The 70715-nt window shown below is 44.4% G+C and overlaps 5 protein-coding genes across 23 annotated transcripts in view; 2 read left to right on the top strand and 3 right to left on the bottom strand.

The window, feature by feature from the left end:
• htr2ab (5-hydroxytryptamine (serotonin) receptor 2A, genome duplicate b) overlaps positions 1-5865 on the bottom strand; it is a 12426-nt gene extending 6561 nt beyond the window's left edge. Inside the window, exon 1 of the mRNA XM_012823386.3 lies at positions 5032-5865. Coding sequence (XP_012678840.1) covers positions 5032-5455 — 424 coding nt within the window. The 5' untranslated portion in view covers positions 5456-5865. The remainder of the gene's footprint in view (positions 1-5031) is intronic.
• A 9597-nt stretch (positions 5866-15462) lies between these two features.
• On the bottom strand, positions 15463-26918 carry sucla2 (succinate-CoA ligase ADP-forming subunit beta). The gene is made up of 11 exons (XM_012823424.3): positions 26777-26918; positions 25853-26048; positions 23483-23582; positions 22948-23110; positions 21782-21910; positions 21044-21182; positions 20528-20689; positions 20048-20190; positions 17202-17322; positions 16961-17049; positions 15463-16818 (listed from the first exon to the last, which is right to left on the bottom strand). Exons 1-11 carry the CDS (start codon positions 26858-26860, stop codon positions 16744-16746), a joined length of 1401 nt encoding a protein of 466 aa, XP_012678878.1. The 5' UTR covers positions 26861-26918; the 3' UTR covers positions 15463-16743.
• Positions 26919-26938: 20 nt separating this feature from the next.
• On the top strand, positions 26939-29613 carry nudt15 (nudix (nucleoside diphosphate linked moiety X)-type motif 15). 3 transcript variants are annotated; one of them, XM_031559003.1, is made up of 4 exons: positions 26939-26993; positions 27281-27454; positions 27684-27880; positions 28490-29613. In XM_031559003.1, exons 1-4 carry the CDS (start codon positions 26989-26991, stop codon positions 28603-28605), a joined length of 492 nt encoding a protein of 163 aa, XP_031414863.1. In that variant the 5' UTR covers positions 26939-26988; the 3' UTR covers positions 28606-29613. The 3 variants fall into 3 exon arrangements, with proteins under 3 accessions (XP_031414863.1, XP_031414862.1, XP_012678856.1); XM_031559002.1 differs by having other exon boundaries at positions 26966-27152; XM_012823402.2 differs by having other exon boundaries at positions 26966-27112.
• Positions 29614-29786: 173 nt separating this feature from the next.
• On the top strand, positions 29787-40054 carry itm2ba (integral membrane protein 2Ba). Of its 2 annotated transcripts, XM_012823426.2 has the most exons (7): positions 29787-29970; positions 35898-36026; positions 36139-36228; positions 37363-37578; positions 37892-38002; positions 38446-38596; positions 38857-40054. In XM_012823426.2, exons 1-7 carry the CDS (start codon positions 29884-29886, stop codon positions 38943-38945), a joined length of 873 nt encoding a protein of 290 aa, XP_012678880.1. In that variant the 5' UTR covers positions 29787-29883; the 3' UTR covers positions 38946-40054. The 2 variants fall into 2 exon arrangements, with proteins under 2 accessions (XP_012678880.1, XP_012678881.1); XM_012823427.2 differs by lacking the exon at positions 36139-36228.
• A 94-nt stretch (positions 40055-40148) lies between these two features.
• On the bottom strand, positions 40149-58569 carry abi2b (abl-interactor 2b). 16 transcript variants are annotated; one of them, XM_031558985.2, is made up of 11 exons: positions 58378-58568; positions 54534-54701; positions 52191-52367; positions 51483-51500; positions 51133-51233; positions 49657-49803; positions 48399-48517; positions 46297-46497; positions 45677-45769; positions 44436-44624; positions 40149-43816 (listed from the first exon to the last, which is right to left on the bottom strand). In XM_031558985.2, exons 1-11 carry the CDS (start codon positions 58492-58494, stop codon positions 43641-43643), a joined length of 1506 nt encoding a protein of 501 aa, XP_031414845.1. In that variant the 5' UTR covers positions 58495-58568; the 3' UTR covers positions 40149-43640. The 16 variants fall into 16 exon arrangements, with proteins under 16 accessions (XP_031414845.1, XP_031414844.1, XP_031414843.1 ...); XM_031558984.2 differs by having other exon boundaries at positions 45677-45766; positions 48399-48520; positions 58378-58567; XM_031558983.2 differs by having other exon boundaries at positions 48399-48520; positions 58378-58567.
• Between the last annotated feature and the right edge of the window lie 12146 nt (positions 58570-70715).

Raw genomic sequence — 70715 nt, forward strand, 5'->3', positions numbered from 1 at the left:
TTTGTCTTATCTGATTCAGTACTAGCTATCAGTCAGTTTGCTTATTTGATCAGCCTAAACACTGTGGTTAACCCATTATTGACTCTGGCTTTCTTTTCTTTCAGTTGCCATCACCCCAACCATCAGGGATCATTTAGATGCTTATGAGAGAACATCAGAGCGTCCATGAGTGTTCTTCATAGCCAATGAGCTTTCGCACCTCAGGGCATCTTCTCCATAGCCAAACGAGCCGGGCATAACACGCCTCACTCACAGGCAGCTTCTGCCCAAGAGGGGCTTTCTACATGAATGCTGCTATATCCTGCCTTCCCATGCCAGGAGGATCTTAACTCCATGCACACACATGGAAGCGGGGCCAACAGACTTTAGCGGATCATTACAAATCTAGAACACTCTTTTTGGCAACATCTCTTAACATGAAGTAACACCATAATAAACAGCAGGGTTGTAGATTAACTCTGCATAAAAAAACAGCGGGATGATAATCACAAAAGGGTTTAAATCAAACTCACGTGTGTGTATAATATGTACTACTAAGTGGTAATGTACTGATGTAATATGCACAGAAGTGCTATAAATATGTCCATATGTGTTCTTCCAAAAGCCTTGCCTAGCCTTCTGTTGCGTTGAAATTTGGAAAGGAACTAAATAAATTAATAAATATTTTTGGTTGTACAGACGATCTGTCGGATAACAATAGGCACCTCACTGCATAGAATTGGATGATCAGAGGGGAGGGGGGTACAGGAAATAAAACAACAGACTGATGAGCAGAGAATAATGGATGACAGTAGGAGTATTCAAGTGTGTGCATGCTCTCTTTCTCTGTGTGTGTGGTGTGTGTGTGAGAGAGTGTGGGTTTGTGTGTGCATATGTGAGTGTGACAGAGTGAGTTTCTGACTGTTTCATCCGAGATTGTGAGACTTTAACCTTATGGGGAAAAAAAGCTCAAAGTGATGCTGAGATTTATACTTTTGATCATTTCCTTCAACAGGAAAGGGAAATGTCAAAAAATCTCCTTGAGAGGCAGAAAATGTTGCTGGGCAACAGAGAGAGAGAGCTAGAGAGAGAGAGAGAGATGTACATGCAGCACCTCATCATACGTCTTTTACACCGGGCTCTTTGTAGCTTCACCTTATCACCCAGCTGTTGCTGATACAGATTTAGACCTCTGCATACAAAACCTCTTGCTTATTGCCCGGCATGAAAGCTTGACCCTCTCCCGAGCCTGGCTCCAGTCTTAGCCTCTCTGGCCCCAATCAGGAAGCATCACCTCAACCCTTCGGTCCGATCACCGCTCAGGCTGCATCATTACCGAGTAATTAATTCAGCATCAAAGCCACAGATGGAGGCGAGCAAGGGGATTCTTCATCTCGCATGAGGAAATCACGGCGCGCCCGACACACCGCTACTAATTCCAGACACGCCAGACGGCCAAGTGTGCTCTCATTACACGCCGAAAGTCATCAGCAGCTAATTATGCACCACAACCCAATTACGATGCCCACACTTCCGCCTCTGTGAGAAATAAAAGAGTGAGCCAACTTGTTGGAAGGGGGCAACTCTCCGTGGCCCCTACGTCAGACAAGGAGCAACCCACACACAACAAGCTCTCTCCTGACTTGGCTGATGCTGTATTATTTGAATCCTTGTTTGTAAGTCAACCATTTGTACATACTCTCTCTCTCTCTCTTTCTCCCTCTCTCTCCATCTTATAGGCTTCTCTCCTGGAAGAATGAGTGGGTGATGTATGTATGTGTGTAGGGAGGGGGGGGGGGTACTGGGCATTGAGCTAGCAGCATATTCCTGTGATGAATGGCCGCCTGTGGCAGCCTGAGTTAAAAGCTTGCCTTTCTGAGCGGTTTGGATATGGATGCAGGTGGACATTGCGGCAGAGAGATAAGAGTGGAGTGGCATTAACAGTGCCACACAGACGGCCACCAGGCAGGCTAATGCGCTCATGAGTGCGTCACGGGAGCCCTGCCCCCGCTGGTGGTCTGTGGCTGAGGCTGTAGACAGGCAGGCCAGTGGATGAGGCAATGTGAGGAGAGAGAGAGGGGCTCTTTGTGGGAAATCGCATATAACTGCCTTTTCCCAGGCGGTGTGTAGGAATGGAGTTCAGTGATAAAACACTAGGCTGTACATCAGCCAGTCAGGGGGTTAAACAAAAGTTGGAAAAGGGAAGTGCCTTTTTATTTTCATTCTCAAACTCTGTAGGACATTTTATATAGGAGTTGAAATCTGCAGAGGATGTATTTCATCTGTCACCACATCTTCTAATGAATTCTCACCATCTGAATAACTTCTGTTTGAATTTTAATCATTGATATTTCCGGCCACCTGTTATGGTTGATGTGGTCCACCTTGAGTGAATGTTCCTCAGTCTGTCTGTCCAATAAAACAGCTGTTTTACCTCTCACTGTTATGCTAATGGACTGTGGTCTGACATCTCTCATCTGCTGCCTAAACCTGGTGACAGCAGGCAGTGTTGCTTTGCCATGCCCCATTAACCACTGCGAGTAATCTTTTAATCTGAATGACCGTCTGCCTCTTCACCACCCTTTGACCAGTCTTCCCACCCCTGGTCAGCATTAAGCCACGTGAGACGTAGTGACAGGACATGGCAACGAGGAGACATAGTGACAGATACCAAGTGGTTGCCGTGGCATTGGAGTGATGGAGCACCATGACGAGCGTTGCCATCCACAGATGGCGGAAGAGCAGTGAGGTCACCGAGGAGTCGTCTGGTATTACCTGACCACCGGACCAACAAATATGGCATGTATTAGTGACAGGTTTTAATTGGTTACTGATAAAAATGTATTAATGATGTGTTCATTGATAAAACATTAAATCTGTACACTGTCACTTTTCAAGTGGTCATCATCATTCAAAATGACACATAAATTACACATCAAGCCCAATGGAGATATACAAGAATTTAAGGTCTACATATATTTCTATGGAGTTACCTTTGTATAATATAAATTAATCGAAAGTATAATGTGTGAATCAAAAGCATGCAGAGGACTTAATATGGCATTACATTTGAGCTATTCTTTAAAAGTATTTCTAGAAGTATCTCTCTGTCTCCCTCTTATTGGACTTTCCAACACCTGGACACTTTCAACAACATTAGTTTCAACATCAATTATTGGACAACTGCAGATTAACTGAAGTAAATGTGTGTGCCTGACTCCCAAAGCCATTTAGTGTGCATGGCAGTTTGCCTCGTGGAGCGCAAACACAGAAGGATCTGTGCAAGTGAGGATGAATATTCCAGACTCCATCACAAGATTTCCTCTGGAGACACACTAAGCAGGTTTGATCTGAGTCACCCTGTCTCATGCAAATGAACTGTGCATCCAGGGACTGTGATCCAGACCATAAAACAGTCAGAAAAGAAACAAGAGAAAGAAAAGAGGGAGCCTTGAATAGAGGTTTAACAGAATCTGACAGCCCTTCATAAGTCAGGCTCTGGGTAAAACAGGGCTGACAAACAGGATGATTCATCGCCTGTATCTCAGGAGGATGCCTACCGCTCTATCTACCGCAGTGAGAGGGAACACTGGCTGTCACTCAGCAGGTGACTGACCACAGGACGCTGCTGATTTTCTTCGCTCGCTCGCTTGTCAGTACCATCACAATCACTGCCCAGGACACCACAGATAGCCACAGACCCTGGCAAGACAGTACCGTCTCAATCAACACATTACTGCCCAGGACACCACAGATAGCCACAGACCCTGGCAAGACAGTACCGTCTCAATCAACACATTACTGCCCAGGACACCACAGATAGCCACAGACCCTGGCAAGACAGTACCGTCTCAATCAACACATTACTGCCCAGGACACCACAGATAGCCACAGACCCTGGCAAGACAGTACCGTCTCAATCAACACATCAGTGCCCAGGACACCACAGTGAGCTGGAACAGAACCCATAACAGAGTCAGCTGCACTCTGGAACCCAAAACAGAGTCAGCTGCATTGTGGGTTGACATTCTTGTGACGCTGTGAAAAGCAATATTCTCAGCTCCATATAGGGTACTACATATTGTACACAAGAGAGCCTTGAGGAAGGACACATATTGAAATGACGAATGAAAGGCTACTGTTTTGTGAAACGTTTGGTAAAAAATTAAAATAATGAGCCTAGCGGATGTATGTTCTTTCCTACACACATTGGTAATACGACTCTATTTCTGGATTTGGCCACTGTAAGGATTTGACCTGCCTTGAGGAAAATTTCAAAAACACTTGATTTATCTACATGTTTTGTTCAGTTTGGATAAGCCTGTTTCTTTATTATTATTATTATTATTATTATTATAATAATAATAATAAATAATGAAAGATACTTTATTAAAACAACTGAAACCAAATGTATACTGACCTGAAACCCCTGCATGGTTTAAATTACAACTAATACTTACTTACTAATAATTACTAATACTCATTGATTCTATTTTGTATGTTCCCTTTCAAATGTAATGTCCCCTCAAAATTGCATTAAAAGACTGTAGATATGATTGTGCTAAAAGCACTTCACCATAGCTGTGCCATATCTTATTTCATTCTTTTGTGTGCACAGAATAACAAAGGGCGTTCTCCAACAGAGTCAGGGTCTGAGATGTGTAAGCCTGAGTCACTCAAACACACACACTCAAAGCTATGGCAGAATAAACTGATCCAAGATGTCCAATAGTACACACATTGGCAGCCTGCCTGTCTTGTTTTGACAATTGTTTTGCCTAGACGTATTTCCAGGTTCATGTTTTGAACATTTCTCTCATGAAATAGAAATTTCGACGTACAATGTTTTCATATCAGAGACTGGTTTGGATCAGAATGTCGAGGGATCTCCACACCACCTTCTCCACTATTGTGCACACTTCCTGGGCACACGGCATTTCTCTTTACCTTTCGTTTACTTACACCACACCTCTGAGACACAAACAAACACACACACACACCTCTGAGACACATACACATACACATACACACACACACACACTCTGAACCCACCATACAGGATGTTGACCATGGCAATGGGCATAACCAGGAGGCCCAGCAGCAGGTCCGCAGCGGCCAACGACATCAGGAAGTAGTTGGTGGCGTTGTGCAGCTTCCTCTCCAGTGTGACGGCCATGATAACCAGTATGTTGCCAGTGACGGTGATGATGATGGCCACCAGGATCAGCAGCGCCACCCAGTTCTTCGGCGATTGGGTCGCCGAGGCAACGCACCCTGACCCTGACGTCTTGTTCATGTCTGCTGTCCTGTTGCACTCCAAAGACTCATTGTGGAATACATATCCAAGAACCACCTCTGCCTCAGAGGACAAGACTTCAGAGCCAAAAGGGGGTAATGTCATGGCAGAGATGAGTGAGGACATCAATCTTGATTGGTTGTTCTGGTGTGCCATCATGGCAAAGCCTTCAACCCTCATGGCACCAGGATCATTGGATGGACATTATATGGCAACCAGACACCGTGGCTGCATGATCCTTTTTCCCCATTGGAATTTCCATCCAGGTTGTGCTGTTATCCACACACATGACTGCCCACATACATGAGAGTGGCTGACAAGGAATCATCTTGTTGTAGTCATAAAGAGCCGTACGAGAAGGAAGTCCTTTCAGGGCGACAGCTTCTCTCTTTGCAGCTTCAGGCGATGCAAGCTTTGTGTAGTCGTATCCGTTGTAATCCAACGTTAGCACTTGTTTGTGTATTTCTTCTGGTCGGAAGAAACAGAGAGAGCCAGAAGAAGCTCACCCTGAGAGAGAGAGAGAAAGAGAGAGAAAGAGTGAGAGAGGCGAGAGAGTGAGCAAAGTGTAAAACAGTGTGAACACTTATTCAGCCAGACAAACATAAAGCACAAGAAACAAGAAAAAGGGAAAATAACCCAAAGGCAATTGCTTTGTTTTAATCCCTCAGGAATCCTGTGGGATAACCCACTCAACCAGATGCACCTGCTTGTGTGTAAGGCACAACACACACACACACACACACACACACACATACACAGCTGTGCGCACACAGTCAGAAAACACATGTACAGACACGCATGAATAAATGCACAACAATGCACACTGCCACAGAGGTAAGGTCATGCGTGAGAGGTGTAAACTAAACTCACACTTCACACAGTCACACACACCCTTATACGCGTACAACGACTCCAAAATGGCATGACAGTCGTTGTAAAAAAGAAGCTGTTGGTTGTAATAAAAGTCACAGATCTGAATCTACAGGACTTAGATGTGCAGTCATTAAAGAGCTATTATAATAACACAGATGGGTGCTGTTTTACCAGCAGGGTTGGGAAGGTTACTTTTGAAATGTAATATAGGTTACAGATTACTGGTTGGTCAGTTAAAAATGTAATGAGTAATGTTGCTATTTTAATGACTTAATCAAAGTAATGTAACTTATTACATTTGATCATTTTCAATTACTTTTTGATTGGCAGATGAGAAGCAGCCATATGCTGCCATATGAATGGACCCTGTTCACCAGATACTGAAGTCACAGAACAACACTGAAAGACAGTATTCTATCTCATCGATAACTGTCACACTCAGCACACTAAGCCTGTTTTACCAGATGGACAATGCTCAGCAGACACGCACACTGCTTTAACATATTGACCGGACTAGCGGTCAAAATAGATGAATACTGCACTACCTCAGTGACTGACACAGATGCATACTTTTTTACTTGACAGTCAGTGCTGACACTAAACACTGATTTTGCTTTACCTGATAGAGCACTCGTACTCATACATAGATGCATTCTGCTTTGAACAGTTTGATAAAACTCAATTCCACTCAGATTCACTAATTTAATATACTGAAAGGCAGCACTCAACACACACACACACACACATATATATAATAATATAATCAATTTACCTCATTGATAACACTTACACAGATCCATACTACTTTACCTCATAGAACTCAACAGCTGTATTTTGCTTTACTCTCACACAGGTGCACACACACTGCCTTACCTCACAGACAGCAACAGAGGAGTTCTCAGTGTCCGTCTCTCCCGCTCAGCAGAATCTCCAGTCTCTGATGGAGATTAACACGTCCTTTCCCCTTCAGTTCTCTCTCTTCATCTCTCATCTTTTGCAGCTGATGTGTTTCTCTCTCTCTCTCTCTCTCTCCCTCCACCTCTTTCTCTGTCAGCTCTCTGCTTACCTCCCTGGGTCTGAGTACCTCAGCAAGTCCCCACCACTCACCTCTCATTCTCACTCTCCACACGACCATCTCCCCCTCCCACTCCTTGCTCCCTCCTCTTTTTCTCCCCTTTCCCTCTTTTTCTAACCTCTCTCCTTCGCTCTCTCCCACTCTCTTCTTTTCTTTCTCTGACATCATCTCTCTCTCTTTCCCCTTCACTCTTTTTTTCTGACCTCTTCTTTCTCTTTGTCCCACACCCTCTCTCCCTCTCCTACTCTCTCTCTCTCTGTCTCTCTTTCTCACTCTTGAACAATCTTACTCAATGCTTCGCTGCAAAGCCAGGCAGGTTGTGTGAGTTCCGTAGTGGTTCTCGAGAGAGCAGTTCTCTCCACATTCACGTTCTTCTTTAATACTTTTCAGCTGAGCGAGGCCAATTTCCATACCCTTTGCACATGTCCTCTCTCTCTCTCTCTCAAACACACACACACACACACACACGCACACACACACATTTCAGATGTACAGATGCACTGGCATACAGTGTGCTGTGATGCGCTGTTGGCAAGACTCATCTGCTCCACTAAAGCGCCAACTCCTCAACCACTGAGTGATGAGAGAGAGGGTGACAGACATGCATTGTAAAGAGAGAACAAAACAGACGTTTGATGACAGACGGTTACATGTTGCCGTGACGCCATAGAGCTGTCACTGGGAATCAAATATTCACACAAAGTAAGACTAGGACTTATCCAACGCCTGAGGACTATATCATTACAATGCATTAACACTGAATTATTCACACCGACATTCAATGTTTAATACACATCTAAGAATATTTCTCTCTTTTCATTTAAATGCCCTGCGTCAGCTTTGGGGATGTTTTGGCTGGCAGGAAAAGAAAGGGAGAGAAAGAGAGAATGAAGAGAGATGGAGAATAAAGACATTTATGGTGTGGAGGTATCAAAGAAATTACTCGTTGACAGAGCCAGTGGGGATTTACTGGGCATGACCTTTGGATCCAGGGAAAGACAAAGAGACAAAGAGAGAGAGAGGGAGAGAGAGAGAGAGAGAGAGAGAGAGAGAGAGAGGATGCATTTACCCATGCTTCCAAAAGAAGAGGATGCCGATCCAATGCCCTGCAAATCCCCCTTTTGTTCTGGTCACAACAGCATCTTTATTATTGAAGCTTGAAATATGTATTATAAAGCTCAAGTAAGCAAAAAGTATTACACAATCTTGAAAACAAATGAAAGCACTAAGAAGCAGTTGGCACAGCGTTAGTTTAACAAAACAATAACAGAAATGACATGTTGCAGCCATCACCATGTGGGCCCTTGTGCAGTAATTATGTAATCAGTGAATCAGGTACCAGTAAAGACTGGACCAGAACAGGTACCCAACACACAACCACAACTGGGCTATTTAGAAACAGTGGTTTTAGATTTGTTGGTTTTATTTATGTGTGAAAAAGTCTAATACTGTGTGTGTGTGTGTGTGTGTGTGTGTGTGTGTGTGTGTGTGTGTGTGAGAGAGAGAGAGAGAGAGAGAGAGAGAAATCATACACAGAATAAAAAAACAATGTGTAGTTATTACTGCTTTTATAACTGTAATTTTGTTATTGTGTTATCTTAATTCAATATTATTTTGCAAAGAGGCTTTGGACAAAGGCTACGTAAATACATAAACTTATGCTCAAACTTTCCCTCTTGCTGATACATCCTTCATCCCTTTGCAATATTGAATATGTGGTGGAATCTAGGCTTGGGAGACTTCAATGTAAAATGGTTAGTGCAGCCCGGATCTCAGAAGACACTCTTTTTAGCCCAGAAGCCAACTGGAAATATAATAATTTACCTCTTATGCCCCCAACCACATAAATGGTACATTTCACTTCCTGGACAGAAGTCTCCTCCAAAAGTCTCTTTCAATTTGCACATCTGGGTCTGAAAATAGTGTGTGGGTCTGTGTATGTGTGTGAGTGTGTGTGTGTGTGTGTGTGTGTGTGTGTGAGTGAGTTGCAGAGATAGTGAAACAGAATCTATGAGTGTTTGTGAATATATGGGACCAGAGGCTACATCCTATGTGAATCCATCACGGTGCTTCTGGTCTCCCTGTAATTGCACACAAGGGAGACGGAGGGCTTCTGAAAATTGGAAATGTAAGATATTACACAGGGGTGTCACAGCTTCCACAGCCCATGAATCAAATTTGGTCAGTTGGGCGTTTACCCGACGCAAGTTTGTCTCAGTGCAATCAAAGGGGAATAAGTCCATTTTGCGGGAGATTTTTGTTCAAAGTGACAAGGTGACAGAGTGCTCCAGGATCACCCCTGCATTGTCCTCTCACTTCTCCGGGTCAGGACCCAGAATGCGACAGCTTCAGGTTTGAAACTGACTGCTTTGATTTCGGTCCTTGTCCTTTTACAGAAGGAGACGTGCGTGGCGTGTGGAAAAAGAAAAAAAAAGAAAAGGTGTTCTGTTCCAGCAGCTGAAGAGTTGTTGCACAACAGCCATTGTACAGAAGCCATCATTACGAGACCTTGTCCACGCGCAGCAAGCTACTACTTCTGCTTGAACATAACAGACACACGTGTGGGCGTTCAAACAAACCGGGGCTAATTGCGAGTAAAGTAATTATCTCCACAGAACCCCTATAGCGCTCCAGACATACAGAAAGCCTGAAAAAACAGCTGCCTCTGAGCTCCAAGTATGTAGGAAGGACCTGCACGAGGCCAGGTCATACACACACACAAACACACACACACACACACACACACACAGAGAGAGACACACACAGACAGAGACACACACAAGGCCAGGTCTTTACCCTAAAGACTGGGCGGGGAGGGGACAAATGCCTAATCTTATCCCCGGATCAGCTGATTGGCGACATGATGTGGAGGCCGAGGAGGCTCCATGCCGAGAACCCGGAATCAGGAAGAGCACCTATGCGTCTGCCCCAATATGTGCACGAAGAAATGGACAATTAGCAGCGTCCTCTGTGATTACGGAGACAGAGCAATCACATTATGGCGCACTGATGAGATTAGGCGAGCGTGCATTTGGCTTTGAAGAGAAGGCCCTCTGTGTTTCACATCGCCACAACAGGCTGCGTCTGGACCCTACTCATGCATTTGTTAGTCCTTCCTCCGCGCCCCCCTCAAAACACACACACACACTAATTAACAAATTTACAGTGTTTTGAGAAATAAACAATAATCCACATTGGAGCTCAAAGCAGGCTATTGATAATTTGTGGCACCACAAGATGTATTCACATTGATATTAATTTGCCATTCATTTGTCCACAACCAGGTCCCACTTTCCTTTGAGGGGGGAAAAGGCTATTATGGGATTGAACACTGCTGCACAGAAATGAAACAAGTGACGCAGTCTTTGACCACACAGCTATGACATACATGACACTTGATGCAATAGGAGCAAGTAATCACATACTATACTACAGAACACACACAGGGATCCTTGAAGGCCGGGGGATAAGAATAATGTGGGCAGAGTGAAACAGGCACACAGTCACAGTCCCTAAGGTAATGGGACTTGCAGTGCCTCCAGCAGCATTGAGGAATCAAATGGATCCCGGGGAATCTAAAAGCACACACACGCACGCACGCACGCACGCACGCACGCACGCACGCACGCACACACACACACACACACACACACACACACACACACACACATAAACGTGGTGACTGGTGGCTCTGCAGGCTAGTCGAACGAATACCCACAGCTAAACAAACGCTTTCTGGGGTTTTACTGGGGAATAGAATAGGCAGAAGTACCAGCACCACCACCCTGCACCAACATCCCCCCCCACCCGCATCCAAGAGTTCGTTCTCCCCAGGGGTACCTGAGCCTGCCAAACTGCATTCCCGTCCTTGGCAAAGGCAGCTGCGCCTTACCGGGCATTTGAGTGTCGAGGACAGGTCATTAAGGGGTGATTCATCCTTCACCGTACGCATCACTATTGCCGCTTACTCATTACTGCTATGCGCACCACGCTCTAAGAAACTCTGACCGCTGACATGCCTATCTCAGATGAGTGAGCACACAGAATAGGATGTCATCTGGCCCCCTGGCTGTCCTCAGGTTATTTAATGTTTGTCTAAATAGGCCACTCATACTGCCGAAAAATATCGGAGATAAACACTTGACGATCTTTGTCATAATGAGAGTGTTCTACAGACACAATTTATGGCTAGACACAGCAGTAAAATTGTCCTTATTGCAAGAGCTTCAGTCTGCTGGTGGAATACAAAGCTCTTATGCTTAGGGTGGTGGTCACGGAGGAGAGACTGTTGAAGTGCATAACCGAAAAAGGTTACGCAACAGGTCCACTTTCTGCCTGAGTAAACCTGTGAGCCCGAGCATGACTAGCATCTACTGCAGTGATGACTTAAATGGCCCAGAGTGAGGCCCTGCGGTGTCAGCTTCATCTGGTCAAGTGAGAGCGGAGTTTGGTGCTCGGGTCCTGAAAAGACCGACCTGAGATCAGTGATTCCGCTGTAGTCTTTTTGATTTGCCAAGTAGCATATGGGTCTCGTTTCTGGCAGGGACTATAGGTAGCGGCTAACAGTCAAGCACTGATGATAAGATCGAAGATACGTGGGACAGTTGGTGCTAGACATACAATCATCTTTAAAATAACCAGCCCAGTGATATATAAAAAGACTATGGACTAGTCTACATACTATGTTTATTTAGAATAAAGATGCATGGTGCCACAATTTCAGCAATATTACAGTCAACGGCATTACTAAATATAAGCAACCACGTGTGATTTGACACCTTGAGACCCACCACTGTTGAAATAATTAGCCTTCCTTAATACATCAGCTGTAAGGCTTAATTATCTGTGATATGTCAGCGTGACGAAATTAGCACAGTAGTACCAGTCTAGCAAACTAATAAATAACAACAATAAGACAGATGGAATCCTAATCAGCAGACACTTAGGTGGAATACCACATGTTCTCACTCAGAAAGAATTCTCGAGAAGCTTGTCTCACAGAACTGAACACCATGGATGTGAACCATAACTTCACACTAAATATGGGAGTGTTTTTTTAATCTTTTTTTTTTTATCTTCTGCGCTGTGACACATCACACTAGTGACAGTTTAAAATGCATGCTGAAAGTGTCAGGGCCAATGGAAATTTCCACAGGCGAGACTTCATCTCAATCTGGCTTTATGGAGATGATGTTCTAAGAGTCTGAGCCTCTGTCATACATTTCACACAACATCCACCTCCATGTCACTTTGGCATATATTTCATCTGCATTAATTTCGTTATGTGTAGGCTACTAATCCCCAGTCTCATTTAATAAACTTGGATCTGTTACCAGTCTTAGTTGTTACAAAAAGAACCCCCAAAATGTCTATGTAAATTAAAATAAATGTCGCACATACAGTGTAATACACTAACCCTGTTTACATGCTACACAAGGTCCATGATGGGCTTCAGGCTTCTGTAAAGTGAGGTGTTACCTAATACGTGAAGTCTGTAAACAGGCTGCCTTGAGGCCACGGGCACATGAGGTAGGCTATGAAATTCAGATTTGTGTAATGGCGCGAGTGAGGTCCCCTGCTGCCTTGCTCTCCGGGTGAAATCAGTTCGAGAGGGGAAGAGGCGCTGTACACCTCTATAAAATGGACACATAAAAACAAACACCCTAATGATCTCGCTGCAGCATGTCCTCCTTATGTGAATACAAGCGCGGCCGGGATATTCAGAAGGCCTAATGGCCGTGTACAGCGAGCAAAAGATAGTGCTAATTGGACAATCAGTATTCTGAGGGGGAAAAAAACTAACATTTTGACTATAAATAAATCTTTCAGATTTAGGACTAACAGAGAGCTCATAAACAACATTGAACTGTATGCTTTGCACCAAATGAACTGTGCAGCATATCACAATATTTTAATACAATAAAGCGAGCATAAAATCAATTCATCAAGTAAAAAGGAAAAGATTCAGAAACAAGAGTCCAGAGTTTCTATGGCAACAGCATAGTGTGACAAATTAGTTTTTGCACTACCTCAGTCAGTGGCTAGCACCCATGCCACGAAAATCACAAACCATTGCACACACTTACACACACACTGTTGTATGAGCTCTCACTTTTTACTAAAAATACATCTGGAAAGTAATGCCAGAAAGCCAACCTTCCTACCTCACAATGTAGGCGACACATCACCCCTCTGTCTCTCTGTCTTTGGGTGTATTTTGAGACACCTCTCTGCCCCTCTAAACAGTGTATATGTAGCATGACACAAGAGCATTTCATATCTTCACTCCATGTGCTTTATCTTACTACTCAGTTTATTCACATCTGCTGACACTTTAAGTATATGCTTACGCATTCCTGCGGCTCTCCAGCTTGTATACAGCCCAGGTGTCCCATGCTTTCACTGCTTAAAGAAGGTCTTTAAATACATTCACATGGAGGGCTTTGGTCTCACTTGCAATCAACACCAAGGAAGAGCCTCAAGGGCTTAAACCCTCCTCCCATCTCCAGGTAATGGATGTCGGAGAAGGCAAGGAACTAAATTAATTAATAGAGGAATTTATCACTCTTGTGCTATTTAAACACTTAATCTATCTCTCCAGATCTGCCCGCACCTGTCCTGTCGAGAAAAGTACATACAAAAAGGTTTGTATTAAAGGATCTCAGATTAGATTGAAATTAAGACTACATGGATTGAGGACAAAAGTGGAAAATAAAAGATATTTGGAGAGGTGAACTTGAATTCAGAAAAGTTATGGAACTACTGTGAAGTGGTCTTAATTAGAGAGCGTATTACAGTACAAAGACACCAAAGATGTTACATTTTGGCCTACTGAAATCTAAACCTCTCACCATTGCTGACGAAATAATTTCTTTGAATATCCTCAGTTCCTACCGGTTTAAAATTAAATTTTTACATCTGGCCCTTCAGCCTGAGCCAAGCCTGATGCTGAGAGACCTGGTCCCTTTGTTTCTAGTTTCTACTAGTATTCTTAGTTTTCTGAAGTTCTCTTTCTTCAACACACAAATGTGTTCAGTATTTTGTCGTTTGCATGTGAGGGGTAACTAGTAGTTACTGAAAAATGTCTCTGGATGACAACCCTGAAATGTCTCTGGATGTTCCAAAATGCCGCTCACTCTTCGTCGGGAAATCACCCACAGGGCCTTTCCTGTATTCCCAGGCATAAAACATTCAGGTTTAGGGCGTTCCTGAGGGTCAGGCCCCGGAATGTTCTAACTGTGGCTCCACACTGAACACGCATGAATAAGTCAATAGGTAAACAGTGTTCATCGCTCGTGGCACAACCGGTCGATATGCTGACCGCCGGACACTCTTAAAATAGGTTAACATCCTAAAGATGCAGGGCTAGACGCCTGCCGAGCAGAGTCAGGGGATGCAGCGAGCTCAGCCAAAGGTTTAATTAGCCATGATAAGGGAAAGGGCACACGCCCCCCCCCCCCCAAAAAAAACTAATCACTTCAGAGTTTCTGTGCAGCAGTGGTCAATCCCAAATTTGAGCGCTGCAAACAGGACCTTTATCGAGTCTCTGTGCGTGCCCTTTCACTCCACACACACCTCTTATTATTCCCACCCATGCATGGCATCCTACTGAAGAGTCATTTTCTTCCACAGGAAAGGGCCATTTATTTTGTATGCCAGAAAGGGCAAAAATTGAGGTCAGGACAGCATCTCTTGTGAAACGACACTCACAGCACCGGTAGAAATTCATCATTGCCATAGTGGTAATTTTTTATTATTCAGTGTTTTGCATTCATGTACGTTTTCTTAGTGAGGTGGAAGGGTAGACAGCGGATGGCGGGTCTACAGGAAAGGGACTGCCTGATGTGTTTGGAGAGAGAACTCAAGACTGCATTCTCACTGAAGACTGTATGTTCCGCTTTATAGAAATCTGAATGGAGTCGAGACTGGTGCAGTGGATATCTTTGTCTATGCCCTGAAACTTTATAAATTAATTATACTGAGAAAAGGTTGTCTTTCTACCCAGGCTTAAGGAAAGTTGGTGAGAACACTGCTGAGAGGGTGTGGGTTTGACTGCTCTCTTACACACACCTGCATTTTGACTATGCTATTTTAACTTATAACTTGGCTCAGGTCTGGCTCATTCTAAACCTCGGGTGAAAGCCATCTCAGCCACAAAAAGTCTCTTCAGGTGAATAAGGAGAGGGACATTTTCCTCAGAAAGACAAAACAAGATAACAGACCTATCTGTTTACAGACATAATGCTTAGATTAATTTTAATACAGCCAAAAGAAGATATAGGTCAATTGAGAGGATCTTCTTCAACAATCATTCTGTCAGAGGGTTCATTTACGTCCAGTAAGACCAGAAATAAAACTAAGTGTGACGCTCCCACTTACAACATAGAGACTGTGATTGTGTATCCTGGATCCTGTGCACCCCCGACAACCCTCCAATGTCAGTACACATACAAATCATACCTGCCTCACACGACCCAAACCGTTTGCCTTTTTGCCCCAGGGGTTGATAGGAAGACACACAGGCTCTTAAACACCACCCTTCTACAACACCTCTCCCTCTCTCTACCCCCACCTCCCACCAAGGCACTCTTCACTGGGCTGATGTTTCAGGGTTTATTAGATGTTGAATTTTTTGCATGTAACTACAACCACAGGGCCACAGTCATTCCCCTAATGTAAACTCGAAACAAAAAACCCACGACTCCGTGGAGAATGTACTATTCAGCAAAAGCAGTGCAGACTCATTTCCCCCTCCCCCCCAAAAAAAACATAAGTACCAAATATCGTTTGAAAAGTGGATGAGAAACAGGTAACAATCCTGCAACACAATAATATGAAATCAGACAACCACAGGTTTCAACGTGAGCAGGATGAGGGGAAGGGAGGTCTTGTTTGTGCGTGATAAAATAGTGCTCTCGGGAAACTGGGACGTACACTCTTAAGCGATAGCCAAGTAGGGGTGGGGGGAAGGACTTTAATGAAACACCTTGTGAAAGGCAGCAGAACCAGTGTCATCGACATTGCTTAGAACGGCTTGGCCTCTTCCCTGGTCATGAATATAAATAGTCCTGCATAAATAGTTCATCCTCAAGCGAAAAAGAAATTGAAAACAAACACGATGAAATAAAAAAAAAAGAGGTCGTCCGACACAAGTAACATTTCAACCGATCTAATATATGCCATCAGTGGGGGGGGGGGGGGGTGACTTGACTTTAGACAAGGCTATGAGTCCACAGGGTCTTACAGTCTTACAATGAGGGTAGGCTATGAAGATGTCTTTGGAAGCTTTGAAGCAGGTATGGGAAGGATAAGGATATCATGCAAGCAGCTGGACTTGAAACAATAGCAACAGGTAGTGTGTGTGTGGGTGTGTGGGTGTGTGGGTGTGTGGGGGGGGGGGGGGTAGAGTGATGATCAACAGAGTTTTTGGGAGGACCAAGGGATGAGGTTTCAAAAAGGTGTGTGTGTGTGTGTGTGTGTGTGTGTGTGTGTGTGTAGGGGGTCGGATGCCGGTGCGGTTTTAGATGGGCAGCTGGAACGTGATGTCCACCTGGGCCTGCTTGGCCAACGATACGATTTCAGAAAGCTTAACAACCTGAGAGAGAGACAGAAAGAAAGAAAGAAAGAATCACAGATTAAGAGAGAGAGAGAGACCATTATGTGTTTACCCAATCCAGTGGTCTCGCACGCGCACGCGCACACAGTATTTCTCCAGTGGAGTTGGGGCAGAGTCTCACCATCTTTGCAGCCTCGTCCAGATCATCACAGGCCAGGATCTTCAGAGGGCTGGCAGCAATCAGAGCTTTTGCATCATCCACTCTCGTCCCTGACGCAAGCATCCACACACAGATACACACAGGGTGAAAAAACAGAACACGTTTCATGAGCGGAAAGATTTGTTCCAGCTCTCTGAGGGGGAATGTTGTCTTTTCTGGGGTCTCGACGGTGTTGACAGTTTGTGTGTCTGGGGTCTCTCACCTTGTAACCGCACCACGATGGGGATCTTCAGTTCCAGGTCTGTGACAGCCATGATGATGCCCTGAGCAATGACATCACACCTCATGATGCCTCCAAAGATGTTCACCATGATAGCCTGGACCTGTTCAACAAACACACACAAAACAGATCAAAATCAAACAGATGAAACACAGACAGACAGACAGACACAAAGACAGTGGTCAAAAGAAACTTTTTACATTGAGTAACATTTACTCAAGTACTGTACTTAAGAACAATTCTGAGGTTCTTGTACTTTACTTAAGTATTTCCATTTTATGCTACTTTATTCTTCCACTCCATTACATGAGTACACGTCACATCCTTAATAACCAACTAGTTGGTCTTAACCTAAGCTTACTGATATATATCAAGGATCAAAACAGAAGGTTTATAGCCTTTTAATATGTTCTCTGAATATGCCACTTATAGTGGCAGAATAGTTGTTGAATAGCTATTCCTACCTGCAAGCTTTACTTTACCAACAGGTCCATCTTCTTGTCTCACAAGACAAGATACATCTGTCAGAGCCTGATGGATGCTCATGGAAAAGGTCTGTGTCTTGTGTAATAACAAGATGGTTACTTTGGAGGGGCGTGGTAAGATACTTTGGACGCAAGTCGTATGTTCTGAGAATAATTGTACAATAGGTATTCCATTGTATGCTACTTTATACTTCCACTTCATTACATTTCAGAGGGAAACATTGTACTTTCTACTCCAATACTTTTATTTGACAGCTTTAGTCACTAGTTACTTTTAAGATGAAGATTTTACACAATGGATGATATAGCTTTTAAAATACAACAGATTGTTAAAGATTAAACCAGTGGTTTCCAAAAGTTTTGGCCTTTGACGTCTTACAGAAAGCAGTGTGTAGTCCGAGTCAGACATCAGATGTCTATGCTAACAGTAACAGCTCCACCAAACAGTGATTTTTCACTCAAAACGTTTCAATAAATGTTCTCAACATATCTCATCTCACCAAAAAACAAAGATTACCGTTGAGAAACTATAAACAGATTTGTATATCAGAACTTTGTTTTTACTTCTTTCTTCTCCCATTAATCATCTCACGACCCCTGAGATTTATCTGGGGTCCCTGTATATAAAACGCTATATAAAGTAGTTCAAACTAGCTCCACCTACAAGCTTTACTTTACCAACAGGTCCATCTTCTTGTCTCAGAAGACAGAGACATCTGTCAGAGCCTGATGGATGCTTATGGAAAAGGTCTGTGTCTTGTGTAATAACAAGATGGTTACTTTGGAGAGGAGTGGTAAGGTACAATAGGTATTCCTGCTGCCAAACGATGGCACAGCAGTGCAGTGGCACAGCAGGTCCAAGTAATGGTAATAGTACTCACCCAGGCTGCTAGTGGTGACTCAAGAGCAATGAGTGCACTTCAATCAGTCATGCCTACATAGTATATCATTACTGATCCAACATAAGTTCCCTGTGCGAAAGTGAAGGATTACTTTCCATAAAATCAGACTGAAATGATGAAAATGAGGCACTCCGACTAAACACAATCATCCTTAATAACATTTAAATAGCTCATTTTTCTCATTATTAAAACAGGTTCCTTGTGCTAAAGTGAAGGCTGATCTTTTTTTAACGACAACGTAAAAAGGATGAAATCCTTGTGAGTTTGAAATTGTTATTTAGAAAGACAATTTCTCATACATACAACATACGACATGCATCCAAAGTACTTTACCACACCCCTCCAAATTAACCATCTTATGTTTACACAAGACACAGACCTTTTCCATAAGCATCCATCAGGCTCTGACAGATTTCTCTGTCTTGTGCGACAAGAAGATGGACCTGTTGGTAAAGTAAAGCTTGCAGGTAGGAATAGCTATTCTACAACTATTCTGCCACTATAAGTGGCATATTCAGAGAGCATATTAAAAGGCTATAAACCTTCTGTTTTGATCCTTCCTATATATCAGTAAGCTTAGGTTGACCAACTAGTTGGCTATTAAGGATGTACCAAGATTTAGACATATTCAGTGAGATTAAGAAATTGGTGAATATTGGCCTAATAAATGATTAATGGTGCTTAATGCAGACCTTATTGGGCTCTAATACAGACACTAATTCGTTATGTGTTAATGATAATGGCTAACATTTGTTCCCAAAAGTAAAGTGTTACCATATAATGATAATATAATAATATATCAATCAGAGGGACTAACCTAGTACTTTTACTTTAATACTTTAACTACTTTTTGCTGCTAAATTTGTGGCTAGTACTTTTACTAAAGTGGGATATTTCATGCAGGACTTCTACTTGTAATGGCGTATTTTTACATTGCTATGTTGGTACTTTTACTTAAGTGAATGATCTGAATACTTTTTCCACCACTGCAGAGACAGAGACAGAGATAGAGACAAACAGAGACACGGACAGAGACAGAAATAGAGACAGAGACACAGTCAGAGACAGACAGAGACAGAGATAGAGAAACAGACAGAGAGAGAGACAGAGAGAGAGACAGAGATAGAGATAGAGACAGAGACAGAGACACCACCCACATTGAGACAATGTAATTTGTAGAAGGACCCAGACTCAATAACAATCAATAACCCACTGTCTTTGTGAGCAGCCATGTATGTATTACAAAGCACAGTTTCAAATAGACCATTCAAGAACACTTTGAATCGCTCGGCTGAACACAAACGGGCAGTACTATTCCACAGGCCCTGCAGTCATGTCTGATGTTATGTAAAAAACACACTTTCGCAAAAAAGCAACACTCAAATACACTCCAAGGACAGAAGCCACACACACGCACACACACACACACACTGTGCGGTACCTTTTTGTCGGAAGTGATGAGCTTGAAGGCTTCTGTCACCTGGTGCGCCGTGGCTCCACCCCCCACATCCAGGAAGTTGGCCGGGGTGCCGCCATGGAGCTTGATGATATCCATGGTGGCCATAGCCAAACCAGCTCCGTTAACTGGAACAAAGACAAACAGCAAACAGCCACTTAACACTACAAGATTGAAAACTTGCATTATGTCATGATACGTTAAGGCGACCCTAGTCATCTTATCTAGTCGAGTCTTACTAATCGAGCCTGCATTGGACAGAGACGTCAAAACAAATCTTTCCACTCCTACCCTTCTTTCTGCTCTGCCTGTCAGTGCTACTTTCAAAATGACACAATGGTAACTGGGTATAAATATATCTTTGCTACGCTCCAAATTAAATAAGGGTAACTGTGATTATGATTATAACTTTGCTATGCTCCAAATGACACAATGGCAATTAGAAGTAGGCTGCACTGTACTGACCCAGGCAGCCAATGGTGCCATCTAGGCCAATGTAGTTGAGGTCGGCCTTGGCCGCCTGCCGGTCACGTGGGTCCTCCTGAGACCAGTCCTGCATGTCGAACACCTTCTTCTGTCGGTATGCCGCATTCGAGTCAAAGTTGAGCTTAGCATCCATGCACATCACTGTCATGTCAGAGACACAAAGGAGAGAGAGAGAGAGAGAGAGAGAGAGAGAGAGAGAGAGAGAGAGAGAGAGGAGCGAGTGAGATATGAAATATACAGTATGAATCAGATTTGTGAATAGTACGGCAAGACAAATGTGAAGAAGTGTCCAGTATGGTGTTATTTATATGCAATGTATTTAAATAATACATATAATGTATATGTATATAATATTATGTACAAGTGAAAGTAAGAAAACAATTGGTCATTGTTCCATAAAGTAGTCACATAGGATCGTGTGTATATTAGGATTAGGGACATGTAAGCAGTGTGATAGTGGTTATCATGCGTAAGCAGCAAGGCTTCAATTCTCACCCTGGCCATCGGAGTCCTCCACCATTGGGTTGATCTCCAACATGGAGGCGTCGTATTGGATAAAGACATTGTAGAGTTTAATGATACTCTCTGATGCATCATTAATCAAAGCTTTTGGAAAGCCCATCTTCTCAGCCAGCTACAGAATGACCGAGGTGTACACAGAGGAGAGAGACACAGAGAGAGAGTGCGAGACACAGAGAGAGAGACACACAGGGGGAGAGAGAGACAGAGAAAGAGAGGTTTAACATACACTAAGAAGTAAAAAAAGAAAAAACATATTCTAACCGTGAGTCAGGTATTTAATATAAGGTGTATGTGTGTGTGTGTGTGTGTGTGTGTGTGTGTGTGTGTGTGTGTGTGTGTGTGTGTGACCATACAACCCTGAACTGCTAAAGACGACGTTTCATTTACTGGGGATTTTCCCCCCGCAGTCAAATGTGGTGCCAGATTAGCTCTGATCCCATTCAGGAGGGAAGCCCAGAGTCAGCCAGTGAGATGGGAGCTTAAGCCCTGAGCATGTGAGCCAGGCACGTCAGGAGGAGGTGGAGGAGGAGGAGGAGGAGGAGGAGAAGGAGGACGAGAAGGAGGAGAAGCAAGAGGAAGATAAAGTGGTGGTGGAGGAGGAGGAAGAGAAGGAGATGGTGGAGGAGAAGGAAGAGGAGAAGGAAGAGGAAGGGGAGAAGGACGAGGACGAGGTGGAAGAGGAAGAGGAGGAGGAGGAGACGACTCTCATACCCTGACAGCCTGCTCCTTCTTTATGCCCTCCATGATGTCGATTGGCTCCTTGACAATGGCGTCCGGGTTCTCTGCTGCCACGTCCTCGATGTTCACACCTCCCTGAGAGCTGCCAATTAGCACTGGGCCCTGACCACAAACATAAACAGTAAATAAAAACATTAAACAAACGAAGACCAAAGGCTTGGTTGCTTGAGACAGAATTCGGATTCAGACAGCTCTAGTTATCCATTAATTCAGTCACAGACAGCAACAAGAAAAGCTTCGAAAAATAATTTGGGCAATAATTCTGTGTAGACCTTTCGCCCCCTAGTGGTGTAAAGGTGTAATAGTCTCCAGCTGATTGAGGTTGTGCTAAAATCATCAATATGCGCCTACTATAGGCATCCACTACCTGCCATTCCTATGATCTCAAATCTCCACTGGATGCCTGCATGCTCCAGTAATGATTTTTGACCTCCAGCACTCTGTTTCAATGTTCCTCTGTGTATTCATGGATCTTCCTCTCCTCACTAAGTCCTGTCCACGGCTCAACGGCTCACACAGGGTGACCAGGTGTCCTACAGCCAAGCCCTACAGTGACTCTCTAAGGGGCAGATTACAAACTTGCCCGGACGTAAGAGTTCTGGAAACTTTCTGAGACACACCTGACAAGCAGCATTTTTGTTGTCATGTCCAAACAAGCCAAATGTACATGTAGTATGTAGTTAAGCATCAGTGCACAGATTCTGTTGATGATTCATGAGTAGTACTGAGTTCCACTCTGGTAGGAGACCAAATCGGGAGTCAGGCATTGTTGGTGGAAATAGATTATGCATGAGGTGGACTGGGGCGCCTGCACATATGCAAACCTGCAATCATCACTTAGGCAGTAGGCACTTAGTACAGTAATGGTGGCTCTCTACCACAGGTGATTCACAGGAGACAGACAAACAAGGACCCAGATAGGAACACAAACCCTTTCACCTAACCTAACATTCTTGATGGAAACACTGATTACAGGGCTTACAACATCATCAAATACGTACAGTATAAACAGAATCATCTCTTCATATACTTAATACAGTCCTAGTGTCAATCCACTGTCATTGCCAGGCCTGCTGGTCCAACCCGAGTTCATTCCTGATGCTTATGGTGACCCCCACCCTCACCCCCATCCCCCTCACCTGGAAGGACCTCTCCATGGTGATGGCGAAGTAGTACTCCCGACGGGGGTAGCGGCGCTCACAGATGAACACCTGGTTGCAGATGCGGCCCGCCTCCCCAGTCTGTTTGGTGTAGAGCTTCTTTCCAATCATCTGAGAGGAGATGTCACGGGCCTCTTCAGGCCTGAGAGAGAGAGAGAAAAAAGGAGTGCAGGGAAAGAAGTGCAGGGAAAGAGGGAAACAGGAGAGCACCAAAGGCAACAAATAGAGAAAGATAGAATTGGGGGGTAGGGTGAAAGAATGACCAAAACAGAGAGGGTAGAAGAGACATGGAGAAAGAGAGAGAGAGAGAGAGAGAGAGAGAGAGAGAGAGAGAGAGAGAGAGCGAGAGAAACAGAAAGCAAAACGTGTGCAATGGCAGAAAGGAATCGAATAAAAGAAGAAGAGAGGAGGAGAACGAGAGAGAAAACAGGAAACAGTCAGGGTAATACAGAAAAGGACCCTGATGGTGATATACCAAACAAACAAATAAAAATAAAAAATAAAATCAACTCACGAGTAAACAATCCTCACTCCTCCCTTCAGACCCCCCTCAAATGTGCCTTTCCCTCTGCCTCCAGCCAGCACCTGCGCCTTCACCACCAGGTCCTTAGAACCTGAGAGAGAGAGAGAGAGAGAGAGAGGGAGAGAAAGACAGAAAGACAGAGAAAGAGAGGGGGAGATAGAGAGAGAAAGACAGAGCGAGAGAGAGACAGAGGGGGGGGGGGGTGAAAGGGAGAGAGGTAGAGGGAGAGATAGGTGGAGAGAGAAAGAGAGTGAGGTGGAGAAATAAAATACACACACATCCTTCTCACAGCAGAATCCTGCTTCTGGGTTCTGTATGAGGAAGTTTCCCAATCACACTTCAAGGACATTTTCTGAGAACTCGTCTAAACACACACACACACGCCACTTCGTAGTGGTACCATGTCTGATGACATACAGGAGTATTTCGTATTGTTCCATTCCCACAATTCATCATTTCCCAACTTACAGATACATATCTGCATCTGACTTCGTATGAATCTGAAACACCATCATACTGCAGACTGATGACAGAAACCATTTCCCATTATGTGTTCCCCATGTTAAACTAGAACTTCTTCAAACTTCACATTAATGGCAATACTAGGACTGGGGGCATGTTCTTAACTGTCTACTGCAAGCTCAGGGTGGATGTGAAGTACATCTGTCATGCTCCAGCTGTTCACCTTTCACCCCGACCGCAACCAAGACAGAAGAAAAGCAAAAGGTTTGTGAACAGCCTTATCAGCATTCGGGGGCTGGACACTAGACATTAGGGGTGGGGGGAAAAATGGATTTTTCGATTTCTCTCGATTCTCTCTAGAACGATTCTGTCTCGATTCAGAAAAGTTCATAATCGATTTTTTAATTAAAAAAAAAATTAATATTTTTTTTTTTTTTTTTTTTTTTTACACATTCATTTTGTGTTGAAATGCAAGCTGCATCGATTATTGCATTGTTCATAGAAAGTCATAATTGTGACAAGGACACACTTTTTCTCTAATAAAAAAAATAGATCTGTTGATTTTCTTTAATTATCAAACACAAAAGTAGGAAGTGATTTGAGACTCTGAGTAGCAAACTCAAATGTTTTAAAAATCGAGATGCATCGATAATCGTTTTATCGGTTTAGAATTGATAATCGATAATCGGTTTAGAATCGATAATCGGTTTAGAATCGAGAATCGGTTTAGAATCGAATCGTTGACCTCTGAATCGGAATCGAATCGTGAGGTGCCAAGAGATTCCCACCCCTACTAGACATGATTAAACGAAATATGGATGAAAAACTCAGTAACAACGCTGACAAGTGGAGCCAGTGGGGATCACATTCAGTGGACACAAACACACACACACACACACACACACACACACACACACACACACACACACACACACACACACACACACACACACACACACACACACACACACACACACACACGCACACACACACGCACTCTCTCTCACTATCACACACACACACACACACACACACACACACACACACACTCTCTCGCTCGCTCTCACATAACAGGAATGGACCTGTGTGTTTGAGGTGCTGACCCTGTCGACATCTATCACAGACAGGGACAGTTGCTGCTCCTCTGCTGAGTGTGTGGCAAGCAGGACAGCAGCCTGAACCTCACTATGTTTAGACTTCAGTGCCAGAGAAAAGACACTTCAAAGATATAAACACATAATAACAAATAAAAGCAGGTTGGGTCTATACACACTCCACTTACAAACCCTGGGAAAATGGGGAAAGTGCTGGGCTCACGAGGTACAGTTCCTCCACAAATTACCAACACAGTGTGAGAGGCCTGTCTCGAACTTTTACAGGCTATTTTTGTCTCTTAATGGCGTGTATAGTATAGACACATGGGTGTCCAGTCACCACAAAAATAGCAAGACAACAGGGAGAGAGATAACCTTTTCTCTCTCATACCTCTTCATCATGAAGAAGAAATTGGACTAATTGGAGTAAACAAGAATTAGATCTTAAATGACTGAAATCTGACAGGCAGTCATAGAATTGAGCGAGTGCAGAGCTAAGTGTTAAGACGAGTAATGGCTCTGGTCACTGGTCAAGGCTACTAGTCTTGTGCAACCTATGTTGGTTAATTTGGCCTTGGGGTCAACCTCTTTCACTCTTCCATAAAACTAGGTTTATAACACCATCATCATCAAAGAAAGGGATAGGGCTGGGCCCATGTCCAGCAGTGCCCTCCTCCCTGATTTGTTCAGGGTTTCTACCGCCTTGTTTATCTCTACCTCTTATGGTTATGTATAATGAATGCACTTTACATTTGTGTTCTGTCTGTGCTTACTCATGTTGACATGTCAGTGTCTGTGGCCTTACCAATCTGCTTGGCAACAGAGTAGGCCTCTTCAGATGTGGTGGCCACCATGCCTTCGGGCACGCATATGCCAGCTTCCTTCAGCAGCCCGATGCTCATGTACTCATGCAGCGACAGGTGCCTCTGCTGCTGTTGCATAGCCAGGGGAGGCTGCTGGGAGCCATGTCCGCCGAACAGACCGGTGGCACCAGCGAGGACCTGAGGAAAAACGCACAGAAGAGACGATGACCAAACGTGCAGCAAGGACAACCTTGCGGTATTCCGATTTGACTCCAAAAATAACTTCAAAACGAAAAGGGCGTGGTTATATATCAGATACTAACGTTAGCAACGATGATTGTTTTCGGTTGGTAAACTGAGTGGCATTAATGAACTACAACACAAGCTGATGCTGTTAACTTACCACCAGCACTAGCCCGAAATGCTAGCTAAGGTTAAGACGTCAATATTAGCTAGAGATGATGTATGGCTACAATCGTAGGTGAAGTCCTATCAGCAGTGTTGCGCTAGAGCAGAGTTGACAATCCGTTGAGAAAGCCAGACCACGTCCATTTAAAAGCACCATCCCGTGGAGGTCAAACTGATTCATAGACACAGTGCTCATCCGTCAGCTGCACAGATCACTGCTTTAATTTCTCATCCTTCTCAAAACGACACTTGTATTTGTTATGTAAACATGACGATGTAATCGACATTTTGCCAGTATGCCACGGAATGTTAACAGAACACAGAAACGTTAACTGTTGACCAGTAAAGCTACCTAGCTAACGTCAGTTAATGTCAAATGTGACCCTAGCTAGCTAGGGAGCTAACTACCGTTAGCTGTTGCTACTAAGGAAATTCAACCCAAGAGGTCAATGGAGGACAACTACTAAACACCAAAAATAGGGCCTGGCTTTTGAATTTTCACCTCAACGCCAACTAACCTTAGTTGCTGAGCTTAAAGTTGTCCTGGACCCGGAATTCCTAAGTCCAGCGGACAACCGGCCACAAATCAGGGACGTCGCCATGTTCCTCTCTCCACTAGCAGCAGCGGAGAAAAACAAATCACTGACAACGCTTGCGCAGAAACAGTCAACGTCATTTTTGCCCATGCGCAGTGAATTAATATCCCAGATGAGACTTTTCCTTTCAAGAAATGCGGTACTATGATTGCATGCGATGTGAAATAATTGTAGACCTGTCATTTGATCTTAAATAACACTATCTAGATATTTTCCAATTACATTTACTCGTCGAATCTGTGGACGACCCTTCGTTCAGTATGTTCCTTGTCAGATTGATTCCATACAGGGGTTTACAGTGAGTTCATTGGAGTGTTGATGTGTAACTTGACAATTGGGGTACAGTGTATTTAGTTTGTAATGATAGAATGTTCCCCCAATGCAGTGATCGAAATTCAATTTATTAAACACTTTTCTGTTCTTCAGGGTCTCTAAAATGGCAGAGACAGCTGTCCGAAACTGCAGTCCTAAGCGCCCTGGGGTTGGTCTTGGTGTGATCGTTACAGATTCGCTAAACCCATGTTGTGTTCTCTTGGGTAAAAGAAAAGGTTCCGTTGGTAAAGGTGCCTACCAGTTGCCTGGTGGCCACATAGAGTTTGGGTAAGTGCACAATGTTTTGAGGTTTACACTGTGACATTACACTTACACTGAGTGTATTATTATTTTGTTCTGTAGCTTTGGTGACACGGTACACAGTGATGCTCATAAATCAACTTTGAATTTGAAATGTAAATAAATCTATAAAAAAAACACACGTAAAAATAGCCTACAGGTTCTAAGGGATAATGGAGATGTTTGTAAACGCCTGAACTGCTTTCCCTGCCGTCAGAGAAACATGGGAGGAATGTGCACAGAGAGAGGTAATGGAGGAGGCAGGGGTGCATCTGAAGAACATCCACTATGCATCCGTGGCTAATTCTATCAAGCTAGAGGAAAATTACCACTACATCACCATCTTTATGCAGGGCGAACTGGACAGAGATCTTTCACAAGAGCCTATGAATATGGAACCCGAGAAGAATGAAGGTGCTTATGAACTGTGATGTTTGTCATGAAAATATATTTGTATAGTACCCTCCCACTCTGACCAACGAAGGGCGCTTGTGGATATGCCCACTGCCCAGTATTTACATTTTTACACTATAACTCTGTAGCTTATTCATGTGTGTAATGTGTGTATATTTAGCTTAACTCTGCAGACTTGTTTTGTAACCCATTACATTCCAGTACCTTGCAGCATCAGTACCAACAGACACACAGCTTAGTGTATATTGTGTACTTTGTGTAGTTTTTGTAATGTGTTCATTTGTATTTTTTTTTCCAATGTTATGTAGTGTTTTTACACAAACACTTTGTTGCAAACTAACACTTACTACCCAGTGCACACAAGCTTTAAACATACTTCTGGCATAAGAGCTTTATATATCATTGACTATTACAACTACAGTAATCCATTTGGTGAATGTGTAATCATATAGGTATTACTCAGACTGTCACAGATGATCTTGAACATCATTATAATGTCATCATAGTCATAGTATGATAAGACAAAATATATACACAAATATGTACACACACACACAGGCAAGAGGGAGAGTTGCACAGTGCACTATAAACTGTATGTGTTCTTTTTAGGATGGAATTGGGTACGGTGGGACAACCTTCCCCCTGAAGAGCAGCTTTTCCTGCCTCTAGCCTGTCTAAGACAACAAGGATACCATCCATTTAAAGGACTTTCAAATGGGAAGTGAATGTTTGTAATTAGTCTTTTGAACGAGTTCCATATCCTTCAGCTGGTAAAAAAAATACATGTGTACACTGTCCATTAGGGGGTCTTGAAGCGCGATTTGTATTTATGACAGTGGCGTAAAAGTGAGCTACACTCTGCAACTTCAGGAGGAGTTCAGTAGAAAAAAAGACCACCACAAACAGTTCAGCTGTTCAGCACCTCTCATGAAGGAGGTTTTCCAACGGAACCTTTGTGAGACATCAGGTCTACACTCCTGCACAGAAATGTCATATTGGGAACTTTTAAGAGTTCTTCAGCTCGTCCCATAGCTTTTTCAGATTATCCCACTAAACTTCTAGAGCGCATGTAAAGTGCCATCCAGGACATGCAGGGGTTACTTTACAAAGACCATAACTTTCACCAAGGACAATTTCTTGTGCTATTGGATGGGGACTTCCCACTGCGGCCAAACCTCTCACTGTCACATGCTCATACCCAACAAATTAGCCTAAATGTTATAACACAACAGGGCGTATTACAACCATCATATCGATACTTAGCAACAACAACAAGCACAGCAACAACACCAAAGGGTAAGGATAGGAATTTGATACAAAACCAGGTTAGGGTAAGGTAGGGGGTTGGGGGTGGGAGAGCACCCCTGGATTATGAACCTGGATTAGGTTCCTGGGATACGAACCCTGGTCACTTTAGGCACCCAAACATCTTGTGACAACAGGCATCTTCATGTACCACAGGTTAATTAACATGGCCCCAAGTAGTCTGTGAGTGCCTCAGCCATAACCACTGGCTCACTTTTTCAACAGCCTCAGACAACCCATTTAAAGCTTCTTTGAGTGACCGTCCTCGAAAAACCAAAATCCAGCAGAAGCGTTGTGGTTGATTTAACTACAAAGCCTCCAACACCTATCTTCACTGGTTGTGTGTGTGCTTGCCAACCTCATTCCTTTGCTACCACTACCAGTTCTACGTCTTCTGCTTTAATAATAAACATGTTTGGAGAAAGTAAGCCATGTGTGATCATTAATTCAGATGCTGGAATATCTTAAATGTAAAAATATTTTATCATAGTTCGTGCACTGAGAACGTGAGACTTGAAGGATAAGGTACACTGTTAATCTTATCTACTTTGATCAGGAAAGTATGCCCCCTGGTGGTGACTTCGGTATTATGATCTCTTGCCTTGCCGTGTTCAAAATGCGTCATTGCTAGTCTGGGTACTTACAGAAGAGGTTGACCTACGTACGAGGAGAGATTTCGCCCGCTTATATTTTCCACAATGGTGAAATTAACGTTCAATGCTGCTCTTGGACAAAAGGACCTGAAGAAAGATGGGAAAGAGGAGGCACTGATCCCTACCGATTGTGTAAGTTTAACGTCAATGATTTTATTATTTCAACCTCTGTCGATGAACTGTGAAAACCGTTTTGTGTGTGATTATGATTCAGGTAGCCTACACTGGATGGCCATATCACACCAACCAACAGTGTTGTTGATTTAACGTTTGCAATGCCTTTGCCACTATTTGAAAAATAAATGGTGAGCGCTGCTTAAACAAATTCAGGGCCTCCAGGAGTGTCGATTACATTGAGCTACGGTTTCGTCTTTCGAGTTGAGGTGAGACGAAATTATTTAGTGCACGCTTGTCCGTAATTTATGCAAATTAGAACTAATGCAAGGTAGGTCTAACCCTTTTCATGCGAAAAGTTTGTGGCACTGTCCGGTTTGTTTTTGACCTGCATTGTCCAACACTTAGTCTGTTTTGACTAATCCTAGGCTGTAAGAAAAATGGCTGACTACACAGAATGTACTCAGTCTCTCAGTTGCTCAAACACTGAGGGAAGTTGCAACCTAGTCGTTGACAAACATGTCGACTTGCTGGAAAACAATACAGTTGACCTGTGGTAATTGAGCACTTTCAGGTTACGAACATTTACACACGTAATATCGTGTTGTCCAAAGCTTCCCTTGGAATGTTTTCCTTCTTCCTGGCAATGATCGAAAAGATCTTAATCTGGAACGGTTTAGAGCATAGTGCAAAGACTAAAGTGAGATAGGTCTTAGCCTATGTCAGGTTTTTACAAAATCAAGCTCTGTAAATATGACTTCCGATGAACCCGACTGTTTATATGCCGAGGTACAACGATGTTTCCCTTCTCTTCGCCTTTTGGGTTCGTTGTATAAGTATGGAGGGTGGATAAGTAGCATTCAAAGGCGGAAGTCGCGCAGTAGCTACGAGGTCTATAAATTAGTGCGTGAACATGTATTATAAGAATAATGAATCGAGGTGTCAGACTGTCCCTGGTATGACACATCTTTGCCTTCTGTTCGTCTCTCTGACTTGGCACTTTGTTGGAAGTCCTTGCGTGGAGCCTTGAAATAGCACCATCTGTTGATGTTGAGATGGTGTGAATTTAGACGGTTTTGGCGTCGTCGTTAATTTGATGACACAAATTTCGTGTGAATCACGAGTAGATAAGATGGAAGTGGGTTTCATGCGCAATCTGAGAGGCGAAGATTTCGTGGGAGTTTTATAACAACTTCCGCTTCAAGTGGAGAGTTTGCGGGCAGGTCTATAGAAAAAAGATTGTTGATGTACTCTTAACGAAACTAACTTGCTCATATAAAACGGTGTAACCTAAACAGGCCTTTCTCAGCATGGGTTCAAAGTGCAGTGTAAATACGTAAACCGTCCACGCCCTCATAGGTTAATGGGTAACCTGAATAACCTGCTGGGATCATAATGACCTCCCTACAGTTGGGAAATTCTGTAATATTCTATCATACGAACAGTGATTTGGCCCTTTAGTAAAATACCATCCAGCTGATCTTCTTTCTCCACCTGGTAGCTTCACCATCTGTTCTCTCTGCCCTCTGTGTCTTGAAAAGAAAAAAAAAGACTTGTAACATGATGTCCTTTAGTGCTGAGAGCAATGATTTGGTGAAGTGTAGAACTAGGTGGACCATTACAACATATTAGACAGCCAAGATGACTGTTTCCATAGAACTAGAGTCATCAGAAGTAGGGGAAAGGGAAGGAAGCGAGATGGCTTACGAGAGCAGATTCTTAAGGAAGCAGTCGAGGCCAGGAGAGGTGAGGGCAGCATAAGCATGTTTCGGATGGTCTAACGTGAAGTGTGAGAGATTAAACGGTAATCTCCCATGGCAACAGTGGCCAGCCGGCAGGAGGTATTTTTATGCCATATCCCACAGAAGCTAGTTAGAGAGCGCTAGAACGAGTGAATGATAACCGGCAAACCTAGATATTTCTCCGTTTCCACCAACAAGGACAGTGAAATATGGAGAGAGAGTATGAAGGATAGAAAGACAGACAAACAGACCTACATATTGTCAGAAGGATCAGAAACACACAGAGTGACAAGCAAGCAGTCTGTAAGAATCAGATGAAGTCTCTCACAGGCAGTGTTTATTTAAAAGAGTTACTGAGATGAGAAGAACAGGGAGGATCACTCTGTTCCAGCACACTATATTATCAAGGACATAAAAACAATCACCCCAGTCCTTCTTCATACTTCACATGACATGCACTTTACGCAATAACATTTGCAATTCGCATAATTTCTAATACAGTCAACAGGTGAGCGCCACCACATCAAAGGCCAACTGTGATCATTGAGGTTGTTGGTCATGAGCCAACACCGCCCACGCGTAGGAAACCTTACACAGAGAGGGCTGTGGGCATAATATACTATCTGGATGGTACGCTGAGTTTTTGAGACTGTGAGTGAGTAAGCAAGCCTTAGGCCCTGTATTGTTTGACCTGTCCTGGTTATTGGTTATTAGTGTGTGTGTGTGTGTGTGTGTGTGTGTGTTCTTCTGATACGCACATTCATCTCTTATGTGGGTTCTGGAGCATGCAGCACAGCATGTATCGGCTTGCTTGTGTTGTGAGTTAAATGCTTAGCTCAGAGCACACACACACACACACACTCTCTCTCTCTCTCCCCCTCACTCTGTCTCCTCCATTCTCTCTTTCTCTCACGCTCTCTCTTGCACGCCCAGACACACTCTCACACACCACCCACAAGACAGCTCATCACCCTGGAGACCTGCAACTGACGCAATGCCTGTTTCACTGTTATACAAATCATAGCTCTGAAGCAGTTCTGGATATTCTTAAACAGGAAGTGAACGTGTGTGTGTCTGCGCGCTATTCATAGTCTTCTCTAGGAACTTGTCAGCTTAATGTTATGCCTAAATACAATACCTGCAGCAGGAGAACCCTGTTGCAAGACTTCTCTACAGCTTAGCAGACTGTAGGTCACATGGAAGGTTACAGTGAAGTGCTCCATTTCCTCTTGTTTAAAGGCCTGTAGCCAGATGTGGGCTGTATTACAGTGTGCATCTGGTATAATTGAGGGTGGTAATTTGGTTGAACTGTGGCTGGGAACAATTATAGCCATAACTGGCCTTGAAATGTTCTAGTCTTATCGGACGCCTCATGATGACACAGCTTAATCTAGTTGTGAAGAATACACTGGAAAAGAGCCGTGGTTAATGGTGCCCTTGTGAGTACGTTGTGGGTGGAAAACTTGTCTTGTCTCTGGTGGGTTTCGCTGCGTTCCATGGCCAAAGTGTCAACATCTTGGTTCCAGACATGTTCCCTCTTCTCAAAATACTACAGCCAATAGTCTGGCTGTGTGATGCCAGTGTTAATGAGACCCTCGGATACCTTAGTAAGCCTTATTAGGCAAGTAAGAAACCTTTTAGAAAATGAAAGAACAGAAAGGTGTTGTTGTTTTCTAAAGGGTAAATAAACCCAGTGACCCAGAAGTGATAAACAGTTGTTGGGCACTCTGGCCGAAGGGACAGCCTCCTTCTGGAGAGGTTTTTCCACTGTGGAGCGAGAGAAAGGGACCGAAGAGATGTGCCATGATGATACTGTGCCTGGGAAATGAGCTTATTGTTGCATGTTATTGCCAGTACTAATACCAACATGGGCTTTGTTGATCACAGGTATCATAGCAGTGACATAAACAGCCTAAATATGGTTAAGCTCCACTGTAGCTTGTTAAGGACTCATTGTGTTACTCCACCCAATATACAAAACAAAAGACACTGAAAACATCTGCTGGGATGGTATTTTGATAGCCTGGTGCCAGCCAAACTTAGCCCCGCCCACAACATTTGAGGTTGGGAAGTTCGGTCTGGCATTGCTCCGTTGGGGAGAAACTATGCCCGATCAGAAGCTGTTCGGACCAATCAAATTGTCAGGGCGGGCTTTATACGATGATGGACAGATGATCAACAGTAACGTAATCAACCACGTCACCAAAGAGCGCTTGGGTTGAATTCGTTTTCAACCAACATGGCTTCCGCTGGAGAGCTGATTGGTTGTAGGTCTATCCAATTGAGCGAAGAGGCATTTTTTTCCTGGTTCGGTTGAAACACGCCTCATAATCACAGCCCAATGGAGCAGTATCAGACTCATATTCTGACTAGAATTATTAGTGACAACAGCAGGCTAGTATTTTGACAGTAAAGGGGGGTGGATTTGTTTGTGTGTGTGTCTCAAGGGGAAAATCTAGTGCTTCCTCTCTGAACCGCCCTACATGTGTTCCGCTTCCCCTTTTGAGCCAAGTCACTTGTTTTGACTCTCCTCAAAGCCCTTTGTTAGTGATACTGAAACTGCAAACAGCAGCAAAGTGAACATTTCTGTGAGCATTTTATCTGAACTGTCACAAGTTTCACTTATGGGTGCTGTAGCCATAAGCAAACGTCGCACTGATGAATCAAAATAACATTGTTTCCGTTCCACGCCATAACTTTCACCATATTACCAACAGATGTTCTGCTCGTCGTGTGTGTGTGTGTGTGTGTGTGTGTGTGTGTGTGTGTGTGTGTGTGTTTTCTCCAGTTAGTCTCTAGAGAGAGATATGACCCTGCCAGCATCTCCCAAACAAATCCTTTGTTTTGGACGACACACTGCACTGAACAGCCCTCAACATGTTCCCTGCCCTCATTAGCGCATGCACACACTTACACACAGATACAGGCATACACTCAGACACACACACACACACACACCCACCCACAGACACAGACACAGGCACAGGCACACACATAGACACGTACACAGATGCAACAATTGGCAATAATGCACTCAACCTACAGCAACACTAACTCCCCCAGAGACTTTGAACCGCAGTTGGAGTGTGTCAGTGACTCATGTGAATCCTGTCGCTGGATTGGGTGAGGACTGAACTGCCCCCGCCCCCCCAGTCGTCTCTTCCACCACAGTGCTATCTTCTCAAACATGCATGTTCACTGGCCCCTCTCAAAGCAGAAGTGAAACCTTCACCACTGAAGGGCTCAGACCAAAGGCTGTATCGCAATCAGAGGGGGAATTTATCTCCTCTCCATTCCTCTCTGGCTTTTTTTTCTGCGGTGCTTTGGACAGAATTGCCGCGGGGCTCTTTCTTAACGCCTACACACTGGTGCCATCGCGTGGGCTGAGGAACAGACCAATGCAATGAGCCGAGAGAGGCGGGGAGTGAGAGACTGAAAGTGAAAGCATGGCGGATGCATGGAAAGAGTCAAGTTTGTAAGAGGGAGGGAGGGGGGGAAAACAAGATGGAGGAGGAAGTTGGAACGGGAGGGAGGAGGTCGAGCATCTGTGGAAGGAAAGCAAGAGTGAAGGAGCAAAGCCCGGATGAAATGCCGAGTGCGGCGTAGATAATCTAGCCAGGGAGCGTGCGCAGCGCGTCTAAGATCAGCGGAGAGGTCAAACTGAGGCGAACGGGATGAAAGGCTGGATTAACGGCGTGTGTGTGCATGCGTGTTACATAAGACCTCCAGCTCATTGACTCTGGCAAGTAAGAGGAGAGGGTATCTGCAACTGAGAAAAAAAAACCAAGAGATCAATCACAACTAGCAGCTGATGTCACTATGCACAGGGATGGCGCCTCACACCTGGCATGCATTAACACCAGATCAGAGCTTCAGATCTGCTGAGGGGGGTAGACAGCTCTCCTTAATAACTGGATGCAAGAAAGTGAATAGACAGATTCTCATAAGGGGACCTTTTAAATCTGTACATGTAACTGTAGGACATGAATAGCAATAGCAAATTGCACCTGTTGGGTCAGGCAGGGTTAGCATTAGGCTAAGCAAGTATGCTAATGAGAACTCGGGCTGAGTAGAGTAGTAGTAGTAGAGTATTACTGCATAAAGGTAGCCGTACTAATAAACTATTTGTTTTTTTCCGCTTCTTTGTTTTCTCTCCCTCTCTACCTGTCTCGCCCTTCCCCCTCTCTCTATCCCTCTCTGTAGGATGTTGAGGAGGGTGTGCGTGTCCGTCAGCAGTCCCGAGCCTGGTGCTGGTGCATGTGTCTGGGCCTGGCTCTGCTGCTCTCCGGGGTGGTTGTCGGCGGAGCGTACCTGTTCAAGTACTACCATGCGGTAAGCGCAGCACTGACCACACACACACACACACACACACACCATACATGACTCTGCCCTGCTGTGCCGCAACATTTCCCCGGGTGGTAATTGTAAGGTTTTCCCTTTTCAGGAGGTAGGGCGCATGGATAATAATTTCCAAATAAAAGCCCATCTGAATGTGGGAGGAGGTGGTGGTGATGAGTATGATTATCTCCATGAGGTTTGTGTGGGTCCTCCTGCAGGTTTATCGCAATCTTTACCTGCTACAACCAAAGGCGACGTTTACATGCACACTCCCAAATTTAAATTTAAATATTTTTTATTCCAGTTATAGTACATGCAATATGCCATCCACTCTAATACTTAATCACTTGTTTCTGAGAAACTACTACTACTGAAATACTCGGAAGTGTCGAGAATTATTTGCCATAACTGTATATCTACCTCTATCTAATCTTCTGATTATATTCATGATGATGAGCCCACTGTGTGATAGGACAGAATTCTGTGAAGTTAAAAAAAAAATGACTGCAAGTGCGAATGTATCATGGTAGTCAGAGCTGTGTGGTCGAGCACCTCATGCCTGGAAACCTCATAATACGAAAGCCTGATGTCAGCATGACTGCCGCAGCAGCAGTCTCATCCACAAGACCTTGTGGCTGACACCTGCCCCAGAATCAGTAGATTGAACATGTTCATCGTATCTTGTGTGTCATTATAAACACCAGCTAATCAGGCTCATCAATGAGCTGACATGAATAATATATTTTTTTTAAATTTGAGCGAGATAGGCATATAAAGATTAAAATCAAAAGAGAAGAAAAAATAACATCCTTTGGGATCTATCATCAAGATCTTTGCTAGAGCCGTGGGTTGCATCTGACCAGTGCAAACCTAAAACCACTAGTTTTGTTGTGTATCTAAGTCCATCTTTCATAGCTGTCAAATAGCAGGGAAACCATGCGCCAGCAGTAAAAGACAATAACTTCAACCATTTCCCATCACTGATATTTAATGTGCATGTAAACATAGCCGATAATGCAGCTTCTTCTGATTATATTCATGATGATGGATGATGATTATGCGCCTCCCAATGCTTATGAACTGTTGGCTTCTGTATTGCTACCAGATTTCTGGCTTCTGTCCTCTTGGACCAAATGCGCTGATGAATTACCCCGCTTTCATTGCACTGCGAAGATTTGGGACAATTCATGAGAGATTTAAACTGTTAATGCTGGAGAAGATGGATGGGTAGGAGGGGGAAGCTGGTGAAATTTTTCAGATGTTTCATGCGCCTGATTTTCATTTCTCTCTCTCTGACTTGACTATCCCCTTTTCTTCCTTTCCGTCTCAGGAGGGCCCTGTGTACTTCTGCGGAGTGGACTACATGGAGGAGGACTACATGATCCCGGAGGAGGAGGTGGCCATCCCCGAGGACCTGCCGTCTCAGCTGCGCCGTATCCAGGAGACCGTGCGCTTCCTGGAGGACGACGAGGTGGAGTTCATTAACGTGCCCGTGCCCGAGTTCAGCAACAGTGACCCCGCCGACATCGTCCACGACTTCAACAGGGTGAGAGCACAGACATGCTCACAACACACAGAGGAAGGTCCATGTGGTGTTCACACATTTAGTTCCCTTTGAATTAAGCACACTCTTTGAGTAGACAGATGGCATAGTACCATTTCAGCTGCACTTATTATATACACAATATAACACTTATTTACACTGAAGGAACCTTGGGACATTTCCCAACGATATGCTTTCAAGTTCAGTCTCTAACTCTAGCAAAATCATTTTGGTAATAACTGGTATGGCCATTGATATCTATTTATGTATAGGAATATATTGGCAAATGTGTTAAGTAATACATTTTCTGACTCAGCGCCTGACTGCCTATCTGGACCTCAACCTGAACAAATGCTATGTGATCCCTCTCAACACCTCCATCGTCATGCCACCCAAAGACTTCCTGGAGCTGCTTGTCAACATTAAGGTACATCAGGTCACCAGGCCTCATTTAATTCAGGGAAGAGATGACCTGCCTGCTGTGATGTGTGTGTCTGTATGTGTGTGTGTCTGTATGTGTGTGTGTGTGCTCCTGGTATACATACTTGTCACTATTGTGTGTGCTGTATGTTGTATACAGTGTGTGTGTGTGTGTGTGTGTGTGTGTGTGTGTGTATATGCAGTATGCTGCTACTTCATAGGTATTACTGTGTGTGATGGAACCTGATGCACGCATAGTGTAAAGCCCACCTTCCAAACACCACGTTTGACCAGTGTTGGCACCTGTGGTCTTCATGCCTGAAGTTAAGGCGTAGGTTAACGGCGGTGTGAGTGTAACAGTTCTGAGGGCAGAACTGTTTGTGTGTGTATACCTCACTCTCCATGTTGCCTCCAGAGACACAGGTTACATGTGTGTCTCTTCCTCATCAGGCGGGAACCTATCTGCCCCAGTCCTACTTGGTGCATGAACAGATGATCGTGACTGAGAGGCTGGACAACGTGGAGCAGCTGGGCTACTTCATCTACAGCCTGTGCAAAGGCAAGGACACCTACAAGCTGCAGAGGAGAGATACTGTGATTGGTGAGTACACACACACACACACACAATAAACTCAAAACGTTTTTATGGGGAACATTCCAAGATCTTGAGATTGTATGGTGTTCCACTATGTGGACAGAAAATATAGTGAATGTTATTTATGTATCACTTGAATTAATAAAAAAGATTGGACACATTTGCTGATGTAGTAGTTCACAGTAACCTTGCCTTAACCACCCCTACCGTCCTTTGGAAAATCGCTGACTGAGCGGGCAAATGTGCTGTTCTGTCACCAACCACAGGCATGCAGAAGCGCGAAGCCCTCGACTGCTTCAAGATCCGCCACTTCGAGAACAAGTTTGTGGTGGAAACCCAGATCTGCACCCCGTAAAAGCGGAGACGACAGGCGGCACCGCTGCCAAACAGAAACCACTTTCTGCTCAGTTCCACTCGAGTGCAGTGAAATTACAATATTTTAGCCCCTCTTTCCTTTAGAGCTGTTCCTGTTTCCTGTCTGGTGGTGGTCCGAGTTATTGTTATTTTTTTTGTTTCGCATTTTTCTGTGCCGCGACAGCAGCAGCCAGTAGCCAGCGTGAGCCAGGGGAGGGGTTGTGTCCAAGTATGTAGAAGACGCTTTGTCTCCCTCTTTTCCATCTCTTAGCAATATTAAAGCAAAGGACAAAAAGTTGTTTTCTGACATTTTTTTTTATGTTTAAAAAAAAAAGTAATCTTTTCTCGAGTGAAACGTTGTCCATGCTTTTTGGATGTTTTTAAAATGTAAAAAGAACTCCTTTTGCCCAAAGCTACACTGGTGTGGAAAGAGAGAATGAAAGTATGATGAAAGATTCGACAATAACACATTCAGTAACTTAAAAACAGGCCTTTTCCCAAGTGTATTTTTTTGGCAAGTAATAAGAAAAGCGCTTGGTCTGTGATAAAATCTAAACTGTGAAGCTTCCTCACAGCTGACCTCACCATATGACTTACTGGAAAAATTACTGGCTTATTGAAAGCGTATGAAATATAGCCACTCATGAACATATTAAATACTTGCATAGAGAATGAGTTTTTGTACTAGTGACACTTGGTATCAAGATGACGTAGTTTAGGGCAATCTTTTTTTACAGTTCTATCTGCTGTATGTATTAATACACTGCACAATGCTATGTTTGTTTCCTTAACAGAAATCAAGCGAGAGCACGTTCTCTTGAAACAGAGGACTTTTGAAAATTGCTTAACAAATCCCAATGTCTAGATATTTAAACAAATTTATATGTAGAGAAGCACATTTGTAAACAAATATCAGACTGTTGCAATATTTAATGTTAAAAATCTTAAATTCAGTTTTGTAATAAGATGAGCATTATGGGTTTTCTCTTAAGGATATACATCATACAGAGGTCTGGTAACTGAAAAATCTGTTATACTAACCTGTGTACAGTATAGCCTCTGTGTGAATGAGACTAACAGCACAATTAAAGCACCAATGTTTAAAGTGAATCCTCTGGCATCTCTTTTCTGTTTACTTCTGACATCCCCCCCCCACATTCCACTACAAAGCACTGTTGAAACAGGGGGAGCCTAGACACAGATCAATATTTCCAACAGATTTAATTTTATTGTTCCTCTTGTAGCAAGTTGATTCCCACATCTTGTGAACTGGTCTTCAACTCAAGTCTTATACTAACCCGGACACAAGTACAGAAGTTGGGGTTTTCTTTGGATGGGGCCCTGGGGCTTTTGGGGGGGAGGTGTAGTTTCGGGCTTCGGCCACCTGGATCCCTTTTGCTCTTAAACGATTGAAGTGACAACTAAACTGGGGTTGTGATCGAATAGTCAAAAAATGATTTTGTCCTAACTACTTTTCTGTGACCTTGATGGAAATCATCTAGAGGTCAATGAAAGATATTAAGAATAATCTATAACGATTTAGGCAGAGAACACCGCAGCACAAAGAGAATAAGACTGCAATTACACTCAGACACTAAGCTACGTTGCCTAATTATGCAATGGAAGATGTTATTGACGTGGGTCACGTTGATCGTTTCTTGTTCCCTATGATAAAACGGATAAGAAAGGATGCATTGAAGCCCCCTTTCCATTAGCATTTAGATAATTCAATCAGCTCTCACTGGTCATTTCACTCAGGTAGGAACCTTCCTAAGCAACAACAAAAAAGACTATTCGACCACAGCCTGGGTCTTCTCTCTTGCTTACTCTCACTCCTACCTTCCAACTGTCTCTCTAGTCCTCCCCTGTCCTTTGACGTCTCATCGCACCATTCTTCCTTTCATATCCGCTGCTGAAATGTTAAGATTGGGTGGGGATTGGGGCAAGGCAATGAGGCTCTGGTGAACCGTAGGGGGAGCTATAATTCAAGGTATGAAGGCAGCGATGCAAACCCAAGGCCCCATTTCAAATAAACATTGAGTGTGTATTTCCTGCGTTCCCGGTAGCATTTTCTCCTACAGCTCTGATCTTTAAGATGCATGACAAACAATGTTGCCCATCATCATGTTTCGTAGCGTCTATCCTTTCTGTATACAGATCAGTGTTCAGGGAGAAGGCAAGGAGACACATGAGGACGTGGAGAAACTGAGCCGTGTTCTGCCCGGAAGAGAGGGCCAATTAAAAGTCCCCACCAATCAGGAAAAACTAAAGAAAAAAAAAAACCTCACAAAGATATTCAACATGCATAGACTCACAAGTTACAGGTCCACAAACTCTCATTTAAAAAAAAAAAAAAGAAAAGAAAAAAAAGATTATAACAAACGTAAACTTAACACACATATCCAGAGACGGTTAAATAACCATTTCACATTAAACACGCAAGCACACACACACAGACAGACAGACAAACATCAATGTACCTCTTGGAAAAGTCCCCTGTGTACCATATCATACAGTTGACTTGTGGAAACAAAATTATCATTTAAAGGTTGTTTTTGTGATGAGTCTTTTGTTTGTAGGCTGTAAAGACCGGTTCCCCACTATGTCTTTGTGTGTGTGTGTGTGTGTGTGTCTGTGTGTGAGAGAACCAGGCCCTTCTTCAGACCAGTCACGTCTGCCTTCCCTCCCCTCCACCACCTCCCCAGTCCTCTTGTGCTTTCAGTCCAGCCTTTGAAACACCAGATCAATTGTGCCTCATAGTGTTGTTATTGCAGATACAAGTACAGGATTGGGAGGAGGGGGTTGTAGCTGACAGGGCCAGCATGAATTCACTGCTGGGCCTTCACATGATGCATGTCAACACAATATATCATATCATATACAATATAACTCTGTGAATATCAACACTTTACACAGGATACTCTGAAATAGGCATGACCGCGTAAGTAGTTCATTACGTTGCCCAAAAAAACAAAACAAATAAACAATGTGAACTTTTGCTGTAGTGGTTCTGGATAAAGATGAAAGGTATAGGTGGTTAGCATTGCAAATTAACAACACACACACACAATCACTCATTCACACACCAACCAACCAACCAACCTACCAACCTTTACCCATGTCTATATGGCACTGACTCTGGTTAATGTTTCTATCCTCTACTCCTCCGTAAGAAATCTGTGTGGGAGGGGGAGGGGGGACGGCGTCTGTGCATAAGAAGCCGTCAGTAACTTTGTAGTATAACATTAAGACTAAAGAAACGGTAGAGGGTGAGAGGGAAGAGGCTCAACGCCTCTGAAGGTCATCTCATATAACACTGCACTCTAAACATAGTTGGACCCTTTGGTATCAACCCCCCGCCCCCCTCCCCTCAAAACCCACACCTTATACATCAAAACATTTCATATAACTCTTCTATAACTGCCCCCCCCCCCCCAAATAAACATATACAATATACCCTCACCACCCCCACATGGAAAAATAAATATTTGTCTTTCTCTCCATCTTGTGTTGCACTGTGCTAGTGTTCATTTCAGGTTGGCTAAGAGTCAGTTGGATCAGATGTGTCCGTTTGCAGCAGCGATCGCTGTCGCATGTAGCAGTCGCATCGCCATTAACCAATAACAAGCCTACAAGAAGCTTTTATGAGCAGTCTGAACACAAATGTTAGTGTCAAATCAAGCCTCTCCATTCAGATATCTCATGTTAATCATGTCTGAAAAGCTGTGGCCTGGGTGAAGGGGTAAAAGAGGGGGATGGGGGGTGAGTTTTAGGGAAGAGGTGGAGGTATAAAGACAGCGAGTTATTTTTCTTTAGTTTTTTTTCTTCTTCTTCTTACATGACACCTGCCTCGATCTCAGTTCACAGCATCACTTCTCACTTCACAAAGCATGCAAATCCACACACCAACTCAAAGCAATAAGGAAGCGAGCAAGCTTATTTTAAAAGGAAGGGAAAATAAGATAGAAATGCACAAGAGTTCAAACTGAGGAAGAAAAGAAAATAAGGTCCTCCAAAAAGCCCTGATGACCTGTAGGTGTGGTCGATCAGATTCTGGAATTTTTAACCTACTGATATCCAAACACACACACACACACACACACACACACACTCAAACACACCCACACCATAGTCTTTACTATACACTCTTCACTTCATGGGTACATGGTTTAAGACAAAAAAAAAAAAATTTGAGAAGAACTAAACCTCACAGTTCACTTCAGGTAAATGGTTCCTCAGACAAAGATCTTTGTAGCGCTTTCTCCAAGTCAAGTCTCTCTGCTTTCACTTCACCGCTTTCCTCCTTTCTCTCCACACCTTCAAGATCTCCTCCAGTTGTCCATGAGACAAAACTTAAGGTTGGGATGGGTAAGCTCTGAGAACGTGTGTGTATGTGTGTGTGTCAAGAAGAGGGTGTTATGTTAGGTTGGTGTTTTGTAAATAATATCTGCATCTGTAGGTATCAGTAAGCACTTTATGCACTCTGTGTGTGTGTGTGTGTGTGTGTGATGGAGAGCAGCAGACGGTATGGCGTGAGCAGCAAGGTGAATCAAGGAGGGTAGGGGGGATATCACCCCCTTTACAGTTGTGTGTGTGTGTGTGTGTGTGTGTGTGTGTGTGGGGGGTGTTTAAGTGGGCGGCAGATGGACATGGTGTGAGGTGGTGTTTGGGGGTTAGGGTGTGTGTTGTCAGTGGCTCAGTCAGCGTAGTGCATGATGGACTCCACATAGTTGCCGGGGAAAAGGCCGGTGGTGCCGCTCATTACGCCCTCATACCAGCCGTCGTCGTTCTTCTTGATGACGTAGATGATGGCCCCCTCCTGGAAGGACAGCTCGTCCTCCTTGTCACACAAGTAGTCGTAGATGGCCACCACTGAGAGAGAGAGAGAAATCAGTTGTAGTTCAGTGTCATTTAATCCAGAAAACAAGCCTACATTTTCAATTCCAATAGGGCACTCTGATGGAAAAACTACAGCAAGCAGAAAGGGACAAAAACAGGTTCAAGAGCTACTCAATATAGAGTAAAAAAACATAGACACTTTCAAGAAGTCGCTGTATCTGACCACATGAAAAAACACAGGAAGCACAATACATCCTGTGCAGAGAGAGAGGGCCCTAACTCTGCACATCTGACATGCTCTCTGCAAATGTTCAGCTCATACTGACTGCCGTGTGTCAGCGTCTCTCAAAGAGGGTCACTCTCGGACATACACACAACTACCCACGCACTTGCGTTATCAGTAACCACAATTCAGCTGACCAGGGTTTAAACATGGACAGTGTCAGGGAATACAGATGGACTGGATTGACCAGTGCCAAGACCAGTCAAATCATCACTATTTGAACAGTGGTGGCCTTTGACGGTTTGACCATCATTAGAACCAGGTAGTTAATGAGCCCAACAAACTATTGCCACTTTCCAGTGTGATGGCTGTCTATGGCCCATGAAACTCAGAGTGAGGACACGCACGGACGCAGATCTGCTGCCTCACCTTTCTCCAGGTAGTTGCGTGGCGCCCAGGGCGGGTCCTCCTCAGCATAGGGGTCGCTGTACTCCACCACGGCCGACTCTTCCTCCTCCTCGTCCTCCTCATCCTCGTAGTCCTCGGGGGGTGGGGGAGGGGGCGTCTCCTCAAACACAGGCTCCTCGGTAGGGGGCGGGGGTGGGGGCGCGTCCGTGACTGCAGGAGGAGAAGATGGAGGGGTGTGTGTGTGGACGTGTGTGTGTGTGTGCGTGTGTGAGAGAGAGTTGGGGGGGGGGACAAAAGTGCTGTTAAATTATGCAGAGGTTGTAAAACAAACACAGAACAGAACTGATGAACGGCAGCTTTTAGTGAAGACCAAAGATCAGCCCTTTTTTTTTTTTTTAAAATACACTATAACATTCAACAGGGGCACCTGATCCCAGATCAGCACTAAAGGTCATCAGCCTAAGGAAAGCCCCTGGGCATGCAGGGAGACAACCAGGGAACTCAAGCTAGGGATTAGGAAAGTCACAATTTCTAGTCAACCTCCATATCGACACAAGCTGCTTACATGGCCAGCAGATACACTATCCTCCCTCCACCCTCAGCTTCCTAGAACTTGCATTTCTGAATGCGTGTGAAGACCACTCATAATAAAAACAAATACGGCTTAAGGGATGAAGCTTAATTTATAATCAAATAACATTTAGAGTAGTTGTCTTTGAACTCTCTTCTTCCCCTCTTTGTATTGGTGGCAGGTGTTTGCATGCAACCAGTAGGGGGCGCTGTGCTGAACTCCTCATTAAAACTAGATGAGGCTGCCCTTTCCTCCTGCTGGGAGTGTTGCTACACTCTGCGTTTTAGCAGAAACTCCCCCAGGGCAGAAGGGCACGTCTAGTGAACAAGTCGACATGGAATTGTGCTTTTATGCTTTAGTGAACAGACAAAACCACTACAGTTGGACAAACAGTTACAGGGGAAAGATACTTGAAACAAAAATCTACTATGAAGAAAGCATGCAACATTTACAATGATGCATGCAGGTTACCTACAAATATGTAAACACACACACATACACGTAAATACAGAGGCACAAAGACCTCTAATGCATCTAGAAAATCCAACAATGGACATGCAATGGCAAATAAAAAAAAATCTATGAAAGATGCCTACATGCACACATACGCGCGCACACACACACAATCTACACAAGCGGAGTCGGACTCTGCAGGATTGGTTTGGACTGGGGTGGGGTGCGCCAGACTTACTGGTCTCCTGCACCCGAGCGGCAAAGCCCATCAGCGGAAGCTGAGGAGTGATCTGCAGAATCGAGGGGGGAGGAGGGGCCACCGCTGGACCTGCTGACCCCCAACCCCCCCCCCCCCCCAGACAGACAGACAGACAGACACAGAGAGAAGAGTGGAGGAAGAGAGAGAGAGAGAGAGAGAGAGAGAGAGAGAAGAGGATAGGATAGGGAAAGCAAAGGAAACAGGAAAGGAGGAAAACAGTGGGAGGAGGAGGAAGAAAAATGAGAAGAAGAGGAAGAAAACATGGCAGGTGAAATATGATGGGGAGCAAAAATCAGGTGAGAGGTGAAATGATTGCAAAGAGAGGGGGATGAGCAGAGAGAGAGAGAGAGAGAGAGAGAGAGAGAAAGAAAGAAAGAAAGCAAGAAAGAAAGCAAGAAAGAAAGAAAGAGAACACATTAGATCAGAAGAAAAGAGCCTGGTCACAGAGAGGACTGAGATGATCCAATAGCATTTAGAAAAATGACTCAAAACCTACTACTTCAATTTGCATGAAGATTAGTGATTTATGATTAGGCTTCAGCCTGCAGGCATGAGATGGACTTGGAGCCTCACTGAGAAGCACTGAATCACGTCCGTACCTTGGTTCTGGTAATGTGGTCCTCCGTTGAGTTGGTTTTGGGTCTGGGTCTGGGTCTGGGTCTGGATGGGGTTCTGGTCCGGGGGAAGGTTTGGCTGGCCGGTCACCGATGGGGGGCGGCGGTATGGAAGAGACCCGCCCACAGAGGGTGTGGTCTGTCGTGTCATTGGCCGGTTCATGCTGTAGAACTGAGGGCCGTTACCTTGGAGATGAACAGCAGAAGATTGACAGTGAGACTTCTCTGAGAAAGAATGCTGTGGCATCATAGATGCTAGTCTCACAAAGCCAGATAAGCCACAATAAGAGTGATTTATTATATTCATATTACATTTATGTAATACTTGTTATGTATATTACAATAAACAACTTTTTGGTCTAGCATTTGGTCTAAATGTCTAAATTAGAATTTGGTCTAATGACAGATTGGCATGTTCTATGTGTTTGGATCATTCCAAGCCGATGCAGTGCCTTTTAATGGCAGCACTCAAAGTAACAACACTGCAGAAGTTCTCTCTAGACATTGTACTATTGTCTGTCCCCACAAGACAATGTGAAACCAGACATAGCAGGACACAACGTTGGCCCTCTACACTCTGTTATCCTGCAGTGGCAAACATACATCTGGCTTGGCGAGACTAATCATTACCCAACCAGAGAGCAACACAAACACAGGTGTGTATGCAATCTTTAAAGGGTTAAAGATAATCTCCTTTTCTCTCACTTGATGATCTATACTGAAGCTGGTCTGCTGGATGCATTTAGCACGACAAGTCACCTGTATGGATCTGGCAGAGTCAGTTAACCTTTAGCAAACAAAAGGCCAATGTATGCAGTTGACGAGGCAGCGGAAGACTCAAGAGCGGTGAATCTCACTGAATAATCTTCACTGAGATGAAGCCCAAATCTCCTGGTAGTCACCAAGAACCAGCCTTGCCAAAACAGTGCCATGCTCAATGTGCCACTTTAAGCCTGGTCAGATATTTGGCAAGAAAACGGCATGCATACTCAGACAAAAGCACAAATACTATGAAAAAAACAATACAATTACATAATGAGAACAGCGATGCCAACAAGCTCCAGGAGGAGACCAGGTATGGTAAAATAAAGTAATAGCTGGAAAAAGCGGTAATAAAATCTGTTATATGTTCTTAAACGGAGCGATTGTTACAGCGGATATAAACAGAGACGCACACACTCAGAGAAAGACTCACAGAGACGGACACACTCAGAGAGACTCACAGAGAAAGGACAGAACGCACGAGAGAGAGCAAGAACAAGAGGAGGACGGAGTGACGATGAATGATGAGGTCGGGTTGTGGTTGTGGTGGTGATGAAGATGAAGATGGTGATGAGGTGGTGAGGTTCGGTAAGGGGGACGGGGAGGGACTCACCTTGTGCGGGGGTGCTAAAGGCAGCGGAGCTGGTGGCCGTGAGAGTTGACGGGGGAAGCTGAGGGGGAGGGGGGATTTCGGAGGGGGCCTCAGCGGGCGGGGCAGGGGGAGGCTCAGGTGTGGGAGGGGGTGGGGGGGCAGGGGGTGCAGGTGCAGGGGTGGAGGAGGCAGAGGAAGAGGAGGAGGAGGAGGAGGAAGGAGGCTTAGGAGGGTTAGGAGCAGTACCTGCAGTGAGTAGCCAACCAACAGAGAAAAAACAGTGGAGGGTAAAAGAAAGAAAGAGATATGTAGAGGTAGAGATAGATAGATAGATATATAGTTAGAGATAGATAGATAGAGATAGAGAGAGAGCGAGAGAGAGACAAAAGAGGATGGGGAAAAAGAATGTGAGACAAGAGAAAGACACAAGAGAGATAAATCACGCATAAGATAAAGGAGCAAGAAGAGCAAGAAGGAGAAACAGAGAGATATCGCATTGTTACCCGTCTGACCATCTAGGTCACCCTACTGCTAAAGGGCAGGCATGTGGGCCAACAGATGGAGCAACATAAGGTAAGGTCAGAGGTTAAAGATCAGGTTAGGCTTAGGTTTACAAGGTCAGGAAAGTGTTCGGGTTAACAGATCAGGGTTAAAGGGGGGTTGGGGTGTGGGTTTGAACCCCTGGTGCTCGGTGTTTATGCAGGGTTGGGGTGTGGGTGGGTGGAGATCTTACCTGGAAAAGCTGTGGGCGGGGCAGGGGTTGGCACGGCGATGGGCACGCCCACGCTTCCGCTGCCGCTGTTCTCTCGGCTGCTGCTGCGACTGCTGGGGTGGCTTCCCCCACTGCTGCCACTGCTAAGACACACTCGCATTTAGCACATGCTGTAGGTATACACACACACACGCTGTACACCTGCACGTACACACAAACACACACACACTTTTCACCTGCACACAGACACGCACTCACACACTCCATACCCGCATGTATACACACGCAAACTGCAGGTCATTCTACTAACTGCTGAATACCCACATCACACAGAATAACATTCCCTCACAGTTTTCAGTGTAAGCCTGTAACAGGTCCTTCAGAGATTTTTCCCCTTAGAATGGATCATAATGACAGCGTGACCTCACAAGATTGGCAGATGCAAGTGAAGTAGTTGGAAGTGCAGGCAAAGAAGAAGAAAATAATACTGTAAAAAAAAATAATACTGTAGCAAAAAAAAGAAGTTATTAAGAGCGAGAGCACCAGAGATAGAGAGAGAGAGAGAGAGGAATCAGGGAGAAAAAGAGGGGTAAAAGAGAGGAAGGAGAGTGAAAAAGAAAAGATGGGTAGTGAGTGACAGTTCCTTCTGCTAACAGAGAGGACAAGGACAGACAGCACATAGACAGAGACACACAGACAGAAGCAGCGAGAGACAGACAGAAGCAGAGACAGAGAGAGACAGAACGAGGGATGGGGAGAGATAGACAGAACGAGGGATGGGGGAAAAAGAATGGGTCTGGGGGGGGCCAAGCCTCCAATCCACCACTAAACTATCGCCGCGAGAGTAGAACGCAATGGGTTTGTGTGTGTGTCCTAATTTACACAGAAGGACCCCTGCATTGTGATTAATGGTGTTAGTCCGGTAGGTGTAGGTGTTATTGAGCAAGTTTAAGTAGATTATTTAAGAATAGACCTAAAACTAGTCCCTTTGTTAAACAAAGTGGCGTTTGAACAAAGCTCGTATGCAAGAGAGCTGCCTGTGGGCGTTTCTTATCAGATGTGTGTAGTTGTGTATATGCTTGTTCGTGTGTGTGTGTGTTCTGATGCGTGTGCAAGAGTGTGTGTGAGGGGGTAGCTGTACGTGTGTGTGTGTGTTCTCATGTGATGTGTGTGTGTTCTCATGTGATGTGTGTGTGTTCTCATGTGATGTGTGTGTGTGTGTGTGTAGCTGCATGTGTGTTTTCATGTGATGTGTGTGCCGGAGTGTGTGTGAGGGTACCTGTAGGTGCGGGTCCTCTGATTAACAGACGCGGTGCGTGCCGGGCTCTGCAGGGTCTGGGCAGTGTTTCGTGTCGGGCTCGGCACGTAGTCGTTAGGGATAACGGGAGGACGCACAGGCTCAAGCGTCCGGTAGGGGGAGTGTCGCCTGCCGAGGGGGATTGGGGGGTAGGAGGAGGAGAGGATGGGGTGGGGGTTGAAATCTCAAAACACCAGCTTGGTTTGGGACCCAGTTCACTTGCGGCGGCCCAACAGCAAACCGGCCTCACATTTCTGATCAGTGCAGCAAAGCACGCTGGGATTTGTAGTGATGAAGCTCCCTCAGACCTATTTGCTATTTATGCTATTCCTATTTTGCTATTTATGATGGATATTTCAAGCTGGCTATTTCACTCGTCTGCAAAAGTAACTGTGCACATTCAGAGAACTCCCAGGTGTCAGTTCAATGGGTGGATCTCATATTCGGAGTTCTAATGGTGCTTTGGAACTGTAGGTGAGCGAGGGGGTGGGGTGAGGGGGTGGGGGTGGCTCCATTAGATGGTAATGATGCCGTCGCTCACGGCTCCTGTTGCACTGCAGTGATGAGTGACAACTGTGTTGCTAAGGCAACCATGAGGGAGGGTAGGGGGTGGGGGTACATATAACAAGACCAGGGAGATCAACGCTGACACACACCTGCGTCAAACACACACACACACACAACAAATAACAGAACGCACAGGGCCCTAAGCAGACACACATTTTACACACACGAGTGCCTGCAATGCTGGAATTCAAGAGCAGAGTTTGATTTGTCAATGCCAGCGTTATCTTGTCTCAGCGACAGACTCATACTTGCACACACAAGCACGTCCACACACACACACAGATAATTGTAACAAATGTGACAAAGAAATATGATGGTCATAAAAAATTCAATTTCGTAACACAGCTGTCTCACACTTAAACACAGATCCGCGCGCGCGCGCACGCACGCACGCACACACACACACACACACACACACACAAAACAATGATAAGGAAGTAAGCTTTCTGTCTTTTGCTGTGGAGATGGGCATGAATAAAACATGGATGTTTGAAGCACGATATAAACATATGCTGATCTCCTGAGCGAGACCCTTCTTCCTCTACACACACACACACACACACACACACAGAGGGAGAAAGGTCATCTGAAGGTCAGTGATCAAACTCAGGTCAGGACAGGACATTTCTACCAAGCGTCATTTTAAGGGGGAAAAAAAGACTACATCTGAATTAGGCCTGGAGAAATGTCACAGCACAAACCCAACGCATCTACAATTTTTTTTCTCCAAAGTATCAGGTCCAAATTGCCAACAGTAGTTACAGCTGCTGCAGATTCCTAAAAGAATGCAAATCCTGCTGGAAAACTCCAATACACACGTGTTCCCCTTACACACACACACACACACACACACACACGCACACACACACTCTGATCCTCCAGACCACATACCCAAGGGTTCCCCCCTTCCCTGATCCTGGGGGGCTTGGGGGTTTCTGGGTTGGTGCAGCGGTGCGTGGGGCCCCGCCTGCCTTCATGTTCTGTGCATTGACCTGCAATATGGGTGGGAAGGTCAAAGTTTAAAAGGTTATATTTCCTAGGGAACACCACACTATACATTAACAGATAGTAAAACAACAACTCAACTTTATATTTATATAAAAAAAAAAAAGTCTTTGCAGGTAGGATTTCATTGTCTGACAGAAGAGATGATATACTGTCCATGAAGGGGGGAAGCACACAAACACAACAACTACACACCAAGCCAGGGAGAGGAAGGGAGCCGTGGAACAAGTCCTTACCTTAAACCTTAGCAACCACTAAGATCATATAAGCCAAGTAAGACACAGGGAGAAGAGAGAAGAGAATCATTCTGTTAGTACTACAATCAGCACACCTGCACAGTATCTCAGTGAGTTGCTCTTAGCCAGGGGAGGAGGAGAGAGCACAGGCAAATAGGTCACTGGAAAGGCGCAAACTACTAGCAAGCATAGCACACATTTACACAAGATGTTTAGTTTTTGTAGTGAAGAAAAGTACATTTTTATTTCTATAGGCCCACTACATTGATTCATTATGAATACACTCAAACAATAGAGCTGCCATTTTAAAGGCACTCATATGAAGAATCCCCCCCCCCCCCCGCCGCCATATCCTCAATATCATCAAGAGTAAAATCCTTACCGCGTGCCTAAAAACTACAGTATTCTATTTGATGACTAAAGAAATGACACTCCCACTTTAATCCTACTAAATCTCTGGTTACTGCAAGGACCTTACACTAGTCCCAGGTTTGGACCCCCTCAAGCTAAGCAAACACCTCAATGCAATGGAACAGTGCAATGTATATAAAGAAAAAAAAAAGAAGTTGCCATTACATCAGATCTATAGTATTGATCCTGACGGCGCAAAAGGGGCAAAGACATGCAAAGGTTTTGGTCTTTAAAACCTTAGCTGATGTTAAACACACTACACCTACTCAAAGAGGTGCTCCCACAGTCCCAGCCTACCTTCACGCCGTGCCCCACGTCGTCCAGCATGCTGTAGTCAATGGGCTTGCGGATGTAGCGCACTGGCCTCTCCGGATTGGCTGGGGCGATGATCTTGTGTGTGCGGGAGGTGTTCTTATTGGTAGTGAGGATGCCAATCTCCCGGCGAGCCACCTTCTCCTTGTGGATGTCCACCGTCTAGGGGAGGTAAGGGCATTGGAGACGTTGAGCCGAGAGACACGGCAGGCATTACTGTGATTTAGGGCAATTACAGTCATTGACACCAGAGGCCATTTTGATTGTGTCATTAAATGTGGTTGATTTACTTCACCATAACTACAGGAAAACTCTGAAACAAGCCAAAGGGGCGTAGGGCTTTTGGACTTTGTAGTGTAATGTACCCTCTGGGTCTTACATATGCTTACGTTCATGCAGAGGGGAGGATGGTGGTGGTTCGTTTGAGTGCAGAAAACACAGCTGCTTTTCTGTGTGTGGATCTACCTGGGAGATCTGGCTATTGGAAATTATTCTTGCAGCTTTGTGTGTGTGTGTGTGTGTGTGTGTGTGTAAAGTTCAGTGTGTTTATGTGTGCATGTTTTTGCCATATACACCGCGTTCCACATTATTATGCAAATTACACTTTGCTCAGATTTTCCGTCAGTCAGTATCATTTTCAAGTCATCAACTGTTAGAGTATAATTCAAATTTTATTGAACAAACCTCCTAATGATAACAGTATTTTTTTCAAAAATAAAAAACTCAAAATGCAGTGTTCCAAATTATTATGCAGAATTTCAGAGTTTCAAGATATTTTATAGGTTGTAAAGAACAAAAAAATGTCATTTGTTGAATTTGCAGCATTAGGAGGTCATATTTACTGAAATCAAAAAAAGTTTGAATCAAAAACATCTTAACAGGTCAAGTTACATGTTGACATAGGACCCCTTCTTTGATATCAACTTCACAATTCTTGCATCCATTGAACTTGTGAGTTCTTTGATAGTTTCTGCTTTAATGTCTTTGCAGGATGCCATGATAGCCTCCCAGAGCAGCTGCTTGGATGTGAACTGCCTTCCACCCACATAGATCTTTTGCTTGATGATGCTCCAAAGGTTCTCAATAGGGTTAAGGTCAGGGGAAGATGGGGGCCACACCATGAGTTTCTCTCCTTTTATGCCCATAGCAGCCAATGCCCCAGAGGTATTCTTTGCAGCATGACATGGTGCATTGTCATGCATGAATATGATTTTACTACGGAAGGCACGGTTCTTCTTTTTGTACCACAGAAGAAAGTGGTCATTCAGAAACTCTACATACTTTGCCGAGGTCATTTTCACACCGTCAGGGACCCTGAAGGGGCCTACCAGCTCTCTCCCCATGATTCCGTCCCAAAACATGACTCCGCCACCTCCTTGTTGACGTCTCAGTCTTGTTGGGACATGGTGGCCATTCACCAACCATCCACTACTCCATCCATCAGGACCATCAAGGGTTGCACGGCACTCATCCGTAAACAAAACAGTTTGAAAGTTAGTCTTCATGTAGTCCTGAGCCCACTGCAACCTTTTTTGCTTGTGAGCTTGGTTTAGGGGTGGCCGAATAACAGGTTTAAGGACACTTGCCAACCTCTTGAGCATCCTACATCTTGAAGTTTGCGAGACTCCAGAGGCACCAGCAGCTTCAAACACCTGTTTGCTGCTATTTAATGGCATTTTAGTGGCTGCTCTCTTAACCCTACGCATTTGTTTGGCAGAAATCTTCCTTATTTTGCCTTTCTCTGAACGAACCCGCTTGTGCTGTGAATCGGTGACAAATTTCTTCACCGTCCGATGATCACGCGCAATTCTTTTGGAAATATCCAATGTTGTGATACCTTGACAAAGGTATTGCACTATTTGCCGCTTTTCAGCAGCAGAGAGATCCTTTTTCTTCCCCATTTTGCCAGAAACATGTAGCTTGCTTAATAATGTGGAACATCCTTCTTAAGTAGTTTTCCTTTGATTGGGCTCACCTGGCAAACTAATTATCACAGGTGTCTGGGATTGATTTCAATCATCCAAATAGCCCTGAGACACAATACCATCCATGAGTTTAATTGAAAAACTGAAAAATGAATGTTTATGACCCTTAAATACAATTTGCCTAATAATGTGGAACGCGGTGTACAGGTTATGGAGGATATCTTTGCAGCTCCTTATATTTCTTGCTCTCCCTCCTTCTACGTGTGTGTGTGTAAGTACCTCTGAGATGTGGTTGATGGAGACTTCCATGGTGCTTTCTCCATCTATGTCTGTGTCTGGTGTTGATTGAGGATTTCCTTGCAGCTATGTGTGTGTGTGTGTGTGTGTGTGTGTGTGTGTGTACCTGTGAGATGTGGTTGATGGAGGACTCCATGCGGCGTAGCTGGGACGCCTGGATGTCGAGCATCTGGAGCACATTGTTGGCGAGGGTGTTGATCAGGTAGGCAACGCTGGCCAAGGACTGGGTGGTGTAGCTCTTGGTCTCTTCCAACGCCCTGTGCTTATCAGGAGACTACAGAGAGATAGAGATAGATAAAGAGAGAGAGAGAGAATAACAGCAAGAAAGAGAGAGAAATAAACAGTGAGAGAAAGAGGAAGGGAGAGACCGAGAAAGGGAGATATGAGGTGACTAACTGAAGCTGCGTGCAGATGCAGAGATAACGTCAGGATGACACACACGCACCCCCCCCCAACACACACACAGTCACACACACACACACCCCCCTTAATGAAATCATCTCCTGAGGAGCAAGGGAGCGCATCAGGACACTGAGACGGGAGCTGCCTGCAAGTCCAACGACAGCCCAGCACAACACCTCCCGCATACGCGCCATTGGTCGCCTGCAGCCATCAATCACCACCTGTCACGGTCGCCGTGGAAACGCCATCACACCGGAGAGGGCCGTAAAATAAATGTGGTATGTGTGCGCGCAATTGAGTGTGAAGAGATTCATAGGGCAGTGGGGGAAAAAAAACAAAGCCTTGCAAAAGCTAACATGATGCGCTCACAGAAACATGGAGACAAAAAAAAAAAAATTATAAAAAAAAAAAAAAAAAAACTTTGGTTACATAACCCATACATTTTAAAATTAAATTAAAGTAAGACATTGCTCACTGTACCAGCAAGCACACATAGGCTACCTATACACACAATGCTGCCTCTGGCCGGCCATAAAGGAGGGGTTGGTGTCAAATTTACAGAACATGAGCCTCGAGATGACACATTAGTCATACATCAAAGGCCTTTGGCTTCAGGTCTGGGGGTTTGTAAGGGCACTCTCAGTGCTCACCGTGCACGCATAGACATGCACACACACACACACACACACACACACACACTATGGAGTATTACGCATGCACGACTAAACTCCTGCCTCGCTTTGAGGGCACATCATTCCACCTGCTTAGCAGATTCAATCATGAGAGATGTGAGCTAAGCAAAAATGAATTTGAAATATGTAGTAGTGAAACTCATGTGCCTCTGTGCATAGTGTTGGTAATTAGCTAGGTGAAACTACATACATTCCCTCAGAACACAGTTACTCTCCACCAAAACAAACAGCCGACACCAGAATCAAGAAACACCACATTCAGGGCAAGACGTACAATACGTCACACACTCACAAACGTATTCGACAATCCTGGCATTTCTGAGACTCCGCTGGATGAAGTTTATGACACTTCTTTACAAATATGTGGTCTCAGTGGTATGCACGTGTGTGTGTGCGCGCGCACATGTATTCAGCATTCTCCAAAGCGCAGCCTGTCAACACTTCTGTTTCTGCAGTCAGCGTTGGGAGTGCTTGAAACAGGCCAGGTCAGGGTCCCAAAGAGAGAGCGTACGCTCAAGCGGAGCATGTCCCATTCAGGGAACCAGGGCAAAGCTCTCCGCTGTCAGCCCACAGACACACTACACGGCACAGCCAAACATACCAACGCACTGGCAGCCATCACGACAGGCTGGCCCTGCCACAAAGACCAAACATCACCAGTACAGAACAAAGAAACATACAATATGAAGACAGAGGTGCAAAGAAAGCCTTCACTTTAAGAATTTCAGAAGAAGTTCTGCTCAGGTTAACTCCATGTCCTACCTACAACCTGGCGTTATTAATGAAAACACAGAGCAACAAACAGCCATTTGATTCTGCACGTGTGTGTTTTGAGGTTTAACACTATTCCGAAAAAGGACAGACACTGCCTGTGGTATCAAAAGAGAAAACAGAGCAGTTCCTTCTAGAGATCGAGTCTGAGAGTGAGTATGTCCCTGCTAATGATGCACTTAATGATGCTCTCCCACCTACTCACACAACCCACCCCTGTGAAGGCAAGAAGCGACGGGGAAATATTCTCTTTCGCTCCAGAAGAAAACCAAGCTGCCCGGACACACGCCGGTGGGAGTGACCTCTAAAAATAATCCAACACACCTGATGGAAAAACGGGGCCAAGGACAATTAACAATAGCTACAGAAGTCCATCGTGATCTCGTTTACTAAAAAATCCACTTCAACATGTTCAGGTGCAAGGCAAGACCGAGTCATCTTTATCTCGCGTTCAGTCTCTATTTGGCCAAAGGGGAAGAGTATCATTCTTAGCAGCTGTAGTTGCCCTGTCTAACTATGCCAAGCCCCTGAATAAGGCCTTGGGTCAAACCTGGATGACACACTACCCCCAAACCAGTCTAATAGCTTTAAGTTACCTGCTCAACGTGTTGGAACCATTTAGCCCTCTACCACAAACAGAGGAAATACAGAGCACTACACCTTCACACAAAGCCTTCAAATGATCACCGTAAGCAAGTAATAAGTAACAGTAATTAGTTAGGAAATCGGCCACACATTCAACAATAAACTACTGACAACGAAAAGAGTGCTATAAAATTAGGATAATCGCATTTCAAATTTCAGTCTAAATCTGAGCAAAAAATAGAGACACATTTCTCACACCGAGACGGAAAGTAAATTTCAGAGAAATCCCTCGAAGAGTTCGATGTGTTTATAGTTTCTGCAGAGCAAGATCTGAACTGCAGCTAAATAACTGTGTGACCCAAGCAACCTCAGCCCGTAACGGGGGGGGGGATTAAATCACAGCACTGCGTCTTCAAAAGCAGCCAGGCAACGATGATCACTAAGGTCCTATATAGTTTTTTTGATACTGCAAAGCTCACCAGATTGACTGAAACAGGCAAATGGTTTTGGTGGTATGGCAAGTGGTAGTTTATAACGTTAGTAACGTTACAATTTAACGTTACAATATGAAGCACATTGAATTACTACGGTGTATGAATTGTGCTATATAAATAAAATTGCCTTGCCTTTACTATCACCAGCAACACCATTACACGCTGACCACACACAAAATCAAGCAGTCTCATCATCTGAGCCACTCGCCAGTGAAATGTAATGTTAATCCGACAAACAATCTATTTACATACAAACATGGTCATCATTATCTACTTTATGACCGCCTAAATAAACAAGGTTTTTTGATGTTAGGTTAGCTGGCAAGACTATTATGGGTGCCTGAGTGAGCATAGCACGGTGAACTTTTTCTCACCATGTCGTGTTACCGTTACACATCTTGTTGTCTATTGATCAGATCAAGACAGACAATTTGGTTCTATTGTTTAATGCAATACATACGAGGTGTATATTCTCAACTAAGGATATAACGTTAGCTTAAAAAGGAAAACTCGGAAAGCAAATATGCATGCTACGAACTGATACCATTACATTTATTGGGAGCTAGCTATAGTGGTAGCAACCCTACAGCTAGCGAGCCATTAGGTTAGCAGTATCATGATGTGTTTCTTAGCTAACAGTTAGCTAGCAAGCTAACTAATCATAACGTTACACCGATGACTGCAAACCATTTAGCTACCCAAGATGGCTACCACGCAAAACATCGTAACATGCTCGTGTGTACGCCACGCATTGTTTCTGAAAAAGATAATTAACATGCCTTCTGTCCTAAACCTCCTAAGGTAATACACAAGATGTTAACGTTGGATACATCTATCCAGGGCAGTGGACAGCAGTCAATCCCTAAGTGCACTACTGAGCAAAACGTTAGCCAGCTAGCTAGGTCACTTAGCGAGCTAATGAAACCATGACAGTCTGTACATCTTTCCGTTCACAGCCATGCCTTTCAGCAGTGTTTACATTTAGGATCACAAATATAAGCCATACCTGTACATAATTACTCTCACAATATTCTGCAACTCTTTCTAGATTGGCATAACTGTCAAGTAAAGCGCCTCGTCCAGCTGGAATCTCCTCTTCCAAAAGCATTTGAAGCTCCGCCATCTTCACATCTTACCAGCTGAATGTTAGCTTGACTGAAGCTAGAGCTACTGAAGAATTTTTCAATATGGCTGACTCTTCAAAACAAAAGTCTTCTCGAGTCCAATTCCATCCATTTTCAGATACAACGCTGACATAATTTAGCCTTGATGTCACCTACCTGGTATATCATTGGCTGTTGAAAAACACACACACAAATTCCTCTCAGATCTTTACTGAAGGTGTCCGTGGATTGTGCAAATCAATGACTGTAAATAACTGTTATTTACAGTGATTGGTGCAAACACTAAAAGTGCACAAACTACATAGGAACAGTAAATCCACAAATCGACACTTTCACTTTGAGTAAAAGTTAAAAGTGTGACCTAGCCTACATTTTTAAAACGGCCATGAGTTATTAGGCTACTTGAGCTTTCAATCTGTGGTTTTGAACCAGGTTTGTTGCATAACGTTTGGTTTCAAACAAACTGCAGAGAGATTGGTGTTGTATCAAATTATTTTCGTTCTGTGTCAATACAAGTTTGTGACTAACTTGCCATTTATCCTTCCCAAAGTGTTTGGACTCTGTTTTGCCTTTAGAGTCAACTTAAGTCATTTCTGACTGAAGTATAACCGTATGTAGGCTTTGTTTCAGCCCTGTGTCACTAGATGGCAGTAAAATTAGTAATTGCCCGTTCAGGCAATTGATATCTCAGCAGCTGGATGAATGACCAGTATGAGGTATTTAAAATGTCCCGTGTTCCACAATTGGACACAGAGCTGTACAGTATCTAAACCCAAACCTCACTCTCTGTAATATCCAAGCTAGACCCCATGGGTTTTAAAGTCCTTGCTAATATGCCCACCATCCATGCACAAAGTCTCCAAGGTATCACCAATAAGCATTTTGTTGAAAACAAAAAGGACAATTCAAAATATAAATTAAGTCATTTTGATATCTCATGTTTTTTGTTGACCTGGAAGGATGACCTTAATTAGTCAACACTTTAGTAATACACCTTCATGTGGCATTCATAGATCATATAGATTCCTGAAAATATATTTATTTTCACCATAATTACAAGTATAAACTTAAGCAAAAAACCATTTAAGTGATAATTGTCCTTGCAAGTTCTCTCCTAAACATATCCACTGGTGGTTATAGTCTTCGAGATGACAAGCAGAAAAAATATATTCAAAGCCTCCTGAAATTAAGCAGACTTAAGAGTTACTGTAACCATTAAGAAAGGAAATTTGTTGTTAGACGTTGCTATCTAAAGGTCAATAGGAAATGTTTCACAATGTACAAAACAACCGTTTCCCCTTAAACAACAAATACAAAAATACCAGGCTTTTTACCTTCGAGGTGTAAATGACTTTTGTATGCTTTGTATATTTTGTGTCTTTGTATGATGTGCATTATATATTTATAGAGATAATAATAATCATCCAAGAAAAAGGTTAAATCTGTCACATTAGACCAACAGAATAGCAGCCAAAACACACTGGAATGGAAATATGCTACATTTTGCTCGCATTAAAAGGACCTAAGCTTTCCCAATGTATAGTAGTACATGTTAGTACAGTAGTATGGTCGTACATTTACCATCAGTGGCCATGTAGGCTACACACACACAGAAATACAAACCGTACGGAAATTTGTATTTTTGCTTTTCAAATGTATTTACTTACCATATCTTCCTTATACTCTTGTCATCCCCGTGAGGTTTGGGTTAAGATACTGTACAGCTCTGTGTCCAATAGTGGGACAAGTTAAATACCTCATACTGGTTATTATTTCCACCTGCTGAGATCTCAATTGCCTGAACGGGCAATTACTAATGCTACTGCCATCTAGTGGCACAACACTGAAACAAAGCCTACAGTCATGGTCACATTTTGTTTCCGAACCTTGCTGCATCAGTAGTTTTACACTTACGCCAACTGTAACTTTAACACGACATGGTGAGAAAAGTTCGCCGTGCTATGTTCGCTCAGGCACCCATCATAGTCTTGCCAGCTAACCTAACATCAAAAAACCTTGTTAAGGGGGTCATGACGTAGATAATGACAATGTTTGTACGGAAATAGACTGTTTTTCAGATGAATATTACAGCTCTTGATGAAGACTGCTTGATTTTGTGTGTGGTCAGTATGTAATGGTAGTCAGCGTGTAATGGCGAACATAACTAAATCTGACAATTCAACCTTCAACCTTTACTCGCTATTAATAAGGTAATTTTGGTTGTAATGATTCATTTAATTATTAATCAGAGTTCAAAACTGATAGCTAAATATATTTTATGAGACTGATTTGTGACTGATCTTTATTTTGACCACCATGGTAAACACACTTTGTGTGGCGCCCCCATGTGTTCAACTTAATTGATCTGCTGTTGGGTTGAATAGTTGATGCCTGCTGCAACACCACTACAACTACAACACCAATTCAGCTCTTGTTCTGTTCTGTCTGTGTCTGTTTAAGATGCTGTCTTTCCCAAAGATATTCAGCATCACCTTGCTCGAAAAGGCATAAATACATGCACAAAGAAGGAAAAACCTCTTTACCTAAGACTTTATGATATTGGTGATTCAGCCGCATAACCTTAAGATTATATAACACATTGCATCTATATCATGAGGTGTCATCTGACGATTCTTTTTGCTGATATGGTATAGTGTCAACTGTAACAACAGGGGAGCCGTGAAGGAGACTGACATTAGATTAGAATATGAGAAATGGTTGATATGTACTGACATCCATTGGCATTTAAAGCACCACTCAACACATAGCGTGGTATTCATATTTCTGCAGTAATATAGTAATGCAACAGGCTCAGTAGGACACTAAGTAGTACTAAGTTGTACTAAGTAGGCAAGTACAAAGGCATATGATACTGCAGAGTATGCACATGTAACATTATTCAGGAAAGCACAAATAATGCAATGGAAACAACTTTTCCTTTGACCCGAATTTGCTCTTTATTTAAAAACAGCTCCATGATTGACATGTCTGTGCGTCAGCCATTATTTTTTATAACAACAATTAACACACTCACTCACACACACACACACACACACACACACACACACACACACACACACACACACACACACACACACACACACACACACACACACACACACACACACACACACACTGAGAGGGAAACAGGGACAGAGAGAAACAGAAATAGAGAGGTTCATAATGTGGTTTGATATGTACCATCATTAATAGTATTTGTATTTATGCATGATTTAGTGGAGTACTGCTGCTTTCAAGAAAATGTGGTGTCTGAGATGGACTGCACCAAACGGGATGTCTTCTTTCTAAAGAGAGTTGCCTTCATCGCTGTGAAGAAGATGAATATAAGCAAATCCTGAGAGAGAGGGAGAGAGAGAGAGATATCTTAAATATACATGTACTTTAAGTAGACATTTACAATGCCACTTTGAAAAGGGCATGCTCTCAGAATCATGATAAACCTTTTTTGTATTGTATTGTCCCTCAGATGTCCACCACCAGATGTGAAGTAATGGATGACATTCATGGAGGTAATATGAGGTGACTGACCGCTGTTAAAAACTTGTGTTTGCAATAACATTTTACGATTATAATCATAGATCATCACCCTCAAAGAGTGTCCATCCACACGTCTGCTATGAGCCAGTTATCTTGCACCTGTGATAAGGATAAGGAGAGTAAAAGAGAAAGTGACCCGGTTACGTTACACTCTGACACACTGATCAGAGTACAAAGGCAGTGGATATGTTTATTTGCCTATTATCTGTATGTATTGTGGCTGTTATTGCAAAGTGTGTGCAAGTGAGTTTGAGAGTCAGCAAATGAGGGCAAGAAAGGCATTTGTGCTACCCAGAATGGCACCAGTGCATGATTTAAAAAACAATAAAACAGAAGAGTGTTTTTAGTAAGAGATATTTGGGATTCTTTTTGCACTCTATGAGGTGAACAGGCAAGTGTCAGAACAGCAGCATTTTCTTAACTGGCAGCAAGTTGATTACTGAAACTTTATTGCACTTAATTGTAAAACCCTCAGAGGTGGGTCCATCCATACTTGTCTGCTACATGTTGTCTTGTTTAAATCTGACTGAATCTGCTGGCAAATCACTGGCATTGGCCTTAAGATGAGGATAAACAGAGTGAAAGAGAAGGTGACACCTGGACACATCACATTGTGATGCTATGATCTGTCAATTCTAAGTCAGCTCTTTATTTTGTATATCTTTTTAAGTAAAGCTTTGTAGCCTCATCTGTCAGAAGTGCTTAAGCGGATGCCACTTCACACACCACTGGTGGGAAATAAATCACCCAGCACCCATCCTCTATCAGCACCCATCCTCTCCCAGCAGAATGAAGACACTGTCTTCTTATGGCTTACAGCTGTCTGGACAAATACGACAACTTCAGCCCAGCCCAGCCAACATGTTGTGAGCCACAGGTGAGAGGGGTTTTCTTTCTTTTTGTTCTGGTCTTTGTTTTCCCCATAGCCAGCCGCAGTATATAGCATATTTTAGGCCCTGGGAAGCAGGTCTCCTTAGTTTCAACTTCACATAATGACTGAGTGTTGCAATGCTGTGTAGTGTGAACTCTTAAACGTCCTTAAGCAATTATCAGAGTGTTTCAGAACTTGAAGTGTGTAATGTGTGTAACCTGAACTCCTAGCGTGTTGCCCAAAGGGTTGTGTGCACCCGTTCACGTGTGGTATAGAGACTGTGGCTTCCAATAGTGTTCTCTCTCTCAGTGGCTCGAATGATTACCCGGGGGCACCTCATGTTGACCAGCCTATACAACCTCTTCAGAATATTAAATAAAGATTGTATTTTTGTACTTTTCTTAATACCTGTGCTTGTACACTTTTTGGGGCAGAGTTCCCCTTGCTCTGACACTACATTTTATGAGTGAGCTCAAGGGGTGGCGTCGTCAGCTGTACATTAGGGGACGCTACACTGTTATTAACAAAGTAACAACAATACTTCTGAACCAAAGCTCTGCCTCCCCTGACCGCACGTCTCTGGCACCTGTGATCAATTAGTGATAATGCTGCACGCGTGCGGCAGAACAGGTTTGTGTCAAGTGCTCATTAAGAGTGTGCCAAAATTTTCCTTTCTTTTTTCAACCTAGTTGAAAGTAATTTGGTAATTTCAGTTACACACACTGAGAGGAAAACAGGGATGGAGGGAAACACAGAGAAATAGAGGGATTCACAATGTGGTTTGATATGTACCATCTTTACCATTTCTATTTATGAATGATTTAGTGTTGTACTGGTGCATTTGAGAAAATGTGGACTGCACCAAACGGGAAGTGTTTCTTCTAAAGAGAGTTGCCTTCACTGTGAAGAAGAAGAATATAAGCACACCCTGAGAGAGAGAGAGAGAGAGAGAGAGAGAGAGAGAGAGAGAGAGAGAGAGAGAGATCATTTTGAGTCTGTGTTTGGGATGTTACTGAAAGCAAACAACACTTTTTCATGTCTGCTTTCCACAAACCTGAGTGGAGATCAGCAATTAAACAATAAACGTTTTTACCAGATAAATCCAGACTTTTTCCTTTCATTTATTGCACATTAAATCTATAGGAATGTGAAACTATGTATGCTATGCAATTTTCCTAATACCTAAAATGAAAACACAACAATGTGTGTGCTATAGGTATTTTCCACCAAAGTTCAAATAATAGATTCAGGACTTCGAGACAATGTGTTCATATCTACAGGAATAGAAATGAGAGTCCCTGCTTCACTTTTATGACCGCAAGCACATCAACCATCTGTCAATTATTAATGAGCCACACGCTAATGAAAACACATGTGAACATTTCTGCTGATGTTGCCATTACATATAACATACCACATTACCTTCCCTCTCCTGATTTACTAACTTATCTCTTTATTCAAGCTGAACTGCAGCACACAAATCTCCTTAAGAGTTCCAATTATTGGACTTCAAAATTGTGTAGTGAGATAGTTGTGTTTTAGAGAAGCCTGGAATAAAACAAAAATGTACCTCTTTACGTCAGACATCTTGGATGTTTCAACCACAAAGTATATTAGCACAGAAGTGTTGAAAAGGAGCATTGCTGACATAGGCACCAGAAATCCCCACAGCATTGGCTTCTTAAAGTCAAAATTATTGTCGTCATCCACAGCAGCTAGCCAACAGCTGCGAGTAAAACAGCAGAAAAAAACTGAACAAAGTGTATGCTGAGAAACTGAAATGAGAATCAGAATCAGAATCAGAATCAGAATGGGATTTATTGCCAAGTAGGTTTACACCTACTTGGATTTTTTTCTGGTGTGAAGGTGCATACAGTAAACATAAAACATAAAAACATAGAAACACAATAAGTACTACACATAACATAAAATCACAAATAAGTACTACACATAAGAAAAGTACTACACATGAGATCCAAAAAACACAATATATACGATACAAATATATAAACAATGAATATAAAAAAAGTAAAGTGGAAAGTAGAGTGCAAAAAGCAAAACAGGAGTGCAATGTGGATGAGCAATGTGCAATGTAATGTGTGTTAATGTAACACAGACTTACGGATGATACGCTGCAGTCTGCCTTTGTCATTGGCAGTGGCAGCAGCATACCAGACGGTGATGGAGGAGGTGAGGATGGACTCGATGATGCAGGTGTAGAAGTGCACCATCATTGCCTTTGGCAGGTTGAACTTCTTCAGCTGCCGCAGGAAGTACATCCTCTGTTGAGCTCTTTTGGTGAGGGAGCTGATGTTCAGCTCCCACTTGAGGTCCTGGGAGATGATGGTGCCCAGAAAGCGGAAGGACTCCGCAGTGTCGACTGGGGAGTCTCTCAGGGTGATGGGGGTGGGTGGGGCTGGGTTCTTTCTAAAGTCTACAACCATCTCCACTGTTTTCAGAGCATTTAGCTCCAGGTTGTTCTGGCCACACCAGGTCACCAGATGGTCAATCTCCCACCTGTAAGCGGACTCATCCCCACCAGAGATAAGCCCAATGAGGGTGGTGTCATCCGCGAACTTGAGGAGTTTGACGGACTGGTGACTGGAGGTGCAGCTGTTTGTATACAGGGAGAAGAGTAGAGGGGAAAGAACGCAGCCTTGAGGGGAGCCGGTGCTTATGGTTCTGGACTCAGAGACATACTTCTCCAGCCTCACGTGTTGCCTCCTGTCAGACAGGAAGTCTGTGATCCACCTGCATGCCCTAAAACATAATGGGTGACAAGCTCAAAGATCTCTCTGGTGTTTTGAGAGAAATGTGCTGTGGTTGCATGGCCTGACTAATACCTATAGAGCCTCGTTTTCCAAACTGGGGTACGCGTACCCCCAGGGGTACGTAAAGTGGTTCAGGGGTTACACGGGGAGAACATTTCCGCTATAACGGAAAACGGACGGAATTCGCGGAATGAACGATTTGAAACAGAATTGCAACTTTCAGACGGAAACATCATTTTGTGCATTAAAATCGCGGGGATGTACTGTAGCTGGAGATTGAATGTCTGAAGGGGTACGGGACTGTAAAAAGTTTGGGAACCACTGCAATGTCACTTGCTAAATAAAAGTTCTTTATAAGGAATTTTATTTATTTTATTTTATTAAGTAATTGGAGAAAACAAGTCCACATTTATTTACTTTGGTTTTGACTGAGAAGCTACATACTTTGGTAAATACTTTGTCTTCAAGAAGCCATGGTCAGATTTTGCAAACCCAGTATTTCTGCAGTCTAAACAAGTCTGTAAACAGTAACGTCTCGGTTACTTACGTAACCTCGGTTCCTTAAGCAGGAACCAGATATAACAGGATGGTACATGACACTAGTCATGGGCCCAAATCGAAGCATTTATCCATTCACGCCTGAAAGGCCGCGAGATCTGTCAGTGCGCACTCCTGAGCCCGCCCCCTTAGGAGTCTATATCTTGGATTGCGCACCAGATCTCTGTCTTGGAAAGAAAACTGAGCAAGAATATCAAACCAAGGTAACGCCAACTTTGTTATATCTGGTTCCTGCCTAAGGAACCGAGGTTACGTAAGTAACCGAGACGTTCCTTATCGCAGTTCACTGCGATATAACAGTATGGGACCCTATACATTCCCGCGTGATAATACAGTGGCAGCCAATCACACACACCAGCTTTAATGAAGCCTTTGCCCTCATAGAGGTTCATACGGCCGCTGGCGGTGAACATATTATCAGGGCAACCTTTATCAGGGCAACCTTTATCATAGCATAACCTTTATCCGTGATCCTGCGCCTGTAGGAAACCACCCTGGAATGTTTCATGTGCAACATAACATGTAGACACTAATGAACACACTTATCATATATATCGTTCTTAGGCCAGGGGATTCAAAGATTGCTCGCTCGCAGAACGCCATGTAGAAAACTAGGTTCAGCCACATCTAACATATAGAATCTAATGAAAGTGTGGCGAGAACTCCAGCTTGCAGCTTTGCAAATATCTTCCACTGAGACGCCCTTTAGCAAGGCCCAGGAAGACGACACCCCGCGTAGAGTGCGCATGCAACTTTTCCGGGGGATGCAAAGACAAGCTCTTATAAGACAACACGATAGCCTCTACTATCCAACGGGAGAGGCTCGGTTTTGATAGAGGTCTGCCTTTTGCACGTGCGCCAAAGCACACAAATAGCTGATCTGACTGTCTGAAAGCTCTAGTGCGCTCTGCGTAACAGCGGGGAGCGCGCACTGGACAGAGCTTATTCAAACGTTCCTCCTCTGCTGATGCAAAAGGAGGAGGCGAGAAAACTGCTAATTCAATCACCTGATTGCGGAATGGGGTTACCACCACTTTAGGTGTGTAAGCAGCATTAGGTCGAATAACAACTCTGTCACCAGCGATCGAGAACTGAAGGCACGATGGGCTGACTGACAGGGCTTGCATGTCACCAACGCGCTTTGCTGACGTTAACGCCAGCAGCAGCGCAGTCTTTAAAGAGACAAACTTTATGTCCCCTGTCTCCAGGGGCTCGAACGAAGGCCCTGTGAGAGCACGTAACACCACTAGCAGATCCCAAGAGGGTATGAGGTGTCTCTCTGGTACCCTGAGCCTTCTGAACCCCCGCCATAAAGCGTGACGCTAGCGGGTGACTGCCAGGAGAACTGCCATTAATGCCTGCGTGGCAGGCTGAAATGGCAGCCATGTACACTTTGAGAGTGGAAGCCGCCTTCCCCTCATCAAACAACTGCTGTAGGAATTTGAGATTAACGCCCAGCGCGCAGTTAATGGGCTCATGCTGACGCGCAGCACACCATCGTTCAAAACTGCGCCACTTCAGCGTATACAGAGCCCGTGTCGACACAGCTCGGGCACTCTGTATTGTAGCCACCACCGCATCCGACAAGCCTGACACTATGAGCCTGCACCGTTCAGGACGCCACCACTCAGGATGGGGGTGCCACACTGTCCTGTGCGCCTGCGTTAGGAGGTCTCTCCGCAGAGGCAGCTCCCAAGGCTGCTGCACTGACATATTGACTAGATCTGCCGCCCACGGCTGATTGGGCCAGTGGGGGGCTATCAATATCTATTCTCTGCCCTCGTCCGCTACCCTGCACAGCACTTGCTGGAGGAGCGGGATCGGGGGAAAAGCATATAGGCGTAGATCTGGCCATTGGTGGCCCAGCGCGTCTATGCCTAGTGGGGGGTTGTCGCCCCCTAGCGAGAACCAGAGCGGGCAGCAGGTGTTCTGCCTGTTTGCGAACAGGTCCACCTGCACCCTGAAAAAACGCACCCAGATCTGTTCTATCACTCGTGGGTGTAGACACCAGTCTGCTGCTCGAGGATCGCCCCTCGATAACAGGTCCGCACCGTAGTTGAGGTGACCTGGTATATGAACTGCCCTGAGGGAAAGGACGTGCCTCGCTGCCCACAGGAGCAGGCGAGTCGCCCAATGGTGCAGTGACTGGGAGTGCACTCCGCCATCCGCCTCCGTCCATCCTCACTAACACATACTGACCACTGGGCAGAAAGTGTCGTAGAGCCAGGACTACTGTCCGTAGTTCTAACACATTTATATAAGACGCGGCCTCTGTCACAGACCAGAGACCGTTCACGCCTCTTCCTTCGCAGACCGCCCCCCACCCCATGGTGGAAGCGTCTGTGGTCACCACTACGCGACGCGACACTATGCCCATCCTTTTTTGGGACCAGGAAGTAACGGCTGTAGAAGCCTGAAGCTTCCTCCTCGGGAGGAACTATGCTTATCGCTTCTTTTCTGAGCAGGGAGACTATCTCTTCCCGTAGGAAGTGAGACTGCTCTCGCTGCACCACAGATTGGATTACTCCGCTGAATGGAGAGGGGGATGGGCGAATTGCAGCAAGTAACCCTTTGTGATCGTTCTTAGCACCCATGGTGAGACTGCGCATGCGCGCCAACTCGCCGCACAACCAGCCAGGTTGTGCTTTGAGTTGAATTTGTCTGGAACTAACCCGCTCATGGTCAATGAGTCTAAACCTAGATCTACACCCACTCTTCCTAGGGAGGGCTGCTGTGCTGCAGGCTGAGCTGGAGGGCGGAAGGGGTGTCTCTGCCAGCCTCGCCAGCCTACCCATCACCCTTCCCAGTGCCTGTGAGGTCAGTGATCCTCCCCCAGCGACAAGGCAAGCTCAGTCAGGAGCTTTGCCTGATAGCGCTGTAGCAGCGCAGCCGTGTTGGTTGTGCAGGCAGCCTGCCCTGCAGCCAAGTAGGCTTTCTCTGCCAGCTGAGCCTGGTGCCTGGCCACCCGCGTAGGCAGGAGAGGCTTCTGGCCGAGGCGCATCGTGGGGGAGGAGCCCTGTGGAGCTGCATGTAGGGCGCGAACCCTGGCACCGGGGCCCGGCCCGAGTAGGGGGTCGCCCATGTCGCCTGCAGTTCCTCGTGCACCTCCTCGAAGAAGGGGATGCAGCTGGGAACTGGCGCGGTGGGGCCAGCATAAAACTCCCCGTCCAGCAGCGAGGACCGCACACTGGGAGGGGGAGGAAGAGGGAGCCCGAGGCAGCTGGCTGCTCTCAGCGCAACCTCGTGGAGTTGCTGGCCCAGAATCCGCTGGCTTAACGTCCTGGCTTGTCTGCATTGCCTCTGCGATTGAGCTGTGCTCATCGGAGTAGTCCAGCAGACTATCATCATCTAGGCCGATGTCCAGCTCGAGTTCGGGCAGGACACCGCCCAGTGGTAGCTCCTCCGCCTCGCTGCCCGCAGCCCCAGGGCTAGCAGGTGGCGGTGACGGAGAGAGGCCAAAGAGTGGAGCTGCAGCTGCAAAGCGGCTGCTCTCACTCACAGAGCCCACGGCTGGAGGCGCACTCGGTCCTACAGGGGCGTTAGCCCCGGATAGAGCCGGTGCAGCCCCTTCGGCATCCTTGCGCTCCCATAGCGCAAGGCGCCTGGTAGCCTTAGCTAGCGTGAGGCTAGCACAGATGGCACAGACAGGCAGGTCACGCACCGACGGTGGCGGTCACCCTTGACTAGGGTTGGGTACCGAGAACCGGTACCAATATGGAACCGGTTCCAATACAACCGGTACCTACCCGGACCGAAATGCAACGCAGATTTCGGTGCTTCATTTCGGTGCCTGAGCCAATTGAACACGGTCGCTAGGCAGATTCTGTGGGGCACATGTAAAACTGCCCCAGCTCCCAATGTAAACTTTGTCCTGTGTCGCTCACGCTCATTGGTGTTTTCATAGCAACAGTCTTAATTGATAAATGCCGAAATGAAGCACCGAAATCTGCGTTGCATTTCGGTCCGGGTAGGTACCGGTTGTATTGGAACCGGTTCTGATATGACAGTGAAGAGCAGGCAAGCACAAACAAAACTAGCCATCAACCTTTTAACAGAGAAAATACCGAAAGGTAAATGGTCAAAAGTGTGGCTGTATTTCGCACAAAAAGATTCAAACATCGTGACGTGCAGCAAATGCAACAAAATAATTGCGTGAAAAGAGGGGAGAGAAGGCAAGAGTCAACGGCAGATCAGCAACCGAAGACTGAAAAATATACGGAGATGACAGCTAAACTACCAACGGTAGTCTCTTAAAGGGGCAGTACACATTTTCTAGTACTCAGTGTGTTCAAGTAACAAGAGTAACTATAAACAAGATAGAAAAGATAGGTATAAACAAATCACAAAATGGTGAAATTTCATGAAATAAATGCAAACAAAAGAATACATTTTAGACTCCAAAGGCCAATATGCTCATATTTTTGCAAAAGAAGTTTGAAGCTGTTTTTTGTATTTATTTATA

This window comes from Clupea harengus, chromosome 21 (assembly GCF_900700415.2).
Source record: "Clupea harengus chromosome 21, Ch_v2.0.2, whole genome shotgun sequence".
Taxonomy (NCBI): domain Eukaryota; kingdom Metazoa; phylum Chordata; class Actinopteri; order Clupeiformes; family Clupeidae; genus Clupea; species Clupea harengus.

What these genes read in the sequence shown, in the direction of transcription:
- sucla2 (XM_012823424.3), bottom strand. Translation starts at nt 26,860, where the DNA reads ATGGCGACGTCCCTGATTTGTGGCCGGTTGTCCGCTGGACTTAGGAAT. An exon ending in GGAGTGAGGATTGTTTACTC is followed by an intron (nt 23,111 to 23,482) that starts GTGAGTTGATTT and finishes TCTCTCTCTCAG; the next exon opens with GCCTGAAGAGGCCCGTGACA. An exon ending in TGGCACCATTGGCTGCCTGG is followed by an intron (nt 20,191 to 20,527) that starts GTCAGTACAGTG and finishes TCTTTGTTCCAG; the next exon opens with TTAACGGAGCTGGTTTGGCT.
- nudt15 (XM_031559002.1), top strand. Translation starts at nt 27,115, where the DNA reads ATGTTCCTTGTCAGATTGATTCCATACAGGGGTTTACA. An exon ending in ATTCCATACAGGGGTTTACA is followed by an intron (nt 27,153 to 27,280) that starts GTGAGTTCATTG and finishes TCTGTTCTTCAG; the next exon opens with GGTCTCTAAAATGGCAGAGA. An exon ending in GGTGGCCACATAGAGTTTGG is followed by an intron (nt 27,455 to 27,683) that starts GTAAGTGCACAA and finishes CCCTGCCGTCAG; the next exon opens with AGAAACATGGGAGGAATGTG.
- itm2ba (XM_012823426.2), top strand. Translation starts at nt 29,884, where the DNA reads ATGGTGAAATTAACGTTCAATGCTGCTCTTGGACAAAAGGACCTGAAG. An exon ending in AGTATGATTATCTCCATGAG is followed by an intron (nt 36,229 to 37,362) that starts GTTTGTGTGGGT and finishes TTTCCGTCTCAG; the next exon opens with GAGGGCCCTGTGTACTTCTG. An exon ending in GAGGAGAGATACTGTGATTG is followed by an intron (nt 38,597 to 38,856) that starts GTGAGTACACAC and finishes CACCAACCACAG; the next exon opens with GCATGCAGAAGCGCGAAGCC.
- abi2b (XM_031558983.2), bottom strand. Translation starts at nt 58,494, where the DNA reads ATGGCGGAGCTTCAAATGCTTTTGGAAGAGGAGATTCCAGCTGGACGA. An exon ending in ACCACATTACCAGAACCAAG is followed by an intron (nt 45,770 to 46,296) that starts GTACGGACGTGA and finishes GTTGGGGGTCAG; the next exon opens with CAGGTCCAGCGGTGGCCCCT. An exon ending in CGCTCGGGTGCAGGAGACCA is followed by an intron (nt 44,625 to 45,676) that starts GTAAGTCTGGCG and finishes CTCCTCCTGCAG; the next exon opens with TCACGGACGCGCCCCCACCC.